This window comes from Amblyomma maculatum, chromosome 3 (genome assembly GCF_055883805.1).
Source record: "Amblyomma maculatum isolate TAMU_Amacu chromosome 3, ASM5588380v1, whole genome shotgun sequence".
NCBI lineage: Eukaryota > Metazoa > Arthropoda > Arachnida > Ixodida > Ixodidae > Amblyomma > Amblyomma maculatum.
Window position 1 is genome coordinate 115199466 of NC_139346.1, and position 72089 is coordinate 115271554.

General features: G+C 45.1%; 1 protein-coding gene across 1 annotated transcript; it reads right to left on the reverse strand.

Moving 5' to 3' along the window:
• Window positions 1-16727: 16727 nt before the first annotated feature.
• On the reverse strand, window positions 16728-55518 carry Dpm1 (Dolichyl-phosphate mannosyltransferase subunit 1). Its single transcript, XM_084597910.1, has 8 exons — window positions 55291-55518; window positions 54220-54319; window positions 51026-51136; window positions 41798-41823; window positions 36678-36773; window positions 32650-32718; window positions 26935-27049; window positions 16728-16979 (listed from the first exon to the last, which is right to left on the reverse strand). Exons 1-8 carry the CDS (start codon window positions 55386-55388, stop codon window positions 16875-16877), a joined length of 720 nt encoding a protein of 239 aa, XP_084454036.1. The 5' UTR covers window positions 55389-55518; the 3' UTR covers window positions 16728-16874.
• Between the last annotated feature and the right edge of the window lie 16571 nt (window positions 55519-72089).

Genomic DNA, 72089 nt, shown 5'->3' on the forward strand with positions numbered 1-72089 from the left:
ACCGCGTCACTGTGCTGAACATTCAGCGCACGTTGTTCGCGAGAGGACAGTACGAGGCGTTGGATTGAGTCCTGTTTTTGAAATTTTGTCAAAAAAAAAAAAATAGCGATGTGTCTTCGTGGATGCAATGAAAAATTTCATGGTTGCACCGAAGTTTGCTTAGGGGCATAATGCGAAAGCATTTCTTACTGCTGCTGATTATGTTGCTGCATGTTTGTTAATCCTTACGCCTTTGCAGGTTCCAAGTGAGGTTTTCACTCTAAATTCGATTCTACCACACCCGAATACGTAGGCCGATCCCGTTGCTATAGCGTTGATTAAGTACATCGAAATTTTCTTTCTGAAAAGTTCTTAATGATGCACTTCACTAGTTGAACAAAGGAGTAATTATATCAGCAAACCGATGAAATTTCCATTTCATTTCTAAGATTTTTTTGAAACAAAAGTAGTTATTTATTCATTCAAATTACTATTTAACTGATTAGTTATTTTTTATCACTTAATTACTTTTTCTAATAATTAAGTAATTACTTAAAAACCTAATATATTATTTACAATTACAAGGTGCTGGCGAAATTAATTCTGCGACGCCCTTGAAAACTGCTTCCTTACCTTATCTTCTGTCACCAGATTTGCTCTGTACCGGGAAGCGACATCTGTAGTCTGTCTTCGGTAGTGCGTGATGTCATTATAGAACACCATCCATTGCCGCGATCAAAGATTACATGTGGTCCGTCGACCAAGAGAAGGAATTCGATTTTCTCGACCATGAGTGCATTTACGCTACTCTTGATGCCTGCGGCTTCCCGTCTTCCTTTGTTGTTTTAATAAAGGAGATGTACAAATTTATTTGCTACACATTATTTTTTAATAGCCGCGAAAGTGCCCCCTTTTTGTAATCTGTGGAGTTCGTCAAGGTTGCCGCTCTCCTCTTTGTTGTTTATCCTGGCATTGGAGCTTTTGCTCTTGCTTGCATATTGTCATCCTCATATTAGAGGTCTACCATTGCCAGGCAACTGCACAGTACGTGCCACAGCATACGCTGATGACATCACGCTGTACCTTGCAGATGAACAGCTAAAGCCTGCTTGAGATTTTTTCTATAGTGAATGCCTCTTTATCGGGGGCAGTTCTGAATTACTCTAAAAGCGACTACTTTGTCATAGGGTCCCCGCAGACACGCATATCATCAGTGATTCCCTAGCAGTGGTGCGAGCGAATGCGCATTTTGGGTATAACCTTTGACTACTTCGTTGTCTGGGAGGGAATATGGATTTCGGTTGCGAAAGGCGTCAAGGCTAGCGCTCGGTTGGCCCAGTCTTTTCATTTGCCTTTGCGCGAGGAACGCTAATTTGTCTATTCAGTGATACTGGATACATTTGGTAATCAAAACAGCTCGTGTAGTTTGTGCACCCGAACAAGTTTCACAACGGCTCGCAGTAGTTTACGCCCCCCCCCCCCCCCCCCCCACCCTATATGCTTCGCTTCCTACTCTCGCTTCTCCCTCCACCTGTGATTGAAAAGGCTGGGAGAAGGTCGCATATGTCACATGCGCAGTACATTTTTCCGCCATTAATTACCTTCAATTGCTTGCGGCCCATTTTAAATTTACTTGCAAAGAAGAATTTATTATGCTCCATGCTCTCCTAACTTTCGAAAAATTTATTTTTAAATTAAGCCCAGTGCAAGATGCATTAAACACCATTATACTTTTGCCAATGGTGCACTGCCATTGTTTCTGCGTTCAGCTGAATTCAACAGTAAAACACCGCGACATCCGGTTTGGAGCAGTTTAGGAGCAGAATATGAAGGTGCCCTTCCACCCATAGATGGTCCATCCACCCATATGACAGCCATACACTGCAAGGAAAGCTATGCAGCTTTTTATACTACATTCTGACACAGCTGCATAACGTTCCTAGCCGTATGGCTGTGCTCTGAATGCTTATGACTAATTATCCCCTTATTACACTCACTTCGTATTTCAAAGTAGAGGGGGAGGGGCAGGTTACACTGGCGGTTTCAATCGGTCAAGCCCGTTTTGGCTGCTCAGGCAGCCGTGCCGTGCCGAATGCGCTAAGGACTTTTCGGACTGCTCTACGTAGTCGTTGTGGATAAGAGCAAGAATAAAGAGCAGAGCGCTTGCTGCCTGCGCTCCCATCATAGACACGGAGTTTCCACCACTACACATTCTTCGCCGGCAGATGCCACTGTGCTCACGCTGATTGATGCGCCAAGCAGGTTTAGCCTTAGCCATGGCTTAGCATAAAAACGTCACCTTTGCGGACACCTGGACCGTGCTGTGGGGGCAGGAAAGTAGGATTGAAAAGGGGAGAAAGAGGTGCCGTAGTGGAGGGCTCCGGAATAATTTCTACCGCCCGGGGATCTTTAACATGCACTGACATAGCAGAACAACGGATGGATTTGCGTTTCTCCTAAACTTAGCTCTAGCTGACACAGCCGACCAGACGAGTGAAGAGACGGAACAGCGGACGATGCGGTTGGTTTCGAGACTCAAAGCTGGAACAAACGGTAAAACAGGTAAAATTGTACTTGTTAAATCTCCTCTTTCCGATCAAAAGTTTTCATACTGTCATAACGCCATCAAATTCACAGTGATTAATTCAGATATAATATGGCGAGTGCGCAAAATGCATATCCTGAACAGAAGGTCTCAACGACGCGGATTTATTTCATCAAATGTGGCCTTCCACGAATACTTACAACGGTGATGCCATTGGTAGGCGGTCACGTATATTCACGAAGTACGATAAATGTCTTAAAACACTCTAATAAAAGAAAGCAAGGAAAGCTCAAGACAAAGCAACTGTTTATATGGTACTGAAAATCGGCAGCCACTCAGTTATCAAGCACCTTTTGGCGGCTGCAACAAAAAAAAAAAAAAACGCTGTGAGCAACGTGTGATCTTCGTGTGACATTTTTTTTTTTCGCCGTTCTTGTCGTGATTGATTTAACCCCTTTACATAAAAGTGCAATCGAGTTAACACACAAAACTTGGTCAGCTTTGTTGTGAGGTCATCTGAATGCTGGCTGCAATCTAAAGCATACTCAAAATTGGCCTTCACAAGCTACATCACATACACTACACTGTCGTTGCAGAGAAGCCTCTCACGGCTGAAGAAAGCGGTAAATATGTCTTCCAACTTCTTAACTGCACGGAAAGTTCGTGTGAAAGATAGAGCAGCCCTCCCATTGTCACATATCGCTGTGAAATCCGAGTTTGTGTTTCCCTTATTTGGGCTTTCCAAAAAGAAGGCCCTGCACTGTGTGCAGCCATTGCGTTTGAGAAACATTTGAACAACATATCCTGCCATATAATGTCTTCTGTCTTCACTCTTTTGCTCCACATGCTCTCTGTGTGTCATGAAGCATACGCTCGGCTGAAGCTAGGTTCCCTTCCTCAATGAGGAGCAGGAGCATCACATGCACCCAGGAGCAAACTTATTTCTCCACTAGATCCATTAGCGTCAGCATTGCCAGTGCGCACGGTTTTGCCGAGATTGTAGAACGAGAGGCCGTTAACAAAAATCAGAAATTTAGTTGGTGTCGGATGGTCATTGGACCTACATGATTCTCTAATTATGCTAAATCAATTTTCTATGGGATCCTGGCTGATCTAGAAGTCATTAAGTACCTGTATCCCTGACCAGCAAGGTAATCACACAAAATTTGCTCGATATCGTCACCCTCAGGCCATCGACAGTTGAATCGCTTAAAAGGCCTCCTAATCCTTTCGCATGGCACTGCCAAGAGAAAAGAAATGAGAGGAAGTCTATTAGTGCTTGTGCCGCTCCCATATTCCACGTCTTGCTTCATCTTTCGGCACTGTAAACAACGACGGCTGCTTCCTTTTGGACCACTTATAACCGGTTTGACAGCCGGGAGCATACCGCTGACGGCTAAAGACATGGAGGAAGGAAAGAACTTAGGAGAGGCCCTGACGTCATTTTTTTGAAGCCGGCGCGGCCGCGCCGCGACCGGACGCTGCAATGTCTCTCCTCCTCCTTTACCCTCCGCCTTCCCTTTCTCCGCGACGCTCAAGCACATAGGGCCCTTAGCAACGCTGTTGCTAGTTGCCCAAGTTTTCATAGCAACAGCGTCGCCGTTGCTAATGGCCCGACTTGACTAACCCTAAATTTCGACGTCACTTCCGCCACACTTTCTCCAATGCATTGGGAATGGCAAAGGCCTCTCCTAAGTTGTTTCCTTCCTCAATGGCTAAAGATCCTCACTTTTCGCTGTGAAACATCATGTGCAACACAAACGACAAAGCTTCGTGTACGAGAGCAGCAAACGGCGCGAACTACGCGTCAGCAAGCATGCGAGAGGAGGCGAGCACATCTAGATCAGCCTTTACTGTACCTTTACTCCCTTTACCCAGCCAGCCCATGCGACTACAGCGCCGCCACTAATATCCGAGTGTCGTCCGCACTCTCCGCCGTGAGAGCGCGCGCTCTTTCTTGCGGCCTTTTTGGGAATAATGGGAACGTTTCTCCTTGAGTTACGCTCTCCGCCGCCGCAAGGGGCGCGACCTGCTCACTGTTCGCTCCGCGTCTGCTTCAGCGGCAGCGGGTGGTTTTTGCCTGGTTTCGCGCTGTCGCTCGTGAGTTTCGTGGTGAGTGCAGCCCCGAAATGAAAGAACACAGAATGTAGATGCTGCAGCGGCATGTCGTCAACGTACTACAAACGTGAATGGATATAAAAAAACATTGTCGTTCAGCAAACGTTCGACAAGCATGACATACATTGCGGCACGGTAGCTGCTTTTGTCCGTTTTAATCCGAATTTTTCCCAAGCCTGTACAAGAATAGGAACAAAAAAAAAAAAAAAACTGAATGAACAGTGATGACATCAAAGCTTCTTCAAGGCTAACATGACAGCACCTCGTCTACAACAGCAAAACCATCTTTCAGCGCTAGATGCGAAACCATCCATATAGCACCGAAGATGAAAATAATTTCATAAAAATGTAATGTAAATTGCAACATGATTGCATGATATAAAGTACTAGTTTAACAGTCAAAGTAAACGTTGTAGGGTTGAGTTTTAAATGTTATTACAATTCACATATTAGCCATTGTGTTGTATTATAATAATTATTTTAATTTTGCAAATAAACGTTGTTTTACTGAAACTTTTACATGATATTAAGCTTATTATCAAAACAATCAAAAATGGTTTAATACTCATGACACCACTTGTGCTGGAAGTGGTAAGAAGAGGCCAATAAATGATGAAGGTGATTGCAGTGACTTACAAATGAGATCACCTGCTGTATCGAAAGTATATGCAAGAAACTTCTAAAGCATTAAAGAAGGACACTCTCACTGAAGACACATTTCAAGCCCTATATAGCGACGTTCTCTTTGGGAAAGATAAGGCTAATGTGCGGAAGGGAATAACATGCTAGATGCGAGGGCCGTAACAGCTAGCGGCACTTGACTACATATTGTCAAGACGGACGTTTCATCTGTGAGCAAAATCAAGGCACCTTGCTTTGATGCCAAAAAAAAAAATAATAATATTAATTTCTGCTGTGCCGCAGAAATTATTCTGAAATGCCGCAGAAAGAGAAGAGAAGCGCGCTCTCCCTCGAGACCGGCTGTGCTAGAACCCGTCGCGTTGAGCCTCAATGGCTGGGGAAGCGCGTATTGGTAGAAGTTACAGTTTCCGCCGTCATTATCCGCGGGGGCGCTACCACTCCATGACGCAGTGAGCTACATTACATCAGTTATAGCCGAGTCATTTAAGAGTGACGATAGGGTAATCTCCGCAAATCAGGAAGCAACACAAGATAGCAGAATAAAAAGCAGCTTAGAACTGATCAATCTAAATTCGAAAAATATTCCGAAAAACACAGGAACAGATGGAATTCCGATCAAGCTGATTAATGAACTTGCCCAAGAAATAAGGAAACGTTAAAAGCTTTGGAAACAGTCATAACGAATAAGCAAATTCCGGACAGCTAGCGGCAGAGTAAAATGAATTTGATTTATAAGGGGAAAGGAGAAAGGATGAGCATAAAATTCTACAGGCCGATAACCATAGCATGTTACATACAGGTTAGCCATACAGGCGGTGAAATCAAAGATGCAAGCATCGGTAGAAAGTAACAAGATACTCGGAGAGCTTCAGAACGGCTTTAGAAATGGTAGGCACTTAGATGATAGCCTGTTCGTGCTTACCAAACGCATCGAAATATCTAGAGTGTAAAATAGACCTTTGTATTTAGCCTCCCTGGACACAAACAGGATGTACAACAACGTAAACAGAGAACTCCTGTGGAACATATTAAAAGAAGGTATCGGTTAAGAGATAGCAGAGTTCCTACAGGAAATATACCGGGATAACCAAGTAGAAATTACATGGGAAGGGATAAGAAGTACGAACGCTGTCAAGGTATGCAAAGGATTAAGGCAAGGTTGTCCTTTATTACCGCTGCTGTTCATGCGTTATATAATAAATCTGAAACAGAGGATACAAGAAAGTAACCTAGGTTTTAACCTGTCATATTGTCGCGTAAACAGCGACCTTTACAGTTGCGTCCGAGGTCCAAGGCGTGGCAAAGGTTCTACGAACAGCGTCAGAGTTCAGGCTCGAGGTTAGCACACTTCTTCCTCTCACACTTCTGTGCTTCTTTGTCGTCAACGCATGCTACATTAGCCCCCCCGTGCGAAAAGCATCGTCCCGATGCTATATTGAAAGAGGGACAGAGTAAAAGGGGCCGCTATCTGGCATGAAAAGGCTTCAAGCGGACCACGTGGACCACTTCAGAACGCTTGGGACGCCGGGGCTCTGGTTCCTCGTGCGGAACGACTTCATAGTCCAGTTCACTGACGCGTCGAAGAACGCGGTAGGGGCCGAAATAACGGCGCAAGAGTTTTTCACTGAGTCCGCGTCGTCGAATGGGGTACCAAACCCAGACAAGGTCACCTGGCAGATAGTCTGCAGTCCGCCGCTGCAGGTTGTAGCGTTGTGCATCTCGGCCTTGCTGCTGCTGTATTCGCACCCGTGCAAGTTGACGGGCCTCTTCGGCACGCTGTAGAAAAGAGGCGACATCATTATTTGGACCTTCGTCTATGTGGGGCAGCATGGCGTCGAGCGTGGTCGTCACTTGTCGGCCGTAAACTAGGCTGAATGGAGTCATGTTGGTAGTTTCCTGAACGGCGATATTGTATGCAAATGTTACATACGGCAATACTTCGTCCCATGTCTTGTGATGGACGTCCACATACATTGACAACATATCGGCAATGGTCTTGTTCAAACGTTCTGTCAGGCCGTTTGTTTGCGGGTGGTATGCAGTCGTGCGACGATGATTGGTGCGACTAAGAACAAGGATATGCTGGATGAGCTCTGCAGAAAATGCAGCTCCTCTGTCAGTAATGAGTACTTCTGGTGCACCATGTCTCAGGACAATTTGAAGAACGAAAAATTTCGCAACTTCAAAAGCGGTAGCACAAGGAAGAGCAGCGGTTTCTGCGTAGCGAGTCAGGTAGTCAGTAGCTACTATAATACACCTGTTCCCACAGGTGGAAGTAGGGAACGGTCCGAGCAAGTCCATCCCTATTAGCTGGAATGGTCTGGACGGTGGCGTAATGGGCTTTAAAAGACCGGCTGGCCTCAGAGGCGGAACCTTTCGACGTTGGCAGTCACGGCAAGTTCGAACATAATGCGTTACATCGCTTGGCAAACGAGGCCAGTAATACCGTTCTTTAATTCTGGACATCGTCCGAGTGACTCCCAGGTGGCCGGATGTGGGTTCGTCGTGGGAGGCTTGAAAAATCTCATCCCTTAAGCTTGCTGGTACAACGAGGAGGTATTGGCGACTGTTGGCTGTAAAATCCTTCTTGACGAGAACGCCATCACGGAGACACAGAGAAGACAAAGTACGACGGAAAGGGCTAGGGACCATGCTGCCGGCACTTTGAAGAAAGTCGATTACCTGGCGAAGTTCGGGATCATTCCGTTGGGCATCGGCAAAATTGTCTGAGCTAATTGCACTCAGAAATGCGTCGTCGTCACCTGAGGCGTCCGAAGCTGGTTGTACAGGAGCACGAGACAGGCAGTCAGCGTCTAAATGCTTACGACCTGACTTGTAGGTTACAGTGATGTCGTATTCTTGAAGTCGTAGGCTCCACCTGGCGAGACGTGCAGAAGGATCTTTAAGGCTTGTCAGCCAACAAAGCGCGTGATGGTCGGTCACCACTTTGAAGGGTCTGCCGTACAGGTATGGTCGAAACTTCGAAATAGACCACACGATGGCCAGGCATTCCTTTTCAGTGGCAGAGTAGTTTGTCTCAGCCCTAGACAAAGCCCGACTAGCGTAGGCGATCACACATTGTTCACTGTTCCGTATCTGTACTAGGACAGCGCCCAAACCGACATTGCTTGCATCCGTGTGGAGTTCGGTGTCTGCGGTTTCATCGAAATGTGCTAGAACTGGAGGTGACTGCAGGCGACGTTGAAGCTCCTGAAATGCGTCCATTTGCTGGTCGCCCCATGTGAACGGCATATCAGCCTTAGTAAGAAGTGTAAGGGGGGCGGCTATTTTAGAAAAGTTTTTCACGAAACGTCGATAATATGCACATAGCCCAAGAAAGCGTCGCACCTCTTTCTGGTCCCGCGGCGTCGGAAAATTGGCGATGGCAACTGTTTTTTCAGGATCCGGCAGAACTCCCGCTTGGTTCACGACATGGCCCAAAAACTTCAGCTCTTCATAAGCAAAATGGCATTTTTCGGCTTTCAGAGTGAGGCCCGACGTTTGGATGGCGTCTAGTACTGCGTCTAGGCGACGGAGGTGCTCCTCGAAATTCGGGGCAAACACAATTACGTCGTCCAAGTATACAAGACATGTCGTCCACTTCAGATCTCCAAGAACGCTGTCCATGAGTCTCTGAAAGGTTGCGGGCGCGGAGCAAAGGCCGAAGGGCATGACTTGGAATTCGTATAGCCCGTCAGGTGTAATGAAAGCAGTCTTTTCGCGGTCCCTTTCATCGACCTCTATCTGCCAGTATCCAGACTTGAGATCCATGGAGGAGAAGTATCTTGTGTTGCACAGACGATCTAAGGCGTCATCTATTCTGGGCAAAGGGTAAACATCTTTTTTCGTAACGTTGTTCAGTCGGCGATAGTCTACGCAGAAACGAAGTGTGCCATCTTTTTTCTTCACAAGTACCACAGGTGCAGCCCAGGGGCTGCGGGAAGGGCGAATGACATCGTTATCGAGCATTTCCTTCACTTGGTCTCGGATGGCAGTACGTTCTTTAGGGGAAACTCGATAAGGCGACTGGCGGAGTGGTCGAACAGTTTCGTCTGTAATGACGCGGTGCTTTGCAAGGTGGGTTCGACCGACGCGTGATGATCTGGCAAATGCATTAGAGTAGCGACGGAGGAGGTGCCGTAGTTTCTCTCGATACTTTCGAGGTAAGGCCGGGATTATATCGTACAGAGGTTCAGTGTTGTCGGAGGGTTCTGTTGCTGAAGCGCTGGTGAAATTGCATTCATAACTAGTGTCAGTTATGGCGTCGAGATATGCGACAGTTGTCCCTCTGTTCAGATGTTGATGTTCATTGCTGAAGTTCGTGAGAAGAACATCAACTTTGCCATTTTCAACAAAAACAACTGCCCTGGCAACGGCGATGCCTCTTTCAATAAGCAGTTTCTGTTTTGTCTCGACGACACCTTCTGTATCTTGGATTGGGAGGGAACCCACGGAGACCATAATGCTTGAACGTGGGGGCACACTAACATGGTCATCAATAATGTGGAGTGCAGCGGGGAGCAGGCTGTTGGATTCGATAGCATTCTCAACTGAAAATCTCACGGACTTATTCTGCAGATCGATAATGGCGCCATTTTCGGTTAAAAAGTCCATACCGAGGATGACGTCACGGGAACACTGAGCCAATACGATGAACGTCGCCAGAAAAGTTTGCCCTTGTACAGTGATCCTCGACGTGCACACTCCCGTGGGCATAATTAAATGTCCGCCACCTGTGCGTATTTGCGGGCCACCCCATGATGTTGTGACCTTTCTGAGAGCTTTGGCGAAGTGTGCACTTAGAATTGAATAATCAGCGCCAGTGTCGACTAGAGCAGTGATGTCTACGCCATCAACGGAGATCTGCAGGTCGGCAGTTTGTTGTGTCGGGCGGCGACAGCTTCGTGGGGTTCGGTCTCGACTTCGATGCTCTGAAGGAGTGGTGGGGCGAATGTCGGCGTCGTGGTTACGTTGAGGATCAGCGGAATCGTAGCGGCGTCGATTCTGCTGGTGGCCGTATGTAACGAACTGTAGTTTGCAGTGAAGAACGTTTGTCGTGGGTCTGTGGAGGATCTTGAAATTTTCGCACTGTAGCAGCCGCACCTCCAGAGGCTGCTGCATCTAGTTTCCCCTATGGGGACTTTGGAGTTGCTCCTGGCGTCCAGGAGAGCTGTAACGGCCAGGCGACGGCGATCGGAGGCGGCTTGGGCCTGTGTTGGAACGCGAAATGTATTCTGCGATTTCGCGTGACTGCTGACCAGGCAACGGACGACGGGCATCAAAAGAAAACCCACGGAGGCCGAGTTCCCTGTAGGGGCAGCGGCGACACAGGTGTCCAGCTTCGCCGCAATGGTAGCACGACGGTTGGTGATCGGGCGTTCGCCAGATATCGGTCCTTCGGCGGCGTACGCTCGGCCGTGAAGACACATGGGCGACCGGTGCGCGAGGCTCGTAGGATGCTGTCGAAGGCGGCAGGTAGCGGCTGGTGACCGCGGCGTAGCTCAGGGTCTGGGGCAGCGGTGTAGCTACGACGGGTTCAGGCGCGGCGACAGGTGCGGGCCCGGTGACGGGTGCGTGCACGGTGACGGGTGCGGGAACACCCAGCGCCTGTTGTAGTTCCTCACGGATGATATCGGAAACTGTGGCAACCTGTGGCTGTGGAGGAATCCGCAGGTATTTGGCCACCTCTTCCAGGACTATCGCCCGGATCGTATCACGCAGCGATTCTGACGAAAACTGTACGGCTTCACCTGCACTCGCGGCGTTCATAGACACTGTAGTGCGCTGGTATTGCCGGGCGCGCATGTCAAGTGCCTTCTCGATGGTAGACGCCTCACTTATGAATTCGGCGACAGTTGTTGGTGGACTTCGCACCAGGCCTGCAAATAACTGCTCTTTAACACCTTGCATCAAAAAGCGCACTTTTTTCTCTTCCGACATGGTTGGGTCCGCGCGTCGAAAGAGTCGCTTCATCTCTTCGGCGTAGGCCGTAACAGTTTCATTCGGATGTTGTATACGGCTATTTAAAAGCAATTGCGCTTTTTCCTTGCGAAGCGTGTTGGTAAACATACGCAAGAATTCTGCCTTGAATGTATCCCACGTTCGGAGTCCGGCTTCTTGATTTTCGAACCATGTCCTCGCAGAATCATCCAGTGCGAAGTAGACATGGCGAAGCTTCGAGTCAGCGTTCCAGGCGTTGAAGGCAGCCACCCGGTCGAACTGCTCCAGCCAGTCTTCAGCATCCTCATGTGGCAGGCCGTGGAAATGTGGTGAATCCCGCTGGTGGTTGAGCAGGACAGGAGTTGTCGATACCGGGGGATTCATCGCGCTGAGAGAAACGCTCCTTGTTGGTCTGTGGTCAGGGAAAGGACCACACTCGGGAGGCAGACCTCGCAGTCGGCGGCTGCTCTGGTGTACTGGGGTCTCCACCTTAGGGGTGCGTCCTGGGCTTGTAGGGGGCGTCCGGCTCATGAAAATCGTACCCGGCACCTCCACCAGATGTCGCGTAAACAGCGACCTTTACAGTTGCGTCCGAGGTCCAAGGCGTGGCAAAGGTTCTACGAACAGCGTCAGAGTTCAGGCTCGAGGTTAGCACACTTCTTCCTCTCACACTTCTGTGCTTCTTTGTCGTCAACGCATGCTACAATATAGATTAGGCGGAAAAGCGGTAGAACAGCACCTCCCCTGTTTAATGTATGCAGATGATATTGTGCTGCTAGCTGAGAGTCAGGAAGAATGGCAAACTCTATATAGTTAAGTATTGCGGAGAAGAGGATGCTCTAGGCTTCAGTTTTAGGGCAGTTAAGTCGTGTCTGATGATTTTCAATGGCTCAAATGATCAGGGTCTTAAAATACAATAGCAGAATATAAATAAGTAGAATAAGCAGAATAAGTAGCAGAATATAAATATCTCGGGGTATGGGTAAATGAAGGATTGGTATACATTGAAAAGCATGAGCAATCACTTAAGGCAAAAGGGCGAAAAATGCCGGGATAATGAGGCATAGGGCATTGTGAGGAAACAACAGGTATGAGGTTTTGAGGGGTATTTGGAAAGGAATTATGGTGCCCGGGCTTACTTTCCAAAATGCAGTTTTGTGCCTAAAATCAGAGGTGCAGTCGACATTAAAAATAAATCAGAGAGCCGTCGAACGATTAGTACTGGGTGCCCACGGCAAAACCACAAATGAGGCGGTGCAGGGAGATATGGGCTGGGCATCTTTCGAAGTACGGGAAGCTCAGAGTGAAATATTATATGAGGAACGCTTCAGGAAATTGGACAGTAACAGATGGGCTGCTAAAGTATTTAAATACCTATACTTAGAGCGTTGACTCACAATGGAGGAAAAGAACTCGGGAACTAACCAGTAAGTATGCTGGTCACTAGGACGAAGAAATAGGTAACTCCGCGGAAACAATTGACCATATTATACTCAGATGTAATGGTATCCATCTGAAAGTCGATGCAGGCACAGTCACTGCCGGGTGAATGAACCTGCGGTGGAAGCTAGCAAAAAACGATCGGAAGTTTGGTGGCTTAAAAGCAGAAAAGTGACCATGTTAGTAACGTAGAATCAAAAACTCAATAAATAGAATGATGGTAGTTAACTGATTTAAAACAATAATAAAGATATTGAGAAAAAACCAGCATGATAGCAACTGCTACCACCCCGTTTCAAAGGGGACACTCCTGTATTCCATCCCATCCATCCGAGGCGCCGCTGGCACAGATGAGCAGACGACGCGGAAGGAGTGCGCTGACTGTGTTTGATTGCTCAGCATAACTGCGTTGTTCTGCTAGTTCTGCGTTTGTGTCATTGGTTCCTGTGTCAACGGCATCCTAAGCGCATGCGGCACCATGACAGGCAACTGCTGCGTGCCGCTGTGCACCATGAACGCAAGAAAAGATCTGAAGATCGGTTACCATGAGTTTCCATGCGATTCACAACGACGAGCAGCATGGGTGAAAAACATATCTCGGGAGGGCTCGGCCAGAAAAGGAAGCCGGTGGGACCCGGGTGACAAGTCACTGGTATGCTCACTGCACTTTACAGATGATGACTACAGGAAGAACATAAAACTGAAGATCCTGCTTCCTTCAGCCGTCCCCTCAGTGTTCCCGAACTACCCACATTACAAATCAAGTTCCTCACACGGGCTCATGTTAAACCAAACAACTTTGAAAAAATGAAGGTGGGCAGAACAACAGATATATTTTCCCTACCTGTTATAGGTACACTTCATTTCCTCCAGGACAACCCCCAGTGTCATTCTGAAGCATTTGAATTTCGAGATAGCTCCGCCACGATCACTTTTATAAGAATAATATCAAGATAGTATGTCTTGCATCAGTGAAGCCATGGAGACATCAAGAGGAACCATTCTATTTGTCAGATGACGAGCAACTCTCTTGGTTGTTAGAGTTGGACTTTGCCATATATCGAAGACATTCAGGTCCAAGGAGGCAGTGCGTCGAAGCAAAGGCTAACCAAGGAAACATACGAAGCAATAATCATAACAACCAGATCAACAGTGGTGCTAATTAAGACCTTCTTGATCACATCAAGTATCTTTACAACAATGTCTTCTGTGTGACTTGCTAGTGCATTACATTCAACCGAATCTCTAATTTTCAGCTTCCGATACGTCCTAAAGCAGGCCCTCAGCAGCGATGCTGTAGTATTGCTTTTGAAGCGAAGAGCTTGACTACGCTAGTCAACACCGCACTTCGCACGAGCCGGCGTATGTCTGAGCACAAGTGACATCACACACAGCGCAGGTGGCCATCGCCGACTCCATCGCCTCACCTTTCGCCGCTGTGCGCGCGCTATGCGTCTCGTTTGACGTTCACCGCAAGCGCGTGCTTATTGAGGAGGCTGGCTATACAACCGCTTGCCAGAGAACAGGCGTGCGCATTCAACATGGAAGGAGAAGAAAGTGATACTACCGATACAGAAGTGCAACCACGGGAGTTGGCTGAAAAGGAGCGAAGAAATGAAAGGCTGAAACTCGAGAGTCCGAGACACCCGAACAATGAGAAGAGCGTCTCGTTAAATGACGCAGCAAAGCAGTCTAAAACGCCAGAAGTAAAAGAGGCACGTCTGGCTAAATGGTGTGAAAAGGAAGCTGAACAGTACGTTCGGCCATGTCAGCTGAGAGTAGCCAAGATAGTGAAAGTTCAGGAATTGCTGAGCAGTTGCAAAGGAAGAATGAAAAGGCCAGAGCCAAACGAGCTAGTGCAACACCCGAGCAACGAGGAGCGTCTCGCTAAACGACGACGACAAGATGCTCAAAAGCGGCTTCTAGCCACCAGTGCCAGCAGCATCACTGAAGCTTTTCGCTTCAAGATATCCACGCATAACCTTAGCTAAGCCCCAGCCAATTTGTTTTAACAGCGTGAGGCAATTCAATGGCGGGAACGACAAGTGTTGACGCAAGAGCTCCAATTTTCACTTCAGAGAAAATACTGAAGGTACCATTAGCGAAAAAAAAAGATCGACTGAGATTATACACATTTTGCCATGCTCTGTGCAGGTTGGCATCTTGCAAGCATCAAAGTCTGCAAATGCACCTAATCAACCTTGAGGCAAAGGCAGCTATAAAACTTGGACATTCGCGATTATGAGTCGTGTGAACCGGTAGTTGACATAGAGTTAGCATCGGTTGCATTCTTGGCTGATTACTGTACATGTGAAGAGAAGGTACGAATATTTTTACAAAATCGCATGAAGCTTTATTTTGGTCGTTGTTTTCAGTGCCTGCTCTTGTTTTGATTATCTATATATAACCAAAGTTTACTTACTTTACAGTGCCATTAATTTTATTTTATTAGTGCCTATCCTTTTATTAACGGTTTGTACTCGTTTTGATTCCTGTAAAACCCTGGATTTATCAAGATGCTTGATGATGGACACCTAAAGTACCTAAATATGGAGGAAGTAATTGCCTTGTGCCACTACCTCCATGCATCTTTGTTAGCAAGGTGATGACGTGCCCGGAGGTCAGAAGAAGCAGCAAGCTATGCAACATGTTGATTTCATCCCTTCTTCCCTATTTTGTGCAATGTCCGGAGTTGATTTGCGAGAGAGAAGACCGCAGTCACACCAAGGACCTCTGCAGAACATTCTAACCAAACTAATTCGACCACTGCTGACCAATAGGGCAGGCAACATCAGTCTTACAGTGAAAAAAATGACGCTTGCACATAAACCTCTTTCCAGGAAAGTTCTTCGCATGTAAATTAGGCTTGCGTGTCTTCTGTGCATCACGCGGCTTCCATAATAAAACGAAAAAAAAAAATTGCCTAAGCCTGCAGGCGTGTGGTTGAACTCGCTATCTTGTGTTGTTTCTTTTGAGGCATGTTTAGGTGGTGGTACCCACTTTAATATTATTTCCAGCGAAAACGGAGGAACAGGCTGAACAATAATGTTGAACGCTACATCCTCAATTGTAAGTTTCCAAAAAGTGCACGCTGAATAAGTGGTCCCAAACCTTGTCCCAAGTTCAAGATTGTAATTTGTGATATGTTATTGCAGTGGTTGAAACGCCCGTAACTAAATGGGTGCCCACTCAGCGAAGCGCACGACTGCCTTGATTCTCGTTGCAATCGGAAGTCCATGACCGTCTTGGCAAAGTCCAATGATGATGACATGCCGCTATCACCTGATCAATAGCAAACTTGCACGTAGCATGACAATAATGGGTGAAACGCCGCTCATAAATCCTAAAATGATCAAGCGCCGACACGCGGTCGCATAAACGAAAGCACAGCCATGGCCGCTGCGCACAGCTCTCTGCCCAGACTCGTCACGAAAGCGGCGGTGATGAGAACTAGGCGCAATACGGCTCTTTCGGGCATCACGGCAGGCCGCACCCAAGTGCGGCTCCATTGAGCGGCCGTGGCAGTACATTATATACAGCAGCAGTGCATTATTTGCTACACAATAGATTTCACACCTGCGCCAGTTTGCCTATTTTCATGCTTATGCTACAATGCAATACTCAAGTTGTGTCAAAAGAAGTTGCCTGAATCCGACATTTGCATAGGCCCCAATGGTAGATGGTACAGTCTTTCTCAAAAGTTTAGATCCCGGAGGTCTGCTTTCGAGCCGCACAGTGCTGCTCTTTATACATTTCCAGAGTTCCAAATCTGAAGGTAAGATTTTTTGCCCTACTTTCTACAGTTGGATGACTTCAACAAATGCTAAAGGAGTGCCACTACAAGGCTCAGAAGCAGATCCCCTAGGCTCTAAACTTTGATAAAGACTGTACCATGGCATGTTTATGTACCTTACTTATAGCAGTGTAGCAAGAACTGTTATTAGACTGTGGACACAAAAGTGCCTGCAGCAGCATAAGATAGTTTGAGCCAAGCAGCAGCACTGTTCAGGTTGTGTGGTTATTAGGTACACAATTTTATCATGGACAACACAATAAAACAGTGTTGTGCTTTCTTAATCATATATTTTATTCCAAAACTGCATGAAATTGGGAAAGTATGGCAACATCAGGAAAATTATTAAGACAGTTATGAAAGAACGACATAGGCACGCACAGATGTGCTCCTTGGAATAATAAAGATATCTTCAGGTCATGTTGTGGCAAACAGATAGAGGAGACCCTTGGCAAATTGAACAATCTCGTTGCTTCCCATCTTGGACTCCCCGTAGAACCGGTCCACAAAGCTTATGGGAACCTGTGGGTAAGATCCAAAATAATTATTAAGACAACTGTATCAGGAAATCACCAGATGTGGACATGAAAATTTAATGTGTATGATGATAGAAAGAATTGTTCACAAAGGGCTAGCAAGTGTAAGCACAGATAACATATGTTCAATGTGGAAATTCTGTCTGTTTTGTGGTGTAGTGTGCACAGCATGCAAACTGTGCAAGCCATCATAGCTCATTGAAGCTCTAACTTCACACACTGACATCATTATAATTGAATGAGGTACATCGCTCACTTTGCGATGTTCACCCATCATTGATTTGTGTCATTGCTGTTCCTTTTGTAATTTCTGTTTTATCACTCAAGTCAGCAAAAAAGAAAAAAAAAATGTATCGCCCAAACTGCTCAGGCTGTTTTTCCAGAGATAGTCTTCAGAATTCGAGCACTGCTGTATTGAACATATATCTAAATGCACAGTAAAGCTTTGTTGATATGTTTCCTTAAAAATGTGGGGAAAAACATTACCAGGAAACAGGTATGACTAAAACCGCCCAATTCTGAAAAATGAAAACGTTGGATGAGGTACTGGTTACCATTCCTGAGATGCCTCGCCCCTTTGCCTAAGGTGCTTCGAACAATCCACCGCTTCTCATCATGCAGTGAACTCACTGATCTTGCTTCATTTTCCTTTTTCTTTTTAGCACCTCACCCCCATGCACCAAGGCTTGCAGTGAAGCATTCAAGCTCTCCTTATGTGGCATTCCCCCAGGTGCAGCCCATTTGTATGATTGCAGATGTACAGTTGGTTGCTAAACATACAACTATGACATCAAATTTGTAACAATACTAATCAGGATATCACTTTACCTAGAAGAACCTATTAAAATGCCCCTGAAATGACAGTTGCGGTAATACTCTAATGCGAGAAAAGCAGTATTCGAGACAAATTTGAAAATTTAGGGTGCAGCTTGTAATAAAAAGTGCTCCTGGTGACTGCTTGTGACCAATTTAGGCAACACATCCCCATATGCACTAAGCGCAAACCTCCCATATGAGGTCACCGGGTATTGCTGAGCCCGGCCACTCACTGGATGCTTCAGAGTTACGTGGGCGGAGCGGGGTATGGTGGGATGCTGTGCTGACATTTGTTTTTCTTTTTTTCATGCCAGTGTGAACTGAGTTGAAGGGGAGAGTAGGAGCGTAATTTTCGATCCACTTATGTTCAGTGCTAATGAAGGTAGCTTAAAATTTTTTTGCTTTGCGGATATGAATGATGGGATAGCTACTGGTCATGAGAGCGTTTCCTAGTTTTTGCAAATAGCTTCTCGTGGGCACTTTAACAGGAAGGAAATAAACATCCAAGACATATTTATTGCCCATGATTTCAAGTGTACAAAAGTGGTGGTATCTCGATGAGACAAGGGCGCAAGAAATAACGATTTATATAGCAAACAAACTCCGCAAACATCTTCGACAAATGCAATTGCATTTCGCTTAAACTTCAAGCCCTAAACAGGCCTCTACGAACTCGTTTTGATTTTCGTTACAGCTTTCAAGCAAGTAACACCAAACCAACTAAGCAACACGCGCCGGCAATGCCCATGAAACTTGCTGAGCGCCACCAATACCAGGCGCTTATGAGACAACACACTGACAGAGTTATCGGGGTGACTTCGGCTGCTTTTCAGGGTTGTGTGCTGCCATCTGTCGTGTAGTGTTGGAACACAGCAACACATGAAGCCAAAGATCATGCCATGCATGCAGTGCCCCCTCAGGACTCTTAACACCTCCAGCTTGGCAACAGAGGGGGCAAGTGTTCTAGGCAGCCATGAATACATGCTTAGAATTTGTGGGGGGGGGGCGGGTGCTTATAGGTTTTCAGACAGCATAGCTTTGAAGATGCTCTATAGGCAATATTGCCAACAGCACAGCATGATCATGTGTAAGTGTCGTACACCGTTGAAGGAGAAGTCTTGCGGTTAGAACTCCATTTTGCTTGAATAAACGTGGCAGGTCGATAAACGTGACATGAATTCACTCTGGTAAGTTTAAAAAATTCTAAGCCTGCAACTCATATGAACTGAAAGGTATTATACCGCCGTGGACAAATGATGACGAAGACTACATATTCCACAAGCAGAGAGCTGTCATCACCCCTCTTCATTGCACATATCTGCAAACATATTCTTCACATGACAATACATGCAGGAACAAAGTCAAACACCTGGTCCTCCCAAATTCCTGTCATAATTATGTATTTGATCTGCTATCAAACAACTTTCACACTGACTTTTCAAACTCTGAACATTTTCACATAAATACGTACATAGTCCAACTAGATAAATAGTAATTTTGGCTTAAAGGCTTCAATGAAAGCACAACTCTGATTTACTAAGAGGAGGCTGTTCTATCATCCCTGTTTCCTACTGGCTATTTGCCAACATTTCTAATACATGAAGGCGGAGTCCACAAGAGAGAACATATAATTCAGTTTCCTTATTCTTCCCTGGGTAGTAACTAGATAGGAAATTACACTGTGCATTCAAGAAGAAGCAATTGTATCGTGAGATTATGATCGAAGTGAAAATATCTTTTCTCATATTGAAATCTGTCCACCATAATAATGAAGAAACAAAAAGATATAATTTTAATTTCTCACTTACAACCGTACAAAACAAGCTGAAGCGACATCTTGCATTAGTACCTTGCCCTTGTCCATGCAATTCACCATGCGAGCACATTTTGGTAAAAAAATTATTTACATGTTGCTCATTGCATACTTTTTTTTCTCTCTCAGAAGTTTTCGTCGTATTTTATTGCAGTTAGTGCTATCTGCAGCGCACCCTTTGATAAACGCTCCTTTTGCAGAACTAGTCAGGTGCTTCAAGCTCTTTTAACTAGATGGCCCCATAGTACTTTGCCCTTCTTGGTTAAAATTGTAACCATTATCTCTAGAAACTGACATTCTCTCCAGCCGGCTGATGCTCACATAAGCAGCAGCAGCAGAAACATGAATCTCGCGTCATCTTTCACACTTTGAGTGCTGTGCGGATTGGTTTGATTGCATGACGTGTTGACATTTATCATTCCCCGTTTCTGTTTTGTGACGATTCTGTTTCCGTGTGCGATGTGCAGTTGATACTACAATGCTAAATAAGTGCTGCGTGCTAGGACACACTGGCGAATGCAAGACGGCAGAGTGGATACAAGCGTTTTCCTTCCCAAAAAACAACACTTTCAAGAAGTGGTTATGCGCCATTCCTATGAAGGACTTTGTGCCCACTTTATGCACTAATGTAAAGATTTTCGATGGACCTGTCTGTGTCTTCCCAACTCCGAACAACAAGTACATATCCCTTAACATTACCCCTTCGAGCACTATCCAAACTGTGTCCCTATCTGTTCATTCATCCTTCGCCCCAGTTTCTTCTAGTATGTTTCCCAGAGATTTAAACACCTGCAACCAGATGAAGAGACTGTGATGGTGATGCCTGCTGTAATTCATATCAGGCCTTATTTAATTATAAGAGTGGGAACATATGTGGTGCAGCGCACAATTCAAGCAGGGTAGCTACATCAGCACATGATTTATGTAAAGTATGTTACAAAGTCTGCAGAGCTCATTCAAGAAAGTGGCATATGTTTTTAACATAAAAACCTCAAAGGTCGATGACCTCCATGGCCTGTTGAAAAAGATCTTGAGCAAATTGGATGTATCATCATCATCATCAGCCTGACTATAACCACTGCAGGGCGAAGGCCTCTCCCATATTTCTCCAATTAACCCGGTTCTGTGCTAGCTGCATCCACTTGACCACCGCGAACTTCTTAACCTCATTCCGCCCACCTAACATTCTGCTGCCCCCTGCTATGCTTTCCTTCTCTTGGAATCCAGTTTGTTACCCTAAGCGACCATCGGTTATCCTCTTTTCGCACTACATGTCCTGCCCATGCCCATTTTTTCTCTTTAATTTCCACTAGAATGTCGGTAACTTGAGTTATTTCTCTGACCCACTCTGCACGCTTCCTATCTCTTAATGTTACCCCTATCATTTTTCGTTCCATAGCTTTCTGGGTTATCCTCAACTTAAGTAGAACTCTCTTGGTTAGCCTCCACGTTTCAGTCCCATAGGTGAGTACAGGTAAGATGCAACTGTTGTATACTTTCCTCTTGAGCGATACCGGTAAGCTACTAGTCATAATCTGCGAGTGCTTGCCAAATGCGCTCCATCCTAATCTTATTCTTCTAGTTATTTCCTTTTCATGGTCCGGATCTCCGGTTATTACCTGTCCTAAGTAGACATAATCACCTGCTACTTCCAGTACTTCGCTACCTAATGTAAACTGCTGTTCCTTCCCGGGGCTGTTGAACATTACCTTAGTCTTCTGCATATTGATTTTCAAGCCTACCTTTCTACTTTTCCTGTCTAGGTCATCAATCATTATTTGCAGTTCATCCCCCGAGTTGCTTAGCAAGGCAATATCATCAGCAAATTGCAGATTACTGAGGTATTCTCCATCTACCCTTATCCCTAACTGCTCCCATTCCAAGTCTCTGAATACGTCCTCTAAGCAAGCTGTGAAAAGTACTGGGGAGATTGTGTCTCCTAGCCTAACACCTTTCTTTATGGGAATTTTGTTACTTTCTTTATGCAGAACTATGGTTGCTGTGCAGCCACTATACATATCTTCCGGCACTTTCATGTACGGCTCGTCTACCTCCTGATTTCGCAATGCCTGTATCACCGCCGATGTTTCAACTGAGTCAAATGCTTTTTTGTAATCAATGAATGCTATGTATAAGGGCTGGTTATATTCCGAGCATTTTTCTATCACCTGATTGATGGTATGGATATAATCGATAGTAGAGTACCGTTTCCGAAAACCTGCTTGATCCTTTGCTTGATTGCAGTCTAAGGTGGTCCTGATTCTATTAGCGATTACCTTAGTAAATACCTTATACCTTATGACAGTAAGCTGATCGGTCTGTAATTTTTAAGGTCCTCAGAGTCCCCTTTCTTATGAATGAGGATAATGTTTGCATTCTTCCATGGTTCCGGTACCGTCGATGACACCAGGCACTGCGTATACAGGGTGGCCAGTTTTTCTAGCACAATATCCCCCCCGTCCTTCAGCAAATCTGTAGTTATCTGATCCTCTCCAGCTGATTTCCCCCTTTTCATAGTTTCTAATGCTTTCTTGACCTCATCCTTCGTCACTGGTGGACGTCTGACTGTTTTTCCCTGCCGCCAATCTCGTTACGGTCCTGACTACTTTGGCTGCTGTAGAGATCTGTATAGAACTCCTCGGCTACTTCGACTACCTTGTCCATATTTGTCCATATTGGATGCAATGCTGCAGTTACTCTATGTGACAATAGTTCACTAAACAGGAAGGCAATGAAAATGCTTGTGCCAAAGTTAAAACAGATCAGATACAAGGTCGTAGCCCCAATCTGTGACAATAAATCACTAAACAGGAAAGTAATAAAAATGTTTCTGCTGAAGCTAAAGTACAGAAAGATGCAGGGATTTGCCCTTTCTATCCATGGTTTGAGCTTTTGAACTATGACATTTCATTCAAGTGCAAAATGACTGTCTCATTTAAGCAAATAAGAGATTCACATCAGCAGGAGTCATCTCTCCTGATTATTTCAGGTATGGTTTGACATTTAAAACACTTATACTGAGCTACTCAGAAGAGCAGGGCATCAAGCTGGTAATGCAGACCCATAATCTACGCTCAGTGGAAGCACTGGCAGCTTGCAATGAAGAAAATGATTTTCAACATGCATCACCAGCAGCAGATTTAATTGAAATCATTCTTTGCTGGTGGAGTATGCTTTATGAAGAGCAAAAGTCATACCATAGAGATGACCCAAATATAGCTTTTCTCGAAGCTTTCATGGCTCAACATGTGGTAATTTCATAAGCACGACACTGGCTTCTTTAGCCAGGAGACACTGAGTGCCGCGAGGCTTTCTGCTCAATTCTTTTTGCCACCGGCAAAGTACTGCATTAGCAAGGCTCAATTCGAGTACATCCTACCAGGCAAAACTCTGGCAGATCCTCTTAAGAGTCATTTTAGATAGTTCAACATATCTGTTCAGCAGCTTTGCAAAACTAGGGCATGATTCACCTTTCAAAATGGCCTGTTAAGAACGACCGCTGAAAACCTCAGCGGCATCAAAAAGATAAACATTGTGAGAGATGAGGTACCATTCTTATTGATCATGTTAGCGATGCTGGCCTTGACAGGCTCAAAATGTGAATGCAAGTTCTTAGACCTATTGCATTACGCACATGTAGCAATGAAGGTTCTCAAGTGTGAAAGCTGCCGAAGTTGCTTGGCTGTTACTGGAAGTGAGACAGAAGTGGTCTTCCCATTCCTTAAATACACAAATGGACCAAAATGGCTTCAAATTTCCCTCTTCCATTGTGATTACAATAGCGGAGATGGAAGCAGGCTTAAGCACTTTGCAGCAACTTAGAGAGCAGTAATATAATTCCATTCTAGTGGAGCTTTGGACCAATAAAACGAGTTTTATTGCTCGACTGCCCACAATGCAACCTCGATTCCTTGACCTCTTTTTATGTGGGGACACATATTCTTTATGATGAATTAGTGCAGCCACAACAAATCCTTCGAACACATTATGGCCTGAAAGCATACTGTGTTGTTTGTCACTGAAGAGTTAAACAGGCTGCTAGTGGTTGCTTAATCACTGTATTAACTTTACTGGCAAACGTCACGTGGTGCTAAGTTAAGATGTTCCCAAAGTCCAGCACTTGTGATGGCTTGGCTGGCAGCTGAGAACAGTGCTCCACGCGTGAGACCCATGGCTATCGGTGCGGGACAGCCTCTTCCTGGGCTGCCCTTTGGAGCTCACCATTGGCAAAGCCTTGCTGAAATCAATTCTGTGTTCCCTTCATTGCCAGGTTCTTGTCTGATGCTAATGAAAAGGTCAGACATTTTACGATCAACTGGTGGCTAGACGCAAAGCACCTCCTCAGCAGCTTCAATGCGAGGCATGTTAGACCTAGTGCCATCAAGCAAAAGCTGCGCCATTATGAGGTGCATCTCACCAGTGGCCAAACCTGCATGTAAGGGTGAATTCAATGTGCCTTCTACCCATCCTGGGTTTTGTGCAGCACGTTTTGTCCTTCTGGTGCAATCGCAGAGTGCACAAAGAAAGTTGGCATCGCTGAGGCACACTGTGTCCACAGTTCCAGGCAGAAAGCAGCATTCTTGGTTTTAATTGGTTTTTGAGCAGCCAAAATTATGCACGCATGAAAGTTTTTTTGTTTGTATGTGACATTTTCCTTTCAAATTACCAACCATAAAGTTGTGGGTGCGGCCATCACATTGGGACGAATGGGTTTTTGCACAGCCAAAGTTACGCACGTATGAAAGTTTTTTTTCATGTAAGTGTGTGACATTTTTTTTTTCGAATTACCAGCCCATCTTACATAGGGATGGCCCCTACACGAGTATACAGTGAAATCTCGTTACTACGAACACCACATTAACGAACTTTTCAAATTAACGAATTTTTTAAGAATCCCCGGCAGATTTGCTATGTTTTCAATGTAAAACTATTTCAGAATTACGAATTTCAAAATAGCGTATATTTCAGAATTACGAACGTATTTTATTTCTTGTTCTATAATTTTGGAACATCAGTATTACGAATTTTGCTAAAATTAACAGCACCGCAGCTTGCAACTCTCGCGTGAAACGAAACAGAAACCGCTGTTTCTGTGTGTATGGTCCGTGGGCTGTAGCTATCATCATCAGGACATCTAGGACCAGCTCCTCGCGCCACCATGAAGCTATGGTTTATTACGCAGTAGCCAGCAGGCCTAGCTGCCTGCGTTTTTTTTCTTCCTGTGTTGTGTGCCGTACGCGACTCGGTCGTTCGTACGTTCGCGCGTGCAGGACGGCATTTTTCTTTTTTTGCCGCTGATTATCTTATTGCGAAGTTTGTGTGAGATTGGCGATGATATTAGCCAGCGAAGTGCCAAGAAGATATGAACGCAGCTGCTTTCACTGCAAGAAATCGACGCAGGGAAAACGCGATTCAGCCTCTACAGACAGCTAGCATTGCCCAATCGACTGCCGCAATCATTATGAAAGACCGAGGCAAGATTTTCATAGCTCAGGGAGCATTGAAGATGGGGTCATAAAAAACTCCGATGTTGGTTTTTTTTTTTTTTTGCACATGGACAAAGTTTGTACTTTCATCGCTCGGTGCAATCACGCATGTGATGAGGTGTTCCGGAAAGCGGAAGGTGTATATGCTGTAGTGGTGTAATGTAGTGCGCGGTCGTGTTTGCTGCATGCGGCAGAAGAAAATAACGGATTTCTTCAAATAAATCAGCTATGGAGTTGGTGCAACCTTTTCACTTGAGGTTTTGCTTGTATACACATGTGCCTACTGCCAAGGTACGTCATTTTCATACCTAGGTTTGACCACTGGCTTATAATCACAGATTTTTCATTGCAACGATATTTCAAAATAACGAATGATTTTTCGCGGTCCCGCGGGATTAGTAATATCGAGATTTGACTGTATACTACATCCAGGTTTTCGTTATATGCAGTTTTCTTGTGAAGACCCAAAAGGACAATGCGCACGAAAACCATATTAAGAATTGATTGTAAGGGAAACCACCTTGAAAGTGTTTACAGTAAATCAGAATTATTCAAAGTTATAGAAGCTGCGAAATGTTTCGCGATCTTGCTGAGAGTGCAGTGCCACAGCGGCAGCAGCTTCCACCTCCACCGCGGCTTGCACGACGCGTCTATGAGGGAGCAGGGAAAGAGGGTTAGAGGAGGAATCAGGCTAGGTGAGAGCCCATGCATTCACGCTGCTGCCAAGTGAGGAGGCGCTGCGCCTTCACGCATGTTCCTGCTCGCCCATCACCATTGCCCCAGAAAATTGACTGTGCCTTGCCCCTTACTACATTCTCGTTCACTATACTCTCGCCATTGCATTCCTGGCGCACTCCACTGTTACTGCTAAGTGTTCTATTTTTCGTTGTGTTTAAGCATGAACTGTATTGCATTGCCATGCTCCAAAAGCGAAAACAGCGAAGATTGCTATATTTGCTAAGCAGATGCTGCGTCGGCGCTGAAACAAAGTGCGCTGTATCAACTGCGGTCTCTCACGTCAATCCGTGCTTTATCATCGTTAAACTTGCAGGATTCTACCAAATTTCCAGTAATTCAGTAATAGCGAAGAGCTAGTCTGTGCCCCGAGTTCGTTATATCAAGGTTAACTGCCGTGACATCTTCATTACTTGGAGTTTTCAGATGCACGCACTTCAATAGAGGCGGCATTGGGGAATCGAAAAATTTCCTAATATCGAGGAATTAACTGCATGGAAGTTTGTTACATACATGTTTAACTGTACGGTATATGCAGATATATTATTGTGCATTGTAGTTTATGTGCTGGGAGTGCTTCGACATGCCTCTACCCGTAGCAATGCAACAAAAATATACATTTTTTTTTCGTGTCACTTATTTATCATGTCATAGCTCACTCTAAGTCACCAGTGTGCCTTATGTATTGTGATCTCTTGGTATGCCTTTCTACCTAAATATAATGTGCTGTGTTTTATCCCTTTGAAGTAAACCCCACTGTTACAAATTAATGTTACAATATTTGTGCCTAACCAATCATTTTTAGATGGAGCAATGGCTTCTGTGCTCTAGCAGTTAACCTTCCATTCAACCAAGACTGATATAGTGCCTGCTATGATAAATAAATGATCACTTTCGGATCAGCTGTGGTCTCTGTGCCAACTGCAGTGTCACAGGCACTTTGCAGTAAGTGCTAAAATCAGACATTTAGGTCTGCTTCATGTCCTTTTCGAGTTCGTCGAGAAAAGCATGATTCCTTAATTAAACAGCCAAGTGAAGAAAATTCAGTTAAACCATCAAGCTGCTGACATGCAATCTCTTCCTGCTCTTACCTCGCCTACGGAGAAGCCAAACTGCCTGGCACGAACAATCATCTCCATCTGGAAGACGTAGCCTTTGGAAGTACAGCTCTCCACTAGTTTCTGTAGCACATCCTTCTTGTACAACCTGCAATTGGAGCATAGACAGAGGAGACAGAAATGAAGATGAAACCGACAAACTACAAAATCTTAAGGAAAGGAAACGAGGAAGATAAGGAGAAAACATATGAGACATTTTTTCCGAATGGTTCTGTTTGCAAAGCTGCTGTATGTTTACTGTTGAGTTTTTCTCTCTTACCTTTGCACCTGCTACAGCAGGTTGGAACTGCAGGCTTAGTAAAGCACGTGGATAAATTCCTATACCACTCAACCACGTATAACAATGCTATGGCATTTTCTGTCACAATTTTCTAGCTGACAGGGTGCCATTCTGGTGTGGCTTTCGAGCATGCTAATTATGTTATGGAACCTGCTTTTAGGGTCGAACACCATTATTAACAGCAATTTTCTTTTCCTGATGTGCAAAACCCTGAGATCCGATACTTTTATTCGACGTTCAATGCTATGCTGACTACTCACACACCTCTGACAAGACAACACAAACGGCCAAAACATGTAAGACGTTTTAAATAGCACGGCTGACCTAAACAACAATTTGTAACAGACTATGTAGCAGCAAATGCAATGTTTTCTATGCTTAATACCTGAACAATGAGTTTGACTAAAATCTTCCGACTATTTTGACTTCACAGATTCAAATGTAGAGTTTACCACATTGAAAAGTACCACCACTACGTACTTTGGAGTTCACATCAATGAACTGCGCATTTTCTATCTCGCGCATATCATTTTTGATCATGATCCTATCTATGCCTGTGCTGCTAAATTCCTGGGAAATGGTCAGCAGCGCCTTCACGGAGGACGGACAGCCTTCAAGGGTAGCCTTTTCCTCCTTCAGATTCACGGCCTTCTGCCAGCGGCTCCCCATATTTTTGCTTGAGGGACGCTGAGGCTTCCTCAGTTTCAATATGTTGCCGACACAAAGGGAGCAAGGAGCCAGTGACAACAAGGAAAGCATAGGAATTTCATTCCCTAGTCTCTTTCTTTAAATTATGCATAAGACATGAGCATAAGCAGATCATTGTGCGAACTTGACCTATACCGTAGAAAGTTAATAACCGAATATCTTCTCTCTCCTCATACTGCTTCAGTTTAGCAAACAGTGGCCATAATATCATTGCCGTACTGATGTGGTACACAATACCTAAAACATGGTACTCACCGCTGTCACCATCTTAACTGGATCTATCACTCACCACGCCACCTGATTCCAAGAAGATACTATATTGATCCACAGCTTTGTACAGTTTGCTCTCTCTTAAAGACACTTGGATGTGGCTTTATCAGTTACCTTAGCAACACGAGAAGCGCCCAGGTTTATCTGATATGATTGCAACTGCGGGCGACTACTTCCACATTGTGGACGAGGTACCATGTCGTCCAGCATTACTGAGTGAAAATATTTCACCACAGCTGGTGATAACTGTTCTTTCATTGTTTCAAGCTCAATACGCACCTTTGAAATGGAACATATTTACACGCTTATTTGAGCGTCTGCTTCATAAGTTAAAGAATTTCGATATTGCTACTTCCACCAGTTACAAAAACCTTGTACAACAATTTGCATATCTCTGCAAAATATTTGCTAGTACAGTCAAACCTCGATGTAACGAACATGCATATAACGAATTGTTGGATATATCAAACTCTTCCGAAATACTTTTTGTCAAACACATGTATGTTTAACTTCCCATAGCATAAAACGGATGTAACGAACTTCGCGACGCCATGCACTACCTCAATTTAATAGCAGGAGGCAGGCTTCGCTGCACTACAAGTGTGTTCTGCGGCACAGCAAACGTTCAGGACTACCTCGCAGGCGCTGACAGCGCCACAGATGCCACGTCGGCATTGAGAGTTGACAGCCAAAGAAATTGTTCGCATCTCACTATCGCTGACAGCGCCGCTTCAGCAGCGGCGGCAGTGGCACGATCAAATGTTGCTTTTGCCTTTTTTGCGTTGTAGTGTTAGCAGCGGCGTCGCGGCGTGGTCGTTGTAGTGTTCGGTGGAGGCAGCGTCGGTGGTCATGTCGGGTGTGGTGCGCAGGTGTGCGTAGTGCTGTGATGATGGTGAACGTGAAAAAAAGTGCAGCACTAACGTTAAAGACCAAGCTCGGGATAAAATCAGGGCCTTCAAGGCAGTTTACAAGAGGAGACTGATTGACACTCTTCTCATGAAGCTTCGTATAAAGCAGGACTTAAAGATCGACTTGCTGGGTGCATTAAAGCAGCATGGAACAGTGAGAAAGGCGAAATGATTGCCAACTGCTTTCAGCACGCAGGTTTTGTTCCAGCGGAGGCCCGTGCATCAAGTGATGATGGGGACGATCTTGACGAAGCAGAAGCAGAGCTCCGTGAGCTCAACGAGGCCTGGAACGATTTTTCGTGTCTTGTTGGTGACATGCTCGCAACAATAACTGTAGAAGACTTTGTAGGTAGTGATGACATCGCAGCGACCACGGCTGTACTGACGGACGCCAAATTTGCTGCGGAAGTTTCTGAACATCCTGCAGACGAAGCTCAGGCTGACACTGCAGACGATGAGAACGCTCCGACTTCACAAGAAGCGCTTGCTGCATTGGATTTATTGCGCCGCCACTGCAGTGCTATTGAGGGCTGTGAGTTTGCCCTTGTTGAGTGTTTGCAAACTGTAGAACATGGTGTGATACGGAATGCAATCAACACAAAAAAAGCAGGCCACGATAACGCATTTCTTTGCGCGTAAATAAATGGACATGACCTAAGTAAGCACTCTCCGAGTGGCTGTGCCTTTTCTCTGATTGAACTTTGCTGCTCTTGCATGTATTTTCTACAAAATTTTAAATTATGAATTATGGATATAGCGAACTATTTTTTGATTTTTTAACTGTTCGTTATAACAAGGGTTCACTGTACAAACATTTTGCACTGCAAAGTTAACGAATTCTTTAAGACCCGAACATGCCATCTAGGCAGAAAAGCGTTTCGTTGCAAAAGAAAGAAAAAAAAAAAAGCCTGGTGACAGCTCTGTCCCTAACCTTCTGGTGCCTGCACAAAAACAAAAAGCGATGAAAACCACCCAAACAGATTTACTTTAGCGAGCGTTATATGCCCAATGTGTTTTTTTTTAAATTTTTTTGTTGACTCCCGGGAGCTGCCAAGGTAAAGTAAAAAATCAGGAGTGTGCAAATAATTGAAAATTAATAACAAGTTCTCGAATTTTTCCATTTGCTAATCTATCTAGTATCCGGATGACTGAATATTCAACATATTTTACAACAGGCTCGGTGCCAGTTGCAGGGAAGACAAGATGCCATTCATTCCTGCCTCTTCATTTGGTTTTAAGGCTAAAGCCTCTCTAGGCTCATAGGACGAAATCCCGCGCGCGAGTGTAGTGCGCGTGATCTGTACGGCAGATCTGTGCATAGGATCTGTACGCTGATGTGTCACTTGCTAATAATGGATGTACGAGGAGGGAAATTAGGAATGAAAACGTTTTATGGTGATTGGTAATGAATAAAATTTATACAATAAATATCAATACAGTTAATGAATAATGATAATGACTAATAAAATGATCATAAAATGACTAAAAATGGCTACGAAACGACAAATATGTCAGACGACGACTTGTAAGGGCCACAACTGACTAGAACCGAGTAAACATGCTTAGCTATGAGTGGTAATAACTACAATGACAATGCATGACTCAGCATGACTACCACCAGTATGCCAAACGATGACTTATAATGAGGTAGAGTAACGACATGACATGCTCTCATGCTACCTGAAGCTAAAGGAGACAGTTTGCCTCGAGCTCGCTGCCCCTGAGACAGTGATGCCCAACCTGACATCACAGGAGTGGAAAACCATGGCTAGACTGGTCAAAGCCCTTGAGTCAATTGTGCCAGAAACCAAAGATCTGAGTGGGCAAAAGTATGCAACCTTGTCTTCGGTGATGCCATTCGTTTACGGAATGCATATGGCACTCAAGGACAAGGACTGTGCATTAGTGGATGACGACTTGTCTGTGTTCGCAAGAAATTTGCAAAAGAGCTTCAAGACACGATTTTCTGACCACAATGAACAGAAAGAATACACTATGGCAACTGCGTTTGGCCCTAGATTTAAAGAGCCACTGTCCAGGGAAGGCCCTTTTAAGAAAAGGAGCCCAGTGTTTCGATCAGGTACCGGAGATAGTCTGTGCAAAATTCTACAGCGACACGCGCGCCGCAAAGCATCGAAAATACAATTCAAAGCTCCCTCATGCTCTCCTTTGAGAAGCCAGCTTCACCGCTCCCTGCGCTGGCCCGACGGGCCCTGATAACGACGTACGTATCGGGAACGACGTCCATTGGTCCGTCTAGCTGACTGACGGGAGAAGGATGGGTGTCTACCGCTCGCAGCGCGCTTTTCCCTCGCCACGGCCAGACTGAATCCAGCGGCGCGCGCTCCCTCGACCGTTTTTTTTTTTTTTTTCGCGCTCGCGGAGAGCCACGCCCCACCTCCCGCCAAACGCGGAGGAGGAAGGGGAATTTGTATTGCGGAGGCTAGACGACCTCGGGCAGGAGAGTGAAAAACCTTTGCAAGGGAACGGAAGGAGAGAGGCAGGATAGAATCGGGTGATTGAGGTGGCTGTAACTGCGTTATTAGTTACTCTTTTCAAAAACATTTTGCGGCCTTGCGTTCCAGGGGCGAAGTCTCACAGTCACCGGGGAAGAAAATATTTTCGACCGGAGGGTGGACAGTGGGCCTTTAAGAAAATTTTCTGTGCTGACGCTTTTCAAGAGCCAGGGCCCCTGAAGCATGCACAGACTGAGTTTCAAGAGTGCATCTAAACCTCCACCAAGGGACTGTGCTGAGCCCTCAAGATAGACGTGAAACAAGCAACGCAGCACCAGTATATGAGACAAATCGACAGGCTTACAATGTCATCTGGCAGACAAGAACCATGAACTAAGAACATTATTCAATTTCAGCACAGTGTCTTTGAGAGCCAGTTTGCAGCAGACTACTGTGCCGAAGTACCCGAGTTTGATACCGACTGCAGGTGGTCGAGTTTCGATGGAGGCAAAAAGCAAGGCACTCGTGTGCTGTGCGATGTCAGTGCACCTTAAAGATCCCCAGGTGGTATATATTTCCGGAGTCATCCATTACGGCGTCTCTCATAGCCTGAGTCGCTTTAGGACGTTAAACCCCACATCTTTTGAGTATTGGAAAAAAAGTGAGAAGCAGAACTTTCCTGGATTGTGCTGCAAGTTACGAAATACTTAGCCATCCCAGCAACACAAGTGCCAAGCGATAAAGTTGTCCACAGGCTACGTGCAGCAGCTACTTTTTATACAGTAGACTTTATGAGCATTTGAATAAATGTATTACTATTTGATATTTCAGATTTTTTTTCCTGATTAAATTCAATATTTGATTTGAGAGTTACTATTCGATATTTTCACACTTCTAGTAAAAATTGTTACACAGGTCTGCAGCATAAAAGACAGAGTGAGGCTAACCTCAGAAGAAGTTAAAGCACTAGCAAGTAGAGCACAAATAGTTGGCCCAAGGAAAAAAGGTAAGATTACGCACATCTCTTCAAGGAGCATTGTAGACAAAAAATTGCTTGAAGCCTTACCGAAAGCTGCCCGTCAGGTCGGACGCGCCTGGCCTCAGAAGGAACTGTGTCAGGAAGTTGGCTGCACGGCTAGAAATGCGAAAACAAGCGAGAGGTAAACCTCCCAAGCAACCCACAGCGGACCGCACAGTCAACACAAGCAATCCACAAGCACTCTGAGCATGTTGTCTCTCTCTTGTCCCATCTCTACATGCTGTTTTCTGTCATGTTTATTATTCACCAACAAACAAACTTCCGACTGTTAGCTATTCCCATTTCTTTTGTTCCTTTCCTTTTCCCTCTCTCCCATACAAGTTCACACACACAAATCACAATTCCGAGCCTGTTAGGTTTGATCATGGCTCGCCAGGCATGAAGGATTACGCACAAATACCAGCACAGTGTTTACCACACTTGTAAAAAGATTGAGTGATGTGGCAAAGCAAAAATTTGCCTGCATATTTTTTGTGTAAAGGCAATTGCACTTTGCACTCCTCCTTGCCATAGCTACATGTTTATTACAGAATATTAAAACTATATATAAAGCCCGCATCACTATATGCAATCGTTTCCAAGTTGCTAGCTGATTTACATTAGAAAACTGCACAGAGAAGGAATCGGGAAGAGGACTTTTGGCCAAGGTAGGTTTGACCATATTCCTTAAGCTATATTTACTAGCCAAAGATCTGCTGAACTCGATGGAAAACCAATCTGGCTGAAGGTAGGTTTGACCATATTCCTTAAACTATATTTACTAGCCAAAGATCTGCTGAACTCGATGGAAAACCAATCTGGCCGAAATTTGGTGGTCAGCACACTGCCCTATCATGTGCAGCGGTCAACCCCAACTTTCCAGAGCTGAACATTGAACATTTTCTGTTCTGAACTGGAGCTTTGAATCTAATGAAACTGAAGAGCCCTGGTGTCATCTGTACATCTTCTCTAGAGTAAAATGGATGATGCATCCTCAATGGCAGCATCAGATCGAAAGGATTAATGTGCAAGGTGTTGCTTATTTTTGAGAAGGCAGAATGCATTCCGCAATTTCCTCCTTTCAGCAAACATTTGACCATCTCTTAGTAATAGGTGATGTCACAGTGCTTTGCAATGTGGCATGGTATGTTACCAGTTTGGCCCCGAAAGCAGAAAATAGTGCATTTTGATTAATCTTGATTAATAAAGAGCAAGGCAAGCGTCGTAACAGAAATCGATGTTGTTAAAAACCCAGTATCAAACAAATGCCGTTTCTCTGTGAAGCACGACTTCTAACTGACAAGTGGTTTAGGCAACATGAGCATTTGTGCCAGCTTCCATTCCTTCTGCCCCTTGCTGCAATCCACAAAATAGTCACTTTAAAGCAGATCTCTCGCTCTATTGACACTATATTATGCTGTTGCAGTGATCAATCTGGCACATTTAACAATTCGCTCTGTAGTCGATAGCCGTTAGCTGCTGACATACGAATGGTGATTTCTCACCAGAATTTACAATATGATCCCCGAGTACATACATGAGGTCTGAGGTGCATACGCCGACATGTACACTTTAGTATGCAATGCACCACAAATGGTGGTTCCTGAAAGCAGGCAAGAGTGTTACCGACTTTGACTTGAAACCCATGTCTAGTTTCACAGTTGGTTTCAGATTTGAGAACTCTGTGGACTCTCCAGAGGACTTGGATTACTACTTCCCAATTTATGAAACCACAAAATGACCCCTGGATGTAACGTATCTGGTCGTAATAAATTTTGGACAAGTCGGGAATGATTGCTTTACTTTTTCAACCCCATTCGCACCTGCTGAGGCAGCGCTGTTAACAGTCGAGCCACCATATACCGTATTTACTCACGTAAGGAACCCACTCACATAATGAACTCCCCCCCCCCCCCCCCCCCCCCCTTTTGCCAGTTAAAAAAATGTTAGCCATTAGCGCATCCCTTCTTTTCAAGCCATCACAGTTCAGTTAGCAGCACATTTCTTGGCCATGCACACCAAGATGTTGCACAGTGATAACCTCACCATGTGTTTACAATTTGACGCTAGCTCTTGCGGTGGGCATGCAGTGGAGGGGGCGGGGGGGGGGGGGGGGGGGGCAGAGTGCCGGTGGTGGCTTGCTCGGCTTTTCAGTTGTGCAAGCCTGGAATTCAGTACGTTTGCTTTATCACGCTGCGGTTACTAACCACATGCTTCCACTGATGGCTGATGAGTGGAAGAATAGATGACTCTCCCTTTAAAAAAAAGAAAACCCCGAAGTTTTTCATGTGCTACGTGACCCTCCTCCCAAAATGACATCAATTTCTCTTAAAAAAAAAAAAATTGGTTCATTACGCGAGTAAATACGGTATTGTGCATAGTGTAACCTCACTAATTCAGAAATCAAAGAGGTAGTAAACTTGATTTAATAAAGAAGAATTCAAGCTAAAGATCCTCAACAGCACAGCTTATACACTTTACTGCACATCATACATGCGTGGCTGCAAGCTTGCAGTCTACTTTGACACCATCTGATTCTCCATTTCTCCCAAATATGTGAAAATGTAATTGCCTGAAGGGCTCCATTGAGGGTGCAAGAAAAAGCAAGATAATGACATTACTTTACCAAGCGAGGTGCTTCTTACACCTGTGAGAGAACACCCGCAAAGCCCTGACTGTTCTAATGTAACACTTGCATGCTGATGACACGGAAAATGTTTTCATTATATATTCAAGTGAACTGCTGTTTTCAAAACGGGACATTGGTTGCAGCCGCTAGGCCTAATTACAAAGGCCAACAATTGAAGAGCACGTGTTTTTCTGACATGCGTCGTTTCTTTATCTCTACCTCCATGTTCACCGCTCTGCTTTGAGCCCTCCGTAAGACAGCCGCAGAGTAGTCTCCGCAGCTGCCGATAGCTTTTAAGCCTGGACTTTGTCCCAGCCTTGGTAACTACCCGCAATGAGCTGACGCAGTACAGACAGGGAAGGCTGAGCTCGTGAAAATGGTCACATGCAATGCGTACCAAGATTTAACACCACACGTGAAGCATTGAAACGTGCACAGAACAGCTGACCTTTTTCTCCATCATACTGACAATCTGAAGCGGACATAAGGTGGTTTTTATGACGTAATATAATTTTCCGAAATGCCAGACCTTTTGGACATTTTTGCGGTCCCTAAAGAGTCCAAAAAATCGGTCGGCAATGTCTATATAGGGGTGCCCGTTGTTGCGTTGCACATAAAGAACCTGCCGCTTTATCTAGCAACAACTCATGATGGAGGTATTACAGCTTCTAGATAAATCTCCCACAGCAGTGGAACCACTTGGCCAGACGCAAAGGTTGTCATGAATCAACTATTTATCTGTCTTATTACCATTCAAATTACTTAGAGTACTAATAGCACGACATTGCTGAAGTAAAGGCAACTGCCAAGTCCATTTTGTATGGTCTTGCATTTAAAACAGGCTTTGCTGCTTCATAATCCAAAGTTGGCAATGCGCTTTCTTATACCATACACTTGATACTTGTGGAAACTTGCATCCACTCTTTATGAATTTCATATGTACTGGCATGCGCAAAGATTGGCAAGTTACTGTGCCCGATGAGACACCCCCACAGTGATTCCATTGTAAAGTGAAAATTAGCCACTTCTGCGCCACAATTCATTAGACCTGACTTGTCACGGCGCAGCAATAGTCAGTTTTTCCTTACAATGGATGAAGAGCAGAGGCTTTAGATACAACTTAGTTCTGCATTGATGACAATGCTTTCAGCAGTGGAACATGGAAGTATGCCCTACAGCCACAGAGTGAAATATAAATTAATGAAATTTTAAATAACGCTTATGCTGTCATGACAGTACCTCTATAAAAAAGAATACAGTTTAATATCAAGCAGCCCATAGACTGCACCGAGTGAAAATAAAACAGATATAAACACCATTTTATTTCAGAAGAAACTAAGCCTTGAGAACTCTTCAAAAACCTTTAAGGTGCTCTAGACGCCAGGTGTGAACACTGCAAAAAAACATCATCAGCGTCCCGCAAAAGAATAATTAGAACAGGTGTTACCTTATGAACTTCCTCTTGATGTCCCATCCATAGACTCCACCATCACCGACATACCTTGTGCCCGAGACCACATCATAGTTGCCCTCTTTCTGTTTTCTAAAAGAAAAATCAGAACCACAATAACTTGCAAGGACCCATTAAAGCTATATCTTTACATCTAGCAGAAAGGGGAAGCGTGTAGAATGCAATGATATGTATAATTCGCTCCAGCACTAGAACAACATAAGATGCATCGGAAAATAAGAGTACTGAGACTTTAGAAATGCGGTAGCAGGGACTTTCTTTTATTCCTGTGGTGCTAGATATACCAGGAACACTGGCTCGTTTTATGGTGTGTTGGCATCCATACACAGCAGCTGGACAGGGACTTTCTCGTCTATGGGAAAAGATTGCTTTCATAAATTTCTGCCAGCTGAATAAGAAATGGTAGCTGGTTCCAAGAAGTAAGGGTATAGTTATCTTTAGCACTCTTATGCACTGCTCTTTATTCTGATACAAGAAAATTATTGTTATATTGTACGACAATATCAACATAGTACATCCAATTGATCAAGAAAGCTAAGCAATCCATTCACTTTTTTTACTGCAAGGCATGAATGGGTGTACTTAAGAGAGCGGAAAGTTGGGCGAGTTGGTTGACATGCATACTGAAAAGATTGTGCGCAGACACAAGGACGAATGAGACAAACCAGGACAAGTGCTCGTCCTCCTTTTCCTTACTTGTCCTTGTGTCTGAACGCAAACTTTTCAGTATGTGTGAATCGGTATATTTTAGAGGAATGTAAAGAGCTGTGCACAGTTTTATGATGATAATAAACTAGCACAAAAAATGAACACCCAAGGCATCATGGAATCATTCTCTGCTTGGATGAACCACACGATGCTATGAATTTAGAAAGAAAAAACATTATTCGTGGAAAATCTCTCTGTACAAAACTGGAAGATCACATGCTGGCAAGCTTATTCTTTTGAAAAAATCATGTTTATTGCATTCAGCAGCTGGCCAGAAACAAACATCCTGCTGTGATATTACAGATTCTAAATTCACTTCAACTGAAAGAAATCTATGCAATGCAAAGTGAACAGATAGCACTGGCTTTGGCAACATCTTTGAAGGCCACTGGGTAATTTTTTTCCACCCCTGAATGGATGACATTGCTATCTTTAACCACACATATTTTTGTGTGAAAGATGAGCCAAAACGGTCTTTTAGCTCCTTCCATGTCGTGTGGTCTTGTGACATCAAACGACCTTGCCAATCAACCACTGCCCGACCATGTCAGCTGCCAACCTGCCAACTACCACATCCTTGAGCCATGCTTGTGATGTTTCGCTCGCTATGCTAGCTGTACCAATGTCGGCAATGCAAGATTTTCTGTACAATGAAGCCTTTAAAACTACTGTACAAAAAAACAGAAACACAGGTAAACCTAGCCCCTTGAAACTGGCAAGTAAAAAGAAAAAAACAAATGATAGCAATGACAAAGTCCTTGACAAAGGCACACAAAGTCCTTTGTGCCCACCCCCTCACCACGAAGTGTGAGCCCGCGTAGGTCATTCAGGATGAAGAGTTTACACTTCTTATCAATAACAATAAAACAGTAATGCCCCTGCCACACAGATTCCAAAAATGACATTAAGCACCTAATACCTTAAAATGCTTAACGCCATTATTTTTGAGGCTGGCGCTACACGGACAGATGTAATGTCACTGACCTTTTCGAAGATGATCACATAGCATTTTCATAAATAAGCTGCCAAGGATATCACACCTTTTTATCCATTGAATTTGTTTTGAGTGTTATAAAAATATAAAAATCAAGGTATTTTTTTGGCAAATGTTGTTCACCATCAGCAATCAGATGACTAGGCACAAGCAAAGAACTAGTTAACAAGGGCCGCTTGTGGTCACATTCGTTCATAGTACTGAAATGTTCTAACAAAGTAAAAGCAATTCTAGCATAGATGTTGATTTAAACTATAAGTGTTACGGATATGTTGTTTAGTTAATAAAGGCCTCTTTATATGCAAAATGCATGCTAACTGGCACAAGCGGTGGGCCCGAGAGCACCCATTTATTTGTGCAATGCAGGTTGAATAAGTTGTGGCGAACTCGTCGTCATCATCATCATCGGCCTGACTATACCTACTGCAGGGCAAATGCCTCTCCCATATTTCTCAAATTAACCCGGTTGCAAATGGCATTAGGAGAAATGTCATTACTTTTCGCATGTGTAGTACCATGCGAATGGCATTAACACTTAAAGGGACACTAAAGACACCCAAATATGGTATCAAAATCTAATAAACGGCATTTGGTGACACTGTCGCCGCATATCCGGCAGAAAAAAATCGAATTATAAGTTGAGTTTTTTTTTTTTGTTCCCGTCAGTCGAATTCAAACTGTTTTCTCCTACTACGTAGTAGGGTAGGATGACGCACACTGTGACGCAAGAGGAGACTCCGTGATTGCTGGCGCACGGAAAGCAAAGAATACTTAGCAAGTGCGTGGGTAGGTGCATCTGCTGCTACGAGCTCGTATTTCAGGCGCCGCTGGTCCAAACCAAAGCTATCCAAGCACACAAGAAGTGCCTGAGCCGGAACATGACCGAAACTGAAGTGGACACCTGTGGCGCCGCCAAGTATATTTTTCTATTTGCCTTGCAACATTTACGTTGTCTTTTCGTTTTTTCGCCGTCATTTACAAGTGATAAAAGAATGTTATCATATTCGAGATAAAACCGACTACCGCATTCAAATGGTCAATGTAATTCACATTTGTCAGCCTCCGGGATCCCTTGCGCTTCATGTGATTTGTAGTTTCAAGCCTCGGCCGTTTCGGCTGTGGCGGCGATACCTGTATTCCTGTCCTTCCTCTTTACTATCTTATAACATCTCTGTTTTCAGTAAGAGTGGCTTTTTTGTAACCAGGAACTGGCATTCTATCGATGCAAGCCCACTTCATTTTTCTCTTTAGTGTCCCTTTAAGGTATTATGTATACTCAATGCCATTTTTCATGCCCGTTTGTCAGGGGTATAACAACCCCCTGCTACGCCAGCAGGTAAAAATGTGCTGCCTCCCCCTCTGCAAAGAATTTATAAGTTTTTATAACTAGGAGTGTGCAAACATCAGAATTTTTGAGTATGAATATGGGGGAAAAAAAAATGCCTTCGAATATGGAATATCTGATCAGAAAAAAAAAAATTCGTAAAATTAAAATATAGCAAGCACTGTTCATCTTCTTTATTTCAGAGTTCACATGGTATTCACAAATGAAATTAAACTAGTACAAGTGCGCAGAAGTGTACACCGTACTGATATATCGAGTATAAATTGTATACAAGAATCCATATACCAGTTTTTTGCACAGTATGGACTCGATGAAACGGGGTGGAACTGTCTTATTGCTGCTGAATGCAGCAAACTTTTGCTAATTTGCCATTCAAGGGACTATAAATTTCTGAGCTAACTGAAATCTCGAATTATCGAATAGGCCTGATAAGTGGCCGAAAACCATTTGAATCACAGTATAACAGTTTTTGGAATATGAATATGGATTGAATAGCAAACATATTCCATTTGCGTTAAATGTTTCCAATATTTGCACGCCCCTACTCATTATGCTCGAACAATTTACCGGAAGCATAAGCAGCTTATCAGAACTTCAACAGAATGACTACCAATAAACATCTTTCTGGCAAACTAAGCACATTCATATATTATAAAAGAATTGGCACAAATTAAGTGCAAAACTTGGTTACCAAGCTATACCAGCTTTATAGATGCAATGTTATGTGTGATACTGCACTGGCATTTAGCATAAAAAAAAAAAACATTTCTGAAAGCCACAAAACTTTCGAGACATAGAATGACTGCAAGAAAAGGTGCGGCCAGTACAGAGCAGTACATTGAAAATGCGCGCATTTACATATCTATGAATTTGCCACAATTTTTTTCAGGTTCAACCTCAAACTTCAAAACTAACAGCTTTTATTGCTGGGACACTCTTCTCTGTAGGAAAGACAACCCACTACTCATTCAGTTAACTTCTACAGAAAGTAGGTGTTCTATCAATAGTAGCAGCAACCAAGTTGGGTATGCTGCTAGACAAAACTTCTCTCACTGACTTCACTCCTTGTGTTCCACAAGTTGCAGCGCCCCCAATACCAGAAAACTCCCTCTGCTAGTCCCTTCACTTGTATTTCAGTTTCTTTGAAAGCATGTTTTCTTCCCTGTGATATTTTCTGTCACTCTAGAATACCACAATCTGGTTGGTTGATGGGGTTTAACGTCCCAAAGCTACTCTGGCTAGGAGAGACACTGTAGTGGAGGGCTCCGGAGCATTATCACAGTCTGACAGTTCTGTACATTGCATGTCCTACCCAGGTACATTTTGATATTTTCGATTGCACACTCAGTGCTCAACTTACATCTGTTTGCCAAGCCGTCCCTTTTTTTTGGCCTCTTAATTTTACCAATATCAGTCTTATGCATCAAGTTATTCTGTTTGCCCAGAGTTACAGCCTAAAAGTCAGAACTATGAAGGTACATCAGCTATAGTATTCTTTTTTTTTTTTCACTAGTATTTGTAAGCTGCTTTTCTAAATTTTTGGGTGCCAGCCAAGCAAACTCCATACCACTGTTATTGCAATGTGATTTCTCTCTCATAAGGTGCTAGCTCAAGTACTTCATTTTTATTCACCAACAGCGGTAATTTCAATTATATGGTGTTCTTTATAGTGCACTGACATTGCACAGCATATGAGCGCCATGTGTTTCATCCTGGCAGCCTCAGCCAGGGTTGAATATTATAACAATTTTGAAATATATTCTATCTAGTTTTTCAATTTTCCACCCTTCACCATTGATTGAAGTGGTGACACACCCCGCACTTGCTCTCTGTTATTGGTTCAAGCCTAGGGTGTGGTGTTATTTCAGTCAATGATAAAGGGTGAGGAATTCAAAAATGAAAACCGAATTGATTCTGGAAGAACTCGTCCTAATATACCAAACCAGGATTGAACCGCAAGGAAGCCCACCTGAGTCAATGCTAAAGCTAAGTAAACTCGCATCAGAGAAGGCAAAAATTGAGAGATAAAAAAAGAATAAGTAGACTTACTCAATAAATTTTGGAATGAACTTGGGCTGGAAGAGGAAGCACAAAAAGAGAGTTAGCACACAGTGCACATTTAAAAATAAAAATTCTCATGATTTTTCTTCACGGCACATATTCAGCACAACAGACGAAAACCAATATTTAAATTTGTTAAGAACATCATCCTCAGCCAGACCATATATACCCGCTGCAGGGTGAAGGCCTCTCCTATATTCCTACAGTTGACCCAGTCCTGTGCTAGCTGCATCCACTTGACCTCTGCAAACTTGACCTCATATGATCACCTAATTTTCTGCCGCCCCCTGCTATGCTTTCCTTCCCTTGGAATCTAATTTGTTACTTTAAAGGGGCAGAACACTGAAATTTAGGTCTGAAATCTTTTTTCAGTGCAATGAAAAGACTGATGTCTAAAATGATCGATTCCATAGCGGTTTTCGTAGAAACACTGTAGAAAACTTTTACCGAGAATTTTTCTAACAGAGCATGCGCCCATTTTTATTATGTAGTCCGATGCTGGAAACCATGAGCAGCGACTGCGGTGGCGACTGGTGGTTGACAAAAAAGATGTACCGAAAACAAATATAAATTTCACTCGTCAGATAGTAAACAGACATTTTTTGCTGAGGGTAACGACCTCTCCAGTTTCACACTCAAGGCTATTAGGGCACACTAATGCATGCCTCGTCAATAAAAGTTTCAGCGGGCACTATCATCACTTCATTTACGAAATTCCAAACACTGCGCCACCATCTAGTGACAAAACCTGAAAGTATGCCTCTCGCGGTGCGAAAGGAGGCATGATTTTTGTTTAAGAACGCAGTGGAGAGAGCGCAAAGTATAATAAATTATGACAAGCACTCCTAGAAGAAAAAAAAAGAACAGTGTGGATTTACTACATGGGTTACTACAGTGAAAGTAATAGGGTTTTTCCCGCTAGATAGTGCCTCAGTTGCTTTTATCCAATTTTCAGTGGCAAATTAAAATTGTAAAGCCTCTTATCTTTGATATTGTAGTGCTCGATCTGTACTACATGAGGCAGGGTCTTTTCATCTCTACCATAACCTCTTGACATATTTTGGCCAGTGTTGTGTCCCTTTAAGTGATCATCGGTTCTCCTCGAGTTATTTCTCTGACCCCATCTGCACGCTTCGTATCTCTTAGCATTACACCTATCATTTTTTGCTCCATAGCAGTTTGCGCTGTCCTCAACTTAGGTTAGCCCTTTTCATTAGCCTTCACGTTTCAGCTCCCTAGGTGAGTACAGGTAAGATGCAACCATTGTATACTTTCCTCTTAAGCGATACCGGTAAGCTGTTGGTCATAATCTGCGAGTGCTTGCCAAATGTTCTCCATCCCAATGTTATTCTCCAGAGAATGTTAAAGAACAGAGCCAGATAATTTTACTATCTTTGGTAGCCTACTAAAAGGAGCATTGTTGTGAATTTCAGTGTCAATGTCAGAAAAATACACCATTTCAAGGTTACTCCCACTGAGACTATTCCAAGCCAAAGAGTATGCTGTTTTATATTATGCTCTCAGCATAAGACACTTCCTGGAAGCAAGTCTAAACACACAGAAAACTATTTCGTCATGAAGTAATGATCAATACTAGCAAAAAAAAGAAAGCTCATACTGACCAATTTCATGCTGCTGTTTCTTATAACAGAGCCTCACTTTTCATGAGATCTGCATGCCTAACAAAAGTAATCTATTAATCTAGACAATGCATGGGCTGATAGTCCCCTTCATCAAATGAGTAGGCTGAGGCACACATTTGTTCCAAGCAGATTATTAAAGCATGTACGACAAATATCTCTGCAATTACAAAGACAAGACGGTAACATGTTTTGATAAGGGGCCCTCCAGTTAGGAAGCAAGAGGAACTGCATGCTACAATAAAGACACCAGGGGTGCTGCTTCTAGAGATTACAGGACTGGCCACTAATACGCAGTGTGTGTGTGTGTGAGGACATTCAGTTGCATAGGGAATCATTAGTTTCAATGTTCACGAGTGAAAAAGCACTGACACATAGCTGAAAGCAGTACATCTGTTAGAATGAAAATAAAAATTTGTTAAGCAAAGCTTCTTAAGATCAATTTTTTTTCACCCAAAAAGTGACAAGACAATTACATTTTACACTTAGACATCCTTTGAGTAGAGTTCTTGTTTGTATGCCACAGCTTTTATAAGTGACAAATATAAGGCCTAGTTGTCACATTTGTTCCCCATCTATTTCCAGAATACTTAACCTCCAGAATACCCACATGTGATTAATGTAAAGCTCTGACAGAATGCAGTCTCTTAAAACATCACAAGCCTATGTTTTTGGTGAAATACCTAATTTAATAAAAAGCCTAAAATACAGCTGACCCCCTGAAAACTGTGTTAGCTTCGACGCCTCTTCAAGCTCAGGAAGCTCCCTAACAGACACTGCCTCAGTCAACTTATGTGCGAATAGCAGTAGTGACCCATTTCAAACAAAGAGATGATATATTGCTGCCCCTGCTACTTGTTGGCTACTGGACTGATAACAGCGGTAAGATAGGCCCTGCTTGAAGAATGCGTGAATGACCATGCCAGTCTTTCTTAAATGGGTACAGAGAAGTGTGGGGTTTCAACTGAGGTGGAAACCCTCTACAGAAAAGAAAATGATACTTTGTTCACTCTTGGTAGGCACATATGGGGTGAAGCTGTTCAAGGGCGCCCTGAAATGTTGTTTGCTCCCTCCTTGATGGAAGGGGCTGCTGTTGCTAAGGAGAACATGAAAGGTTACTTACTAAAACTAGAAAATGTGCACAACTAACCGGTATCCCCTCAATCCTTTCCACAATGCAAAAATATTTAAGCTAGCTTCATTATAGCACCAAACATATTGGCAATCAAAAATGACGCTCCTCCTCTCCCCCATCAACTCAGCTCACCCTGGTGTGCAATAAGAAGAAAACAAGTCACAATGGCACCCCAGCCCACCCTATCCAGCCCATTTGGGAGCATCCAATAAGTGGGCACCCCCAGTCAGCCCCAATGACATCACTGACGAGGTATGCGCACGGAAATGTGTCACCCGAAATGATTGCCAGTGGTTGCCAGGAGCACTTGTAGGAAATAATGGGGGACACTTAAGCTCTGCCACTGAGGGTATGACGTGATAGCGTAGGCTACCAGCCCATTTATAAAGCCCCACTCAAACCAAGCCATATGAATGTGTATGCATGGCCAAGGGGTGACATCAATGCGAGGATCTTGGCAGGCTGATTCTGATATCACCCTCCCATATGAAAGGAGAGACCCGAGTTGGCAGCGCCTGCCAAACATAACGTCAGGCAACTATACGTGCAGTGAATGTGTGGTCATGTCAGCCACCACACACCGCTTGCCAATGAAATGCTTGTGATTTTTCGCTCACAACACCAATGTCAGTGGACGGCCGCCGATGCCGGATTTTAAGTGAACGGTGTTTTAAACGCAATAGCATCAGAAATTATTTGTAAATTACAGGCTCCACCCAAAGATTTTAAAATTGACTCGAATACTCATAAGGGCCACCTCTATGGATTTCTTGCTTTAGAAAAATACCGCAAGTAGCATTTCAGGAGCCATTTAAGAAGCTGTTGCGTCCACATGATTTGTGTCTGACGTTGGTTGGCTCCATTACTGGATGCCATTCTTGCATCCTTTAGGCAATGTGGCACCTCCACATCTCTTAACAGTTTAGGAGACGGGGAATTCAACCACTGCCTAGCTCTTGCAAGTAGTGAACACGTAATGGGACTCGAAGTTTGGGAAAGTATAGTGGCTGAAGCATTATCTTAACCCCTTCACCGTTTTGTTATATCAACGAATTTCTTAACAAAACTGCTTATTTTTTTAGTGCTGATTTCGGTTATTATGTTGCCATACGTAAAAAACGTTTATGTGGTAGAAAAAAACGAAGTTAACAGGTTAGTGCTGCCATCTGTCGAGCAAAATGCCATCTAAGCCACAAACGAGCGCTGCTCGTTCAAACGCTGAAGGGAAGAACCTATTCAGCGAGTACGAGCTATAGTCGTCCAAAACGGTTTGGTGACGGCTTTGCAAGGACGAGCGCAGCTCGTCCGAAACGGTTAAGGGGTTAAAGGAACACTGAAGTACTTTTTGCAAAAATCGGGCTTTCAGCAGAAGCCCACAGTTTTTCATGCTGTGAACTAGAACATCAGATTGAAATTAGGCAGAAAAAAGCTGAAATAGCCTTTTTTTCGGCAGAATGCCCCACCAGGGTGGTGCAGTGGTAAGACGCCTGACTACTGTGCCGAAGTACCCGGGTTCGATCCCAACCGCGGCGGCTCCATTTCGATGGAGGCGAAACGAAGAGGCGTTGTTGTTGTTGCTGTGGCTGTAGGAAGAAGGAAAAGAAAATGCACGGGTCTGCTACTGGCTCTGTAGCTGAGCCACCTCCGCTGATTCGTGCGGACAGAAGAGAAAATAGAAAAGAAAGGAAAAGAAGAGGGAGAGAAAGACGCGCGCCACAAAAACAGCCGTCGTCCACCACCGAAGCAGTAGCGCGTGCAATGACGGCCTACAACAAATAAAATTCGGTGGCTGGCTAGCCCCCGCCGCAAGCGGCGTTGACCTACCGTCCCAGCCCCGTAGGGACAGGAACTGCCACCCTTTACCACCTCCCCAAGAGGTGTCCGTGTGCTGTATAATGTCAGCGCACGTTAAAGATCCCGAAGTGGTCGAAATTACTCTGTAGCCCTCCATTACGGCTCCCCTTTCTCTTTATCCCCTTTCCCTCCCACCTTCCTCCATTCCCTTACTGCGCGGTTCAGGAGTCCAAAAAAACAAGTGTGACAGATGCTGCGCTTTTCCCTTCCTGTGAATCAATTATCATTTTTCAGCACGCACCGCCACCTATGATTAGCCATGGCATCGAGTGACAAGATTTTGAGGACCGGAAAAGCTGTCAATGCAGCTCAGTCATTGCGCCGTATGTTGATTGCAACAATCTACGGCTTTGTGAAAGTCACTATGGCATGCCATTCCATTCGAATGACCATCGGGTTTTTCACCGCTTGTATCCGTACCAGATATGCCCATAAACAATATAGCATTTTTGTTGTGGGGAGCATAGGTTTTGCATGAAAACTTTTTTTGGTATAGACTAAGGCATTTTGAGAGGTAGCGTGTGTCATTATTTGCAGAAGCTACATGGCCCTCAGCAAAACCTTGGTGCGCAAATTTCTGGGAAGGAAGAGCAGAGAACAATTCATTAGCCGACTTCCATCTAAGGCATCCCGCCACGCCTGGAAAGTCATTGTTGCAAAATAAAAAGGGCCCCATGGCGTGGTGTACCAAATCCTGCTTTAAGCGCCAGGCATCGTGCCTTGGGAAAACAAAGAACTCTATAGAAAGGGTGAAGCAGTACACAGCTGCCACCATGCAACTGAACAGTAAGCGAAGTGCGGTTGCCCAGCTCTGCGATGCATGCATTGGTGGAGCTATTGTGCTGGAGACCAAGTCAAACATATGTAGAATTCTACTTGAGTCATGGGGCATTTAGCAGACGTAGAGAACCTTTCCCTTTTATCGTACGCTCACAATATAAGTTTAGCAAATTGATAGCTGACGTATGTTGAAAGCCAATCTGCCACTCCTCCGCACGCATACCTTCATGAGAAAACCATGTTCTGAAATGTGTTTTCTTACAAAAGCCTCGTCGTTTTCATCTCTAATTTACATTCCTAAACAAGACAGGACTGTGTAAAATGATGAGGCAGCAACGGGCACAAAATAACGAGGCCATATATGGACTATGTTGCTTGCTTGGACGCATCAAAGGAAGCATCGCTCAGTGCACTCCATGCCTGACTGCGCCCAGACTCAGCTGAGTGGCACAAACCTTATCTTCTAATAAAGCTCCCATAGGGGTTCCACGAACATATCAGGCATGTGCCATGCTGGAAAGGATCTCACAAAGCTGCCACAACCTAGTTGCGACATAACAGTGGGCTCTTCTTAATCACCTGCTCCGTCGCACTGGATCATCAGCGTGTACTGCTAGCACAGAAGCCACAAAAACAAAAGCAAAAACAAAGAAACACGAGAGTACAACCTAGCGCCGACGCTGTCTGCCCGTCCTATTGCGAGATTGCACTCCGTGAACAGATAGCAGTCAACGCTAAACGCGACGGTTCACATGTAAATGAGACCTGAATAGTCAGAAAGTAATGGAACTACAATCAGAAGTACAAGCCTTACCTCCCTTTTTTTTTTTTTCATTTATAAACGCAGTTCTAGGGAATGGCGACTGGCACGACTCTTTGTGCAAGAAAATAGAAGGAACCGCGTCATGGTTCAACCATGCCTTTTTGACAAAGTCTTATAGAGATCGCATTAGGAACAAACTACACGTTCAAACTGCACGTAGTCACAGGCACGAAAAAGCTTCAAGTAGAATGTCTCCTTTGGTCGACTTGAACTTATTGCTCTTCTTAGCAGCGTCACATTGCGCCGCGAGCTTTTGATACTGCAAGAAACGATAAAAGATGACATTGTCACGCCCACAATTGTTCGTGTATTTGAACACATGCACAGCTGTGCTGTATCAGGTACACAACTGGTTTTGTATGTCCACAACATACGCAAGATGAAGAACAGCACACGCTGAAAGCTCCCTCAGTTGGCTCTGAATGCCTCCGGCTCCTCAAAGTGACATCACAACGGACGGAGAAGCGAGGTTTCTCTCTCTGCTTTCCGACTCTGTAGCAGCCGTGCGAAGCGTGGGAGATTCGAATTGTGTGCTTTGAGTCGGCGGTTGTGCAGGTATTATATGCATAATCGAAAAAGTAACTTCACAGACATGGTCAACAAATAATCTACTTCAAAAATCTAGAGTATCAACACATTTGAAAACTGCCAAACTGCCGTAGTGTCTCTTTAATGAAAAGGAAGTTACAAAACTCTGTTAGAAAAGACTGTTTCACCCCCCCCCCCCCCCCCAAACCTGTTTCTACCAATTCTGATGCAATTCTCAGTGCTAACATTCTTTACGATTGAATTGTAGGCTCTCCATATTTTGAACACAGTCAAACTCATAATCAATAAAGTTGCCAGCAAGCCAAATTTCCATGGTGGAAATGAAGGATACTTGGCAGGCCCTGAAGTGTAGAGATGGTAAATAATAATTGTTTGCTGACTGCCTAATTCATGCACCTTCACCGCTGTGCTGGCAGCTAGAGTACCAAGCTAATTCTGTCATAACTTTGTGACAAAAGCCAGCTAACATTATCGAATACACCGAAAATTTCCCTTTACTGTCCATTTCACTGCAATGCTTAGCCATGTGAACTGTGCTGTGAATCATCCTCAATATGTGACAGGCCTGTTTTGCGAAGAGGCATCTTCTCTTTTGTGAATGCCCCACTGCGGTGGTGCAGTGGTAAGATGCCCGACTACTGTGCCGGAGTAACCGGGTTCGATCCCGACTGCTGGCGGCTGCATTTCGATGGAGGCAAAACTGAGTGGCGTCCTGTGCTGTGCGATGTCAGTGCACAGTGCACAGCGCACTTTAAAGATCCCCAGGGGTCAAAATTACTCCGTAGTCCTCCACTATGGCTCCCCTTTCTCTCTTTCAACTTTCTCTCCGCCCCGCCGGGGTGGTGCAGTGGTTACGGTGCTCGACTACTGTTCCAAGGGCGCGGGATCGAATCCCAGCCTCGGCAGCTGCTTCTCGATGGAGGCGAAAAGCAAGGCACCCGTGTGCTGTGCGATGTCAGTGCACGTTAAAGAAACCCAGGTGGTCGAAATTTCCGGAGTCCTCCACTACGGCGTCTCTCATAGCCTGAGTCGCTTTGGGACGTTAAACCCCACAAACCAAACCAAACCAAACTTTCTCTCCCACCTTACTCTCTTCCTTTACTGCACTGCTCAGGTGTCCACAGCGACAAGTATGACATATACTACATCTTTCCTTTCCTGTGAACTAATTATTATTGTTATTATCTTAGTGCACAATATGAAGCACTTGACAAAACAAACAAACAGAAAAGAAAAAAAAAAAAAAAGATTGTGTTCTCACTTTGCTTTCCTCTCAGTGCAGACAACCATCATGCAGGTGTTCATCAGATAAAGTTACTGTGATGCAAATGGTTTCTGATAATTTGTTCAGGTCTATTCGATACTTTGAGGTTTCAATTAAGTCAAGCATTTTTTTTCTGGACCGTTGAAAGCCAAATTAAGAATAGTTTACTGTATTCAACAGCAATGTAACAGCTTCACCCAGTATTATGCAGGCCCTTTCTGTACAAACAAAAATGGTACATGCAAACATGTATAAAATTTATTCTGGATTGCTGGCGTCCCATGTCAGAAGATCCCCAGGTGGTCGAAATTGCTCCAGAGCCCTTCACTATGGCACCTCTTTCTTTGTTTCCCCTTTCCTAGTGCGGTTCAGGTGTCCACAGAACAAGTGTGACAGATAGTGCACCTTTCCTTTCCTGTGACCCAATTATTATTATTCTGTAGGGTATACACTTCTGTGCAATTCTAATTTAATTTTATTTGTAATGTTATGCAGATTCTGAATTAAACAACACAAATAATTTTTGCTACTTTTTAGTTTGCAGCTTTTTCTTTGCACTAATGAAATATTTGATATTCAAAGGCTTTTTTTTTTTTCATTTTTGTAGTCAATTGGTATTTGAAAATTTCAATACTCATGCATTCCTAGTAAGAAGCACTAGTAATTTCTTATGCCTAATTCTAGCTGGGATACGAAATGCGATAATGAAACTGTGGTCTTTAGTGATGAGCTTGGTTCGTTCCATCCTTTAATTGCTCAAGGAAAGAAAGAATAACAGAATGCTTCTTTAAAGAAAGCCTACATTAGCCGTGTATTCTAGACAGTGAATACGATATGCACTGGGTGATATCAGTTGTGCACTGATGGTGAAGAACTGGAAGTCTTATGAAATACCCTTGAATACATTCTGACGAGCAGCAGGCTAACACAAACTTTTATACAGAACACACTAGGACAACAATGCGGACAGTGATGCCATTTTCCATGGAGAACATTGCATACACAACAATTATTTACGATGGTGCACATTAAAAAGGCCCAAGTGGTCAAATTTCAAGAGCCCTTCACTATTGTGTCCTTCATAGACTGAGTCACATTGAGAAGAGGTCACCAAAAGACATACACAGCTACTACCGCGCAATAACAAAACGGAAAAAATTTGTCCACTCACGTGGTGAGAGAGATCAGCATCCAGAATGATGATGAAGTTGCCCGTGGCACTTTTCAAGCCATGAATATATGCTGTCCCAAGACCAAGCTTTTTTTCTCGGGGTCTCAGAACCTTAGATGAGTGAGAATACATTGAATGTAAGCAGTCCTTTTAAGTATTCAACAAGAAAGCAGTTGACATGCTATATCCAAAATTAATACAATTACATGACCATTTAAGCAAAAAAGATGCAGACGCTTCACTTCACCAACATCATCCTCACCAGCCAGTTCATTGATGAAGAGACCCAATCAAAGTGATCTGTTCCTATAAATTCTTATTTTACATTTCACTCCTCGAGTAGACTGCCTGCTCATGGTGGCCCATGCATTCCCTCTTAATTTTTTTTTACCAACCTATGCCTTTTCCCTCTTAATGATCTCCCCTGACCAAGGCCATGCAGACCTACCACAGCTTGCCAAATTTCATGATCTCCCCTCAAAATCTGCTGCTGTCCCCAGTAATGTTCCTCACCCCTGGTATCCATTCAGCTTTCCAAACAAACCCACTTGTTATCTGTTACGTGCATTACATCAGCAGTCACAGTACTTTTTCTACTTGTAAGGCTAAGTTAAGGAAGGAGGTAGGCTGGGCCATTTTCTCTTATTCACAAGCCACTTTTCTTTTCGTCTTATAACATCAACCTGACCACTTCCTATAGTTCTTAGTGCTCTTCTTAGACTCAGCCTAAGTTTTTACGGTCATAGCTGTATGGGCATCATTATTAAGAGATTGCCATCATCATCTCCTGAAGTGGGCACGGGAAAAAATTTAGAAGCCAAGCCCGGCATGAGCTCTATACTACAGATTCAAGCCAAAGTGGACACTGAAAGGGCACGAGCCTGGCTTGGCCCGCTACTCAGACTTAAGACCCAAGGCCTGCCCGACGTGACATGCTATAATTGCAATTGAAGCGATGATACAGAAATAATTTCAGGATGATTAGTTACATTATCTTGAAATGTTGAGATGACAAGTTTGTAGAATATATAGAGGCACACCACACAGAATTACCATTCACACTTAATATGCAAAAAGTGATGCATTGATGAAGGTTTGAGGCATTTGTGGCACTCCTGAAGGATGAGTCTGACAGCAGTGAAGTTTGGTGCTCTAACTTGCGGTTGGAATGACTAGTGCGTTTTTAGAAAGGAAAGCAAGTTTTGGGTAAGTGGCTTCTTTGCTTCTCCAGAAGTGTATATGGCTCTAAATCTAAACAAGGGGTCAATACTGTGACCAAGTACTTGGTGAGCTTGTCTAGCTCACCATCTGCCCTCCATGTGTGCTTTTCACGGTGCCGGCAAGGTGCCACTCGGGATTTGGGTGTTTTCCCTGTTGCACCTGAATATTAGATGCTAACATTATTGGGCATACAAGTAACTGTGTGCCATGTCCCTTTACCCTGTATCCTGCCTACTCTACATTTCCAAGTCTGTGTGCCTTCCCAAAGATAATCCATAACTAGTTACTGCACCTAACTATCCCAGCACTATATATATATATATATATATATATATATATAGATATATAAGCATTCATTAAGCTTACCACAAGGGCAATAATACAGATGTAGTAGCACAAAAACAACAGGCATTCCACACCTACACCTAGAGTTACAAAACACAACTGGCATTAACATTTGTCACCACTGCAGCTATCACTGAAATTTGCGTTAACACAAGAATTATATTTTTTTATTGTCCTTTACGTTTCAGTGCCTCAGGTGAGTGATGGCAGTGTAAGCACTGTATATCATATCAAGAGGACACCTGTAGCAAAAATTAAAACATTATCGACAGCTGGTGGCAAATTACACGGGGTCCATTAACACTTCGATGCATTGGTCTCTGCAACATGTGAGTGTAAGTCAAGCGTGCTAGTGTTCGGTCTTCATCCACTACGGTCTTCTGCTGTTCCCTTTGCAGTTGTCTTGTTTACCTTTCTTTTGAAGGCTTTTCAAGCACTGAGGGCAGCACATGAAAAGCTACTGTGTATAACTTGACAACGCTTCTAAAATATTGTGAGCACTGTGTGGCGCTTCATCTTCCACACGGCTGAACGTGCTGTTTCAGCTTCATCCTGCTCCCTCTTGTAGATACCCATCGTCATCGCGGAGTATGGTTGGCTGCAGTGTGCGACCAAGGCTTCGGGTCTGCGATAAAACCTGATCCCCCAAATCCGACCTTCGCGTTACCTTACAATATACTGAAACCCACTCTTGGTTTACAGGTTCAAAAATTCTATCACTACAAGATCTACATAAGGACCACTGCCTCATTATGTGTCCTAAACTACTGCTTATTTATGGGGATACTTAAACACCAGTTGCGATGTAATTAATTTATATCATTTTGCTCGGCTTGCATAGGTGGATTGCTATGTGCTGAATTATGTGTCCAACATATTTAGAAGGTCCCACAAGACGACAATCAAAGTAGGCTTTATAACTGTTTTGGAGGAATATGGCTATTGTTCAATGACTGCAAATATTTCCTAGAACAATTATGAATTCAATTTTGATGCAACATTACGAAATATCTGCATAACTGCTGACCTCTCACTTGCACAATTTGTAAATAGAAAGTCAAAGCAGGTATAAACTGACTGCTCTGTAGTTGACCAACGCTGCAACATTAAGCTATATGTGAAAAGCAAGCTTATAAAACATCATGACCCTAAAGTAGGCAGATATGTTGCTTGAGTGTGACGCGTGGTTACAAGGATGAAACGAGACTACAGTAAACAGGACGGCCTCATTTCACCCTTATAAACATCTAGACCATTCATGCAAAACAAAATGCAATGGCAACTAGCCGTTTTGTCACCCTGCTAGCTTACAATAGGTAGACTACAGCAATGAAGATCTTGTTCAATACGTAAGGCATTTCCAAAAACTTTGATACCTTTTCCCATCTTCGAACCTTGGCAAACAGCAATGCTTCCATTCAATGAATAGCAAGACACAGTAGCTATGAAAGGGGAATTTATTTTGACCTACTCGACAATGCCAGCGTTGCCAGCTAGTCAATACATACCACTTGTCTAACTCGCCACTCCTTCCTTCCTGTGGCAGAAAAGTTATGAAAACTATTTTTCTATTTTGGACCTGTACACAAGAAAAATGAGCATGAGTTTGATATGTGAAGTGGACTCACAATCTTGTCGCTTCCATAAATATTCTGGAGCTGTTGAGCTGCTTCAAGTGTGTTGTCGGGGCTTCCATCATCGATCACAATAATTTCAAAGTCACAGCCACTGGAATTAAACGAAAGCTAAATATAGCGGAAAGATCTCAAAATTCTGTCATAAATCCTAAAAACATAAAGATCACTTAGCCTTAACGAATTCTGGAATTACGAAATACAGCTTGAAGTACGCAACACCAAACCGAAGTGTGCATTAGGTATAACCAAGCTTAAGAAGTAGTTTAAGACTTCAAAAATCACGTCAAGAGTCTTTACAGATCGTTAATACCGTGTCTCTCTGTGCCAATTAGATCCAAGCACAGCACGTCTTTCAGCTCTACCTGGTCACAAGACCTCGCAAACTGGCGAAAGCCAGTGGTGCCCTGGACTGGGGGCGCCAACCGCTCGTCAGCCTCGGTTGAAGAGGCGAAGAAAATGATCCCCGAGCAGTAAATAAAGTTCACTCACTCACTCTTTCATGGATCTACACCGAGAACGCAGTACATGCGCAAATTTCACATTTACAACTAACTGCCTGACGCTCGAAACCTCGAAGGTGTCGCAGCAACTTCTATTTTTGTGTTTTCTGTATGACATCTGCACAGTACTATGTTACAGATGTGATTGTTCTGAGGAATGTTTATTATTATTATTTTTTTCATACCATTTGACGAATTTCTTTCTTTTTTAATCCCGAACACTTCATCTCGAGCTTGATAAAACGTCTCAAGGTTGCAAAGCTTGCCTGAAGAAACATCGACTGCAGATGATCAAGAAAGCGAGGAGAAACGCAGGCTGAATAGGCTGCAAGTGAGCCATGGGAAATTGCTTGGCAATCAGAAAAAGTAGCTGCCTTTGGGACACTCCAATACACAAAAGCAGAGCTGACGTTCATGTATGAATTAAACCAAATGACTTGTTCTGCAATTCCAGCCTCAAACAAACTAGGATATTTCTGCTCGAGGGGCACGAGCAGCGAATGGTACGGGTGCATTTTCAGCTCCGCGCGTGCTAACGTGTCAAAGCTGCGGGACAGCCCACCTCAGTGTCATGTAGTGGTCGATGAGCCATACGACGATAGGTAGGTTTTCCCTCTCGTTGTACGTAGGCAGTAAGATGCTGTATTTATCGGCACCCATTCTTGCGCTTCACGTGTGCCACGAAGGCAGGTCGGTGCTCGAAAAATACAGATGGTTTTATCACTGTACCACTGTAGAAGCAAACGTCAGCTCACCCCCATCATACGGATTTGGCTGGCTGAGGATTGATTTCAGCTCGCTTAAAGAGAACGAATCCAAATGCTTTCAAAACTCCTTAACATCTAAAAAAAGCAAATTCACTAATGCATTTTTTTAATGTTTTCAAGTTCGTTTAGTTGAAGGATAATTTTCTTCCGCTACTATCTTAAAAAACAAATAGCACCCAAGTATTTACGTTTCGGTTTCGGTTGCTGCATGCAATAAACTCAAGGTGCGCGTTACTATGGTCCCATGGCTACGGAGTAATTTCGACCACCTGGGGATCTTTAACGTGCGCTGACATCGCACAGCACACGGACACTACTTCGTTTCGCCTCCATCGAAACGCAGCCGCCGCGGTCGGGTTCGAACCCGGGAGCTCCGGCACAGTGGTCGGGCGTCTTACCACTGCACCACCCCGGCGGGGCTCATATAGTTATCTAAAGTTACATTTTAAAACGTTTGCTCTTGGTTATACCATGTTAAAGGAGGGTTGAAATCTGGGTCAGTTGGTACATAGTCTTAGAAAATAAAAACCAGCCAAAGGACGAGGACGAAGGAAACGAAGGAAGACGATTTAAGTACACACGGAAGCTGGAAAAACGTCTTCCTTCGTCCTCGTCCTTTGGCTGGTTTTTATTCTCTATTACACCATGTTAGCTGCTGGCTTCCAGCGGATGAGGTTAGGCACATGGGAGCAAAAGCTGGCCTTTATGTTGTTGTTGTGGCTGTAGGAAAATGAAGGAAAAGAAAATGCACGGGACTGCTACTGGCTCTGTAGCTGAGCCACCTCCGCTGCCTCGTGCAGACAGAAGAGATAATGATAATTATTGGTTCACAGGAAAGGAAAGGCGCAGTATCTGTCACACTTGCTCTGTGGACACCTGAACCACGCCATAAGGGAAGGAAGGAATGTGGGAGTGGGAGTTAAAGTGGAAAAAGAGAAAGGGGAGCCGTAGTGGAGAGCTACGGAGAGAGAAGAGAAAATAGAGAAGATAGAAAAGGGAGATTGATTGATTGATTTATAGAAGGAAAAGACGCGGTAACTGTCTCACTTGTTTTCTGTGGACACCTCAACCGCGAAGTAAGGGAAGGGAGGAAAGTGGGAGTGAAAGTGTCGCCGTAAGGGAAGGGAGGAAGGTGGGAGTGAAAGTGGAAAGAGAGAAAGAGGAGCTGTAGTGGAGGGCTTCGGAGTAAATTTCGACCACCTGGGGATCTTTAACGTGCGCTGACATCGCACAGCACACGGACGCCTCTTCGTTTCGCCTCCATCGAAACGCAGCCGCCGAGGTCGGGTTCGAACCCGGGTACTCCGGCACAGTAGTCGGGCGTCTTACCACTGCACCACCCCGGCGGGGCAAGTGGAAAAAAAAAACTGATTTATTTATAGGAAGGGAAAGGCGCGGTAATTGTCTCACTTGTTTTCTGTGAACACCGCAACCGCACCGTAAGGGAAGGGAGGAAGGTGGGAGTGAAAGTGCAAGGAGAGAAAGAGGAGCCGTAGTGGAGGGCTACGGAGTAATTTCGACCACCTGGGGATCTTTAACGTGCGCTGATATCGCACAGCACACGGACGCCTCTTCGTTTCGCCTCCATCGAAACGCAGCCGCCGAGGTCGGGTTCGAACCCGGGAACTCCGGACAGTAGTTGGGCGTCTTACCACTGTACCACCCCGGCGGGGCTATGAGGAAATAGAGAAAATACAGAAGGAAGATGGGAGAGAAAGACGCGCGCCGCAACAACAGCCGTCGTCCACCACCGAAATGGTGGCGGGTGCAATGACAGCCTACAACAGATAAAAATTCTGTGACAGGCTAGCCCCACAGATAAAAATTCTGTGACAGGCTAGCCCCCGCCGCAAGTGGCGGTGACCTACCTGTCCCAGCCCCACTAGGGCAGTACCTGTCATCGGCCATACCATGCTGAATACGCCGGTTCTTGTCCGATCACCGAAGCTGGCCTAGCAGGCGAACAAGTCGTTCCAGGGACCATAGCATGGAGGAAAAAAAAAAAAAAAATCTAGGAGGGAGCGCCGCGGCGGAAAAGTGAAGCCTAGTCATAAAAAATATAATGGAAAGAATCATGGGAAATTAGCCGTCACGTGATACGGCAAGCGGTAGCCGGTAGCTGGTTTTGGTTGCGGTTTCGCACGCTTCGCTCTGAAGGAATGCCTTCGCGTGGCCTTCGCTACGCGACGCCTGCACTAGAAACTTGAGGCGCGCGCTGCGAGCAGGCGGTAGATGGAACTTTGCTGCCACCGCGCAGTGCACCTGTGTATTTCGCGAAGTATGGCTGGGTTCTATCAACTGCGCCATATGAAATGCTTGCGGGGCTCGGCGATCAGACGAAGCACGCGAGAACAAGAAGGACGAGGGGACGAAGCGCTGATCATCGCTTCGTCCTGTCGTCCGCTGTGTTCTTGTGCTCTGTCTTTGTGCGCTGAGTCCCGAAAGCACGCAATCAAACCAACTAGCCCAACAAAAAGTACTGCCATATGTAATGCTGCGTGCCGGGATGCAAGAACTACACGGATATACCTCTCGGGGCTGTCGCTCCAACGTTGAGTATCCTAGCTGTTATGCGCACTCCTCGAGAAACGAAACGTTTGTTTGTCAGGGCAGGGGCATGTATTGTTCGAGACGAAAATCGTTTGATTCATTTAGGAAATGCAGACCTCAAATACACATTGTTACGCTGAAGCCAGTTCCTCAGGCATGCAACGTTATGTCGAATTCGTAGTCTCCCTAACGAAACCAAACATGAAAAAGCCACCTGCTGTTCTCACTAGTGTGTCTATAAACACGGAGTACAATACAACAATTGTAAACAAAGTAACTTATGTGTTACGACGCGACGCGCAACTTTCGGCAGACCACTTCGGTAGGCTTTCCGCGAGGACATCCAAAGTCACTAAAAAATACCTGCTGCTTTTGAGTCTGGCAACTATGTTGGCTAAATTCCCAAGAATCATTGCGCGCAAGAAAGAGAAGGGAACGGCGTCGGAGGAGGTTGGCTTGCGGAGGCTGCGCGCGCTCCCTCCTAGGTATTTTCTTCCTCCATATCCGTAGCCCTCCACTACGGCCCCTCTTTCTCTCTTTCCACTTTCATTCCCATCCTCCTCCAACCCACTGGGGTGGTGGCGATCCCACCGAGGCGCGGCGGAAAGTGGAAACAGACCCCATTGGAGAGGCCGTGAGAGAAGAGAAGGGCGCTCTCCCTTGAGACTGGCCGTGCTCAAGCTTACTACCGTCGACAACAAGGTGAATATTGAATACATAGTCCTTTCCGCAGCCAGCCCAGCAGAAAAAAATCATGTTCGACCAACTGCAGCGCGTCGTCTGCTGTAAACAGATGCCTTGAAAAATTAAAACCAGACCTGACGACATGAACGGCGAGCGCGTCCGCTTTGCTTTAGAGAATGAAAAACTGTCCGCCCGTGTATGTGGCGACGAAAATAGGGAGGTTGAAGAACTGGGAGGGGAGTGGGGAAGAAAGCTTTTGCCAGGTAAAAAGCAATGCACATATGTGGGCCTTTAGAAAAACTGGCGCGCAAAGGTGAACAAAAGGTACACAGATAAGAATGGGAAAAAAGGAAAGAGATAAGCAAATTAGAAGGAGGGGCAAAGATGCGTAATTCAGAAAAGAGGAAATTAAAGAACTAACGCAGAGCTATAAGCACACACACTGTACTATTAAAAAAAAAAAAACTGCAATCAGTTAGGGGCAAGTGGGGTTTCGAAATTCTAGATATTGGGGCTTTGGTGGCGGAGGGAGTCAATTTGCAAATAGCACACCAACATAAGAACTTGAAGCTTGGATGATATGCTTGGCCAAGCTTATAATTATGATTGGGCCAATTTATGCGCTTCTGCCGCAAACAGCTGCAAACAGCTTGTGAGATGAAGCATATAGTTGATTGATCGGGATATGGGTGCGGAAGGGGAAATTGGAAAGAGGGGGACAGTGCCTCTCATCCCTGATCACTATAATAGATAATTGTGCTCTATACTGTCGACTCCGCCAATTTGAGGACGAAAGGCGGGTAGAAGCACAATTGCCTATTGTAGTGCGTGTGATCCTGATTGGAACGCAGCCTTTCGCAGTGCTGCAAAGATCTTGTGAGACGTAGTCCACGCGGACAAAAGCTACACGAATTCCCTTCTTGCTCCTCCAAGTCCGCTTGATTCTACTTGAGTCAACTTTTCTTTCTTTAGTAGATATGTTACATATATTCTGATGTATAATGTGCTGAATAAAAATGTGAAGACTCTGCCTTTGTATTGCTGTGTAATAATTTCGTTTGGTACACTGCAGAGAGGGTAGTAGTAGGAATTAGGGGGTGTGCTGTACTAAAAAAAAAAGAAGTAAAATATGCGTAGGTGCATTTATTCCTTGGATATACGCTACGCAAGTAATAAAATCAATAGTGTAGATAACATAGCATGAAAGATGCGCAGTAAATTTAGGAAACAAGAGAACATAATGTGACACAAGCGTTGTGTCACGTTGGGCTCTCTTGTGTCTTGCGAAGTTGTGGCTGCAGGCCTTTGCGCCGTTACGTTTCCCAAATCAAAGATACAGCAACATCGCGTAATGATGCATAGTGAAAAATAGCAAAGAGAAGTGTGTTTACAAATATACGCTGTAATCACGCGTACACTTCATCTACACAACGAAGATAGTGTGAAAAGAAAAACTGCTTGTGCGCATGTCCCAGGTAGCACCTAACATTAGAATAATGTTATAAATTTATCTAAGTTACCTGAATATTGCTTAGCATTCTGTGACATAAAAATAACATTAGCAGAACATTCAAAAGAAACATTTGACTAATATTGACTTTTGAATGTTATGATAATGCTATTCAATGTTTATGTTGCATTGTTTGCATTATTTATTATGTTTACATTATGTTTACATTAACATTATTTTAATGTTAGAAACAAATGTTGTTCAAATATTGTCTCCTAAAAGTTCAAGTAATATTTGGATTGTAACTATAAAACAACATATAGCATATATATTTCAAACACTGAGTCCCTGCACTTTTGCCCTTTTTCTTACAGTTGCCATGTTTTTCCAATAACACTTCTTTGCAACTAGAGCTTTGAGATGATGTCCACCATAGAATGCAAGCACAGCCCTAATATTTTGCAAGAAAGTATTGCTTATTATCCATTCGCCACTATCACTAATGGAGCACCCATCGGCGATGGATATAAAAGGTTGACTCTATGCTATTTGCTCAGAGGTGAGTGTAGGAATGGTGCTGTATTGTGGAGTTGTGCTTTATTGTGGTCTTTATAAAGTGTGGAAGCTGTGTACCATCACGAGCAGTGGGCTTACATGCTCGTTCAATGTTGCTCTACTTTTTCACGAATGCTACATTTATGTAGCATAAATATTAGATTTATGTTGCTTAAATGTTTATACGTAGAAACATACCGATATTTATATGTAACGAAAAAAAAAAGACACAACATCAAAATAACGTTCCACTGAAACAAAAATGTAACATTTCTCTAATGTTTCGGTGCTACTTAGGGTCTTTCAAAGTGTCGTGCAGAGTACGAGAGCAAAAAACAAAACAAAAAACAAACAAACAAAGATGAAGTGAATGCTACATCCACATTTAGAACGTTTAGGTGGTAAATTCGCAATTAACAGCAATGTCCAAATGCAACCTTTTCACGCAATCTAAAACATCTGGACGGATCTGGACAAATTCTGATTTGGTGGGGGCAGACCACAGTACGCAGCATAAGCTTCCACCACCTTTGTTGCCTGTTGTAGGCATATTTCTATTTGTCCAATATTACCTTCCATTGCCCAGAGATATCATCCGCATATATGGCATTTCGGATGCCAGGCAAGATTGAAGGGGAGAGGAGACAACACTGAGCTCTGTGGTGTACCCCGGGATCCGATGGTATATGGTCTATGTTCCTTATCTTGATTTCGAATATAGGCCTGCCGACCCATGAGAAATTGCCATATGTATCGATACATATTCTGACCACAGTTGGTATCTTAGAGATGATTTAGTATCACTCATGTTTGATGTTATCAAAGGATTCTTCAAAATCTAAGGCCAGGACTACCTTGTCATTGCGAGGGAGTTCTTTAGGCTCTAATATGTCATTATGAAGTTGTAGAAGGATATCCTGTGCAGATTTCTGTGGTCAGAAAGCAAACATAATGTCCGCAAAAGTGTGATGTATTTCGAGGTAAGTGGACAATCTGTTTCGCAACATAGTCTCCATCAATTTGCCGACACAAGATGTGAGGGAAATAGGGCGCAGGCTTTCCACATCAATTGGCTTGCCTGTCTTATGAATAAATGTCACTAGGACTTCCAATTCTGGGGAGAGGGATCTGTCCCAGCTAGATTTTGTTAGTGAATTCAAGCAGGGTATGGCACGCTGCATCCGTAAGGTTTGCGAGAAGTTTGATGGTAACCTTGTCTCGGCCCGGTGCAGTACCGCGCTTAATTTTGGCTAGGGATTCCTTCAAATCATGGAGCTGGAACGGGGCGTCCAGCTCTAGATTTGTTTGGCCTGCGTATGAGCATTGGGAAAGACGAGGGTCTAGTGTGGTACAAAGATATATGTCATACAGTGTTCGGGCCAACTGTGTTGTAGTACCGGGAAAGTTATGAATGACGATGTAGATGCCGCTTCGTTTCTGCACGTGTTGAGAGGGGTCTATAAGTGTACGAAACAAACGCCACGTATTACGACCAGACATCTGGCCCGCAGCAGTGTTACATCGATCCACGTAGTTAGTGTCAACTAAGTGAGCGGTATAGTCGGCAGCCTTTTGGGTGCGCTCAGCGGTGCGGTGTCCGAGTTTGTTGTGCTGTTTTTTCCATCGTTCGGTAAGACTGCGGCTGGCCTCCCAAAGATGGAGAAGATCGTTGTCTACTACTGGGGTGGAGTCGGTGAGTTGGATGCTTTGTTCGTTAGTTAGGAGAGTTGTCATTAGAGAGGTCACCCACTTGTGATATCTCGAGCGGACAGTGTTGACAGAGGGAAGTGTCGCGCGGAACTTCATCCAATTGAGAATATGTGCTTGTTGCTAAGGGGCCGTGTGTATATAGTGGTATTAATAATACAGTGGTCACTGCACAGGGTGTCTTATACGTAATAAGTCAGTCGGCGTGATGAATATTGCGGGTAAGAGCCAAATCAGGGCAGGTATTTCTGGTTACTGAGTTGCACATGCGAGTGGGAATGACCGGATCGGTGTGGATGGTAAGACCGAGGGTCGAAACTATTTTCTCCAATTTTCTTCCTCGGGGTTCCTCCCTAAGGTAGCCCCAATGCCGATACGGAGCATTGAAATCTCCTACATTGAGTCGTGTCCAGCCACGCGCATTGCTTCTATAAAGAGCTTGGAAAAAGTTACATCTAAGTTTTGGGGGACAGTATATATTAAGTACATGAATCGGGGGGTCTTTGCTTCGCAGAGGTAAGACTGTGACTATGACATAGGAGTATTCAGGGATCGATGGAAGGGTGATCGCTTGTGCTCTGTAGTTTTTGTGGACTAGGATGTAGGTTTCTGTGTCTATCTGGAAAGTCTGATAGTGAGTTTGGAGTTGGCGCCCGGCTCCTGAAGGGCGACCAGGGCCACGAGGAACTCAAGTGTTTCAAGGTAAAGGCGAAGGTGCGCTCGCTTCTGCCGGTCCTTGAAACTTCTGCAATTCCACTGCATTAGTGGAAAGGGATGTGTTTGTGTTGATACTCGCGATCAACGATTGGGGACCATGATCACAGCTTGATGGGGTAAAAGACGCCACTGTGTTAAAAAGGTTTGATCCGCTTACGCCCGATGCCTCGTGGATGGCGCGTTCCTCGTTATCAGAATTGTCATGCGACGAGAGAATTTTGCAGGACGCGTGGGAAGATTACAAGGTCCTGCGCGTTTAGAGAGTTGTTGTTGTTGTGGCTGTATGAAGAAGGAAAAGAAAATGCACGGGCCTGCTACTGGCTCTGTCGCTGAGCCACCTCCGCTGCCTCGTGCAAATAGAAGAGAATATAGAGAAGAAAGAAAAGGAAGAGGGAAAGAAAGACGCGCGGCCGCAACAACAGCCGTCGTCCACCACCAACGGTGGCGTGTGCAATGACGGCCTAGAACAGATAAAAATTCGGTGGCAGGCTAGCCTCCTGCCGCAAGCGGCGGTGTCCCACCTGTACCAGCCCCATCAGGGGAAGAGACGTGGTTGTTCGAGGATCCATTTCTGGGTTAAACTTTTTAACGAACCTGTGATGTGGGCAGTTATGCTTTCCATCTGAGCGGGAATGACAGCGTTTATGATTTGAGGAAGCTGGGAAGCAGCGCTTTTGATAGCAGCCGCTCGGGCCTCTAGGGCATGAGAGTGCGCTTCAGTTTGGGGAGAGGGGTCCAGTTTAGTTATGTAATCGTCGTCCTCCGTAAAGCAGGGCCTAGAGGAGGCATTTTGAGTGGCCAGGGCGTTCAGTCTGGCTTTGAGCTTTTCATTCTGTGCCCAGAGAAGAACAAGCTCACGTCTAAGTTCAGCTTCGAGGGAAAAGTAGAGTTGGTGGAGGTGGGCGAGCGGAGAGAGGAAGGAGAGGACTGGGAGGCGACTCTATTTGCCCAACTGCCCATCTGTGATTGCCCTGGTTCCCGCTGGGGTGCGCGATCGATGCTGACGTTGTCCGGACGCTGGGTCCCCGGTGCCGCCGCTGTATGGCGTTGCCTTCTTGTGACGACGCCAACTGCTGACGTCCCTTGTCGTTGTCTTGCTTGGAGATATTGGTGCGATCCCCCTGTATACCGCGTCATTATTGACATGTCCGGATGGCGTGTTCAGCTTTGGGTCCGGGCGCCTTGTTGGTGGGGGCCCTGTAGTCCTCTTAGCGGGCCCGCCGGATGATTGAAGTCTTCGGAATTTTCCTTTACACCACAGGGCGGTTGTTGGAACGCGCATCTTTCTCTCCCTCTTCCTTTTCCTTCTTCTCTATTTTCCCTTCTGTCCGCGCGAGGAAGCGGAGGTGGCTCAGCTACGGAGCTAGTAGCAGGCCCGTGCATTTTCTTTTCCTTCTTCCTACAGCCTCAACAACAACAGCGCTGACATCGTTGTTCTTGTTGCTGTAGGAAGAAGGAAAAGAAAATGCCCGGGCTTGCTATTGGCTCTGTAGCTGAGTCACCACCGCTGCCTCGTATGGACAGAAGATAGAAATTAGAGAAGAAAGAAGAGGTAGAGAAAGATGCGCGCAGAAACAGCCGTCGTCCACCCCTTAAGCGGTGGCGGCTGCAATGACGGCTTACAAAAGATAAAAATTCGGTGGCAGGCTACAACCACCCTTCACCACCTCCACCCCCCCCCCCCCCCCTCCGCTCCCTGTTGTGGCTGTAAGCAGAAGGAAAAGAAAATGCACGGTCCTGCTACTGGCTCTGTAGCTGAGCCACCTCCACTGCGTCGGGCTCAGAGAGCGGCCGCCGGTGAGGCGGCTCGTGTCGACGATACCAGATGGCGCCACAAGAGCATGGGCTTGGGTATGAAATGCGGCACGCCGCACCGTGGCTGCGCACTCTTTATAGAATAGTCGGAGAAATAAACAAGGCTCTGTGTTTTAAAACAAGTCTTACAAATAGGTGCAGCTGCATACATGGGATGTCGGTGAATCAAGAGAATTAGATGTAGTAGTGGCCAACAGCCAATAGCGCGGTGGTGCGAACGAGCGGCACCGTTAATGCTTTGCAATGCTGAATGTGCTTTTCTGCAGGTATAGCTCTGCTGTTTCAATGATGAAATGAACGGTGGCGCAAGAACGACACTAACAGGAAAGGGGCATCACATGCGCACACTACAAACTATTTATTAACCGGAAAAGTTGCATATACATTCCCCTCATGCATGAGACACACCGCAATTATCGCTCCAACCGAACACGTGGAAAGCAAGTGGAAACATCAGGATAACAGACAGGAGACCTTAACCCTGCAGAAAAAACTAACAGATTCTGATAAAAGAACTTAGAAACAAAAAAAAAAAGGGCCATCTCTTAGCAAAAGTAGTGTCAAACAATCAGCAACAGCCGAGTCGTACATGAGAAGCAAAGACAGTCCGAAACCTAAAAAAAGACAATCGTAGCAAAAGAAGATTCAAACATAGGAAGCAAAAGCAGCCAGAAACCTAAAACAAACAAAAACGAAAAGATAAAATCAATAACAAAATTAACAACCCGCCTAAACAACAGACGGCCGCAAGAAATGCAGGGCTGAAAAGTCGCACAGTACGCAGGAAACCGCAAGGAAATTAAAGTATGGCAGTGGAATTGCCGAAGTTTTCGCTCCAAGCGCACGTTCAATCTCTGTCTGAGGCAGAAATATCTAAAGTCATCGCACTACAAGAAACGTAGGCTTCTGTTAAACTCCTCAACTGCACTCCCCCCCCCCCCCCCCCCCCCATACCAACAAGCATAATTGTGCCTAAGGTAGCTACGTTAGTACACCGCAACTACACCCCTAAAGATCACCCGATGGAATTAGAAGACGTCGACTGTCATCTCATTGAACTCCTGCCCCGAACCGAATGAGCCATAGTCTCTTTATCCTAAACATTTACAGTCCCCTGTTACAGTCCCCTGTTAAATGAAACGTCTCGAAGTAGACGCGGGACGCCCTGGTAGTGCAAGTCGGGCTCACGGTGCAAGAGAACGGGAATCATTCAAAATGAGTGTCGTGATGCGGCCGTTTAAGCTCGGAGAGGACATTGGTTTGTTCCTGTTTAACTTCGAGCGAACGTGCAAGAAGCAAGGGTTTTCCCAGGAAACGTGGCTACAGCGCTTGCTCACTTTGTTACCCGGTGAGGCGGCAGACGTAATCGCTCGCGTGACAAGAGGAAGCACAGGATTTCGACAAAGTGAAATCGGGTCTGCTAAAAAGTACAGGCTGTCAGCAAAAGCATTACGTCGGAAGTTTCGGGAGTATGAGAAAAGCAAAAGTGAGTCGTATGCAGAGTTTGCCTACAAGCTTATGTCAAACATGTATGAGTGGCTCAAAGAAAAAAAAGCGTATGGTAATCACGATAAGGTTCTGCAGTGTTTCGGGCTGGAACAGTTTTACAGTCGGTTACCCGAGAACGTGCGGTATTGGGTCATGGATAGGCCAGATGTTAGTACGGTGGATAGAGCCGCCGAGCTAGCTGAAGAGTTTGTGACACGTCGGGCTCGTGGAGCTAAGGAAGGTCAACGAGGGGAGTTCGGCTCTAAGTTTGAGAGGCCGAAGTTCACGCCCTTTAAATCTAAGGAGAATAAACGTGGTGCGGATGCGAGTGAAAGCAGTCCGGCCGACGATAAAGCGACGGTGGTAGCCGAAGCCGAACAGAAAAAGAGGTTCGAGGCAAGGCAATCGCGCGTCTGTTATACGTGCCAGAAGCCTGGTCATTTTTCAGCGCAGTTCAGCGCAGTTCATGTTCAGCGCAGCGAGAACATGAAGCTTCTCGAACCGTACACTCGAGACCTCCTCGTGAACGGGAAACAGTGTCGAGTGCTTCGCGATTCTGCGGCTACCATGGATGTGGTTCACACCTCTTACGTATAACCAGAGATGTTCACGGGTGAGTGCGCGTGGATCAAACAGGCCGTGGAAGCTCGCAGCGTGCGTTTGCCAATAGCCAAAGTGCTTATTGAGGGACCTTTCGGGGGCACTCGAGACAGATGCGGCGGTGTCATCCGTGCTTCCTACTCAGTAACCGTACCTATTTTCAAACAAGTCCGATCACCTCTTGAGCGAAAAGAGGCTTGTGTTTGGAGAGGGTAGCCTACAGGCCTTGACCAGATCTAGAGCTCGGAAGCTTGCTGCAAAGGCGGTAGTTCCGGAGAGGTTGTCAAGCAATGAGAAAGGGTCGGAGGCACAGCACGCTGAGATTAAGACCACGTACTACGCTGTAGACACAACTGAACCTGAAAAGTCAAAGGTACCAGAGAGTGGACTACAGCTTGGGGTGCGGCCGAGCAACGTGACCGCAGTAGCGAGCCGACTGAGCCTCGAACAGAAGAGTATCCTGTTACCTTGGTCGATCGAGCCACTAGCTGAGAAGGTTAGCGCCGGCTCCAACGGCGAGAAGTCCGAAGTGACGCCGTTTAGCGAGGTGAACTGCACGCCGACCCAAGTAGCTGTAGGAGATACAGTTCCATCAAATGAGTGTAGGGAACTATCAGTAACTGAACCGCCTCTCGAGTTGAACGCAGAAGATTAATTTGTGTAGAGCGCGACGGAGATGGAAACGAGCGAGGAGATGAGAAAATTTCGGTTTCCGAAATCAGCTGTGTGGTAGAGCAGGGCACGCCGAAAAACAAAGTGCCGATCAGGGAAACTGCGCAGCCCGCGAGTTGTGATCAGCCAGTGCAGACCGACGAGTAGTGCGCGTCTGCTGTAGAGAGCGAGACTTGCGAAGGCGACAGCGAGCGACCAGAGCAGAGTCAGAATCGTTCGTGCCCCGATACCACGCTAGGTTGTATTCGCGAAAGCAGCCCAGTGCTAATGCGGACGTGGCACACATGGTCCTCACGCAATCCGAAGCGCCCCATCTGTCGAAGGAGCTAATCACGCGCCGCTTAGCGCTGACCGATGCGGCTCATCGGAGGACCCGGGTAACGTGAGTGGCGAGCCGCCAGAAGAAATGCTTAGCTTGGGGGCTGGCGTGAGCAGTTGTTGTTCGAATTTGACTGAAAGTGAGTCTTGCGCTGCGCGGTGCAGACGCGGCGACGCACTTTGACGACACCGGTGTCCTACTAGCTCCGGTTACCGCTAGCTCGCCAGAGCTTGCGCCGAAAGTACAACTAGAGTATTCAAGTGCTGCCACCGAAAAAAAAAAAAACGCGGAAAGGCAGGCGCGAGAAAGAATGCTATTATCGTAAAGAGAGAAAACGCAAATGATTGTGAAAGGAAAACCCGCGACTATCCCAGCGGCACAAATGCGCCCGTGCCGATAAAAGGCGTGACTGGTGCGCAAAGCGTAAGGAGAGGGATAGGTTATTAAGAAAAACGAGTGACTCATGCTCGTATGTTTCTTTGCATAGAAACAGGAAGGTACGGTTGTTCCGAGAAACGGATAGCCGGAGCTTCAGTGAAAAAGGTGATCTCAACGGTAACACCGATGACTTAAGTCGGAGCCCCTAATGTGAGAAGAATCCTTTTTTTCACTTCTTAGTGTTTTTCTTCCTGGCATAGGATTTTGAAGATTTATATTCATTATCTTTGTTTGAAAGTGATGTTATTTTTTTGAAAATGCGATTTTCAAATTTGTGGACGCGTTCCAAGTGCTGCTGAGCTACCCTTTAATGTAGATGGGGACATAAGAGGGAAATAGTCTGGCATAACTTAGTGAAGTTTATGCCGTGCTTGATGGCTGAGCGGCTAAGTTTTTAGCGTGATTGTGACGTTGTGGGATGTCAGAAAACTCTCCCGAAGAGAAGTTGCAGAGTGCCTTGGAAACCAGGACTTGCCAAGGACTTCTTCAGGCTGACTGGCTCAAGAGAAGCAAAGTCGGACGACCCTGGCTAGCAGCAATACCCCAATCCCTCCGGACAGCGGATGCAATCCTTCGGGATCTCCCTTCTCCGGCGGGGCAGTCTGTTACGTTTCGCCACCGACAAGTGTGACAGCTGACGCGGCCACCGCGTAGCAACGGGCAAAGCAACGAGCGTTTCGGCCATTTCGGCGCCGTCCAGTCAGCCGCCCAACGCTTCTTCCCGCGGGCAAGTCTCGGCATGTTCGTGCCATGCGCCAAATGTGTGTGCGTGCGTGTGTGTGAAAACGCTGGCCAAGCCCGGCGCTCGAGGGAGAGTGCGTCGCCCTCGCCCGTCTGCAGGAGGTGGAGGAGTTGTGGTCGCGCCACCTGCGATTGAGTCATCTCGTCTTGTCTGAACTTGCAGGGCTCTCACTTTCCCTCTGAACTGGCAAGCCTATAAAAAGCAGCGGCAGACTCCGCTGCGACAGAGACTACTTTGACGCGCCGTAGAGACGACGCTAGACACCAGCTGCGTGAGAGTGTCTGTATTCTCTCCGGGTCAGCTCCCTGCCCATTCCTTCATGATGTTGTAGTAAAGGTTGTTTCTTCTTTGCTGGGACCGTTGATGCCGTCCGCCGAGCCACGGAGCCGCCAGGCCAACGCTATTGAGAGGTCGCGAGCCGCATGTAATAACTGGTGGCAGCGGCGTCATACCCAGGCGTGACCCAAATGTAATACCCCCTAAGGGTAAAGCAGCTCCCCTCATGGCAGCACTACGAAAAACATTGCAGATCAGCACACGCCACCCGCTGATTGTGGTAGGTGACTTCAAAGCTCGACACGTCAGTTGGGGCTACACATCAAATTGCCGCAAGGGATCCCCACTCTGGGCGCTCCTACAAAACGAGGGCGTTACACTGGTGAACGAACCACAGCAACATACGCGTATTGACAACAGTTTGCCGCGAAACATTACACCTGATCTTACACTTACAAAAAAATCTCACACAATGAAAGTGGTCGGACACGCAGACATCACTAGGCAGCGACCACTACATTATTCAAACTTCATTCTCTCTAAGCTCCATCACCCCATATGTCAAACAGCGCCTCAAAATAACGAACTGGGACAAGTTCTGAAACCTCCCAAAAGATGCCCCCACTCAAATAGATTACCTCATAAATTGTGTCAGTGATCTAACCCGCGACATAGCCACGGTCACGTCGGAGGTCCCGAACACCAAAGAGTCAGACATCACCGATAGCCGCCTTCTACATTTTTGGGAGGCACACAACAGCTTGCAAAAGGGATGGCTCAAAAACAAGCATAACCGATCCCTGAAAAGGATCTCAGCTTCGATTAAGGACAGTCACATGCAGCGCAACTAACCCGACACTGGGGACAGGTGTGCGAGCGCATGGAAGGCAACCTCGGACTTCGAGACACGTGGAAGCTTCTGAGGTGCCTTCTAGAACCTAATCACACAAAAAGCTTTCAACACCGCAATGTAACTCGTCTCATCGACAGCTTAAAGATGGGTGATGACATTTTAATACAAACCGTAAAAGCCAAGTACCTTACAACTACGCCACGAACTATATATACTCCCGTCATACGCGGCAAGCCCAACCCCGATCTCAATGCAGACATAGCGACATGGGAGGTTCGAGCAGCGATGCATAATATCCGCACTATGTCTGCCTCGGGAGTAGATGGGATAAGAAACAAAGCTCTGCACAACCTCGATGACCATTCTGTCCAAGCCATGACGGACTTGTTCAACAAGCACTGGAAGGCAGGTACTCTCCTCCCGGAATGGACACACGCAAGAGTCACCTTCATTCCCAAACTAGGCAAACCACTAGGCATAACCAACCTCCGACCAATCTCTCTCACATCATTCATAGGCAAACTTTTCGAGCATGTAATCCTTAACAGATTACACAACCACATGTATACTCGCAATCTCTTCCCACACACGATGCTAGGATTCAGAGGTCACTTATCCACACAAGACATCATGCTTCCAATTTCTGAAGAAATTCTACATCCGCAGCATCGAAACCTCACGAGAGCCTTACTGGCTCTGGACCTCACCGAAGCATTTGATAATATACAACATGACTCAATCCTTGACGACCTATCTAGCCTAGGTGTAGGAGAACGCACCCACTCATATATCGCAGCCTTACTCCGCGATCGCACCGCGGAACTCAAACCAACGTCTACCACCGAAGAGGTGGCGGGTGCAATGACGGCCTACAACTGATAAAAATTCGGTGGCAGGCTAGCCCCGCCGCAAGTGGTGGTGACCTACCTATCCCAGGGTAACGTTGACTCAAACTCGGTCCAATAGAACCCCCACCCTCTCTCAGGCGGTTTGTATAGGCATTCCTCATCAGACGAATGGTCTGCTTCGCCGGGGTGGTGCAGTGGTAAGACGCCCGACTACTGTGCCGGAGTACCCGAGTTCGAACCCGACCTCGGCGGCTGCGTTTCGATGGAGGCGAAACGAAGAGACGTCCGTGTGCTGTGTGATATCAGCGCACGTTAATCCCCAGGTGGTTGAAATTACTCCGTAGCCCAGCACTACGGCTCCTCTTTCTCTCATTCTACTTTCACTCCCACCTTCCTCCCTTCTCTTACGGCGTGGTTGAGGTGTCCACGGAAAAAGTGAGACAGTTACCAACCGCGGAGCTGCAGTTGTGTCACATGCTCCTAAAGCTAAGAATAAATATGGGGCTGCAGCCGCAGCTACCGCCGGGGGTGCAACGTTGGATACTATGGGAGGTGGCCTAGCGGCAGGTGGATCAACACAGTCTCCAGGGATGCTTTCATTTCTGCTGGCGTAAAAAATGCGGTTGCAGCCGGTGCCGGAGCGGTAGTTGTGCATTATGGCTTAACCTCACCCACAACCAAGTATATCGTTGCAGTCACGGCACTCGTTGCCTCGCTACTAGTTATACGTAGAATAACCAGGTAGCACCTCGCAACAAACAATAGTTGAACCATATGCCGTGGCAAGAGGGAATCACTGCATAATCATAAGCATAACCACAAGTACCACAATCCAGCTACACCACAATCTAAACCTAGACGTAGCCATAGCTATTGCTTT

What these genes read in the sequence shown, in the direction of transcription:
- Dpm1 (XM_084597910.1), bottom strand. Translation starts at nt 55,388, where the DNA reads ATGGGTGCCGATAAATACAGCATCTTACTGCCTACGTACAACGAGAGG. An exon ending in ATCAAGAGGAAGTTCATAAG is followed by an intron (nt 32,719 to 36,677) that starts GTAACACCTGTT and finishes TCGCATTTCTAG; the next exon opens with CCGTGCAGCCAACTTCCTGA. An exon ending in TTGGCTTCTCCGTAGGCGAG is followed by an intron (nt 16,980 to 26,934) that starts GTAAGAGCAGGA and finishes TCTTACCCACAG; the next exon opens with GTTCCCATAAGCTTTGTGGA.